Source organism: Oncorhynchus nerka, linkage group LG4 (assembly GCF_034236695.1).
Source record: "Oncorhynchus nerka isolate Pitt River linkage group LG4, Oner_Uvic_2.0, whole genome shotgun sequence".
Lineage (NCBI taxonomy): Eukaryota > Metazoa > Chordata > Actinopteri > Salmoniformes > Salmonidae > Oncorhynchus > Oncorhynchus nerka.
In genome coordinates, this window is record NC_088399.1 from 14505143 (window position 1) to 14568540 (window position 63398).

Sequence of the window (63398 nt, forward strand, 5' to 3'; positions counted from 1 at the left end):
GTTACATTTGTGACCTGGATGAATACATCGCCACTAGCAGTGGGTATTGTATTTAGAGTTAGTGATCTAGTTAATGTTTGGAGTTTCCACTCCCTCAATTGTTGAACCATAAATGAATTAGTCTATGATATTCATCAATAACGACTCAGTACAACAGTGTTGTGTAGCACGGCATCTCAGAGCGCGCACAACTCCACGGTCTTTGTCACAAATGGGTTATTGCTGCAGACTACCACACCGGGTTCCACTTCCTATCAGCCAAATAAAAGAAGTGGCTCCAATGGGTACACGGTCACCAACACTGTACAACTGAGGAGTGGAAAAACATTGCCTGGTGGGACGAATCACAGCTCCTGTTCCGTCATGCTGTTGGTAGTCAGGATTTGGCGTAAGCATGGCGCCATCCTGTCAGGTGTCAACGGCACAGGCTGGTGGTAATAGTGTGGAGAATGTTTTCCTAGCACACGTTAGGTCCCTTGGTACCAATTGAGCAATGTTTAAACGACCCGAAGAATTCAGGCTGTTTTGGCAGCAGCAAGGGGTTTGACCCGGTACTAGATGGGTGTACCTAATACACTGGCCTCCGTTTAAATGCATTAATTTTTTTACATAAAGTATAAAAACAAGAATTCCTTAAATTCCTGCCCAATTAGTCACCTGAATAACACACCCAGTGGTCCTATGTAGCTGACAGACAAAAGGTGAATACCTAGCTTGATACTTTCACACATATTACATGTTTTAATGATTTACACAATAGAAAAAAATAACATATCGGAACCAATTCGGCATACTGTCAGAAATAAACAATGCCTCTATGAGACTGAACATTGACCATAAACTTTCCAAGCATTATGGCGGCCTGCATCTCATTTTCTACAAGGCTTTCTTGAAACTCACCCGAGAACTTCTCACCCTACTGAATAAATCCATGTTGTTCCTGATGTCTGAAAGCAGGAAGTTGCCCCACTGTGAATGATAGAGATTATATCACTGAGTCGACATCACAGCAGCATTATGACAAGCACTGCTGTCTTCACCTCCTTTCTTATTTCTGAAAGAGCGGTCTGAAGATTTACGAGACCGATCACGTGTTGCTGCAACACCATTACAGCTATGGTTTTTGTAGTGTCTTATGTCAGAAAAGCCCTTTCCACATCTCTTGCAATAATAAGGCCTAACTCCAGTGTGGACTTGCATGTGGGCTTTGACGTTGTTGGCTTGGCCGAAACCTCTCCCGCAGACGTCACATTTGAATGGCTTCTCTCCCGTGTGGACTCGCTCATGCCTTTTGAGATTGGTGCCGACTGAGAAAGTCTTGTCACAATAACTGCATTTGAAGGGCTTTTCACCAGTATGGGTTCGCTCATGTCCTTCTAGAGCTTGCTTAAGAACAAATTTCTTTTCACAGTATTTACAAGGGTAGGGCTTCACCCCACTGTGAAGTCTCATGTGATAGTCAAAAGTATTTTTGTAGGCAAAGGTCTTTCTGCAAATGGAACAAGAGTATTGCTTTTGTCCAGTGTGAATTCGTTGATGGTTTTTCAGAGTTAGCATGGAACTGAAGCCATTCAAACATACGTCGCAACTGAATGGCTTTGTTGAGGTTCCTGCTCTCCTGGCAGTTCGCTCTCTCGTTCTCTCTTTTCTCTCTCGTTCTTTCTGCTTCTCTCCTTCAGCTGTGTGCCATTTTAGATGGTGTCGTCTCATTAGAAAATTGTACATAAAAGTCTTCCCACATAGGTCACACATAAATGGTTTGGTTGCCCCATGACGATGCATGTGAGCTTTTAAGAGGGTGGACTGAAGGTAGCTTGTCCCACACAATTTACATTTGTATGGTCTCTCCCCTGTGTGAAGCACTTGGTGTCTCACAAGGTTTCCTTTATGGCCGAAAGCAGCTCCACATGTCTCACATGTAAATGGCTTCTGCCCTGTATGGATTACCTTGTGTCTTTCAAGGCTGGATTTAGTCATAAAGCGCTTACCACACTCTGAGCATGAATGTGGACGTTCACCTGTATGTGTTCGCATATGATAACTCAGGCCACCACTCTGTGTGTAACTCTTCCCACACACAGCACAGGTGTATGGTTTTTCACCAGTGTGGATTCTCTCGTGCTCAATAAGCAGTTTCCTTGATGTGAAACCCTTGTCACAAGTCAGGCACTTGAACGGTCTCTCCACTGCATGAACAAGCTGATGTCGTTTCAGATCTTTCTTGGTAGAGAATGTATTTCCACAGATTTTGCAACTGAACGTTTTTTCTCTGTGACGCAACATGTGATGTTCGAGCTGCTTGGACATTCTGAATGTTTTGCCACATTGACCACAAGCGAATGGCCTCTCTCCTGTGTGAATTAGCTTGTGACGTACCAGCAAGCGGTTCCGGCTGAAGGTCTTGTCACAAACATCACACTTGAAGGGTCTTGTGTGAGTTAGCGTGTGAGATTCCAGTGACCCTTCCATGCTGAAGGTCTTGTCACAAACATCACACTTGAAGGGTCTTGTGTGAGTTAGCTTGTGTTGTATCAGTCGTTTGTTCCGGCTAAAGGTCTTCTCACAAATATCACACTTGAAGCGTTTGGTTTCTTTGGATCGTGTCCCTTTAGTAGTATTGCTGTTTTTCTGGCTTTCATGGCCGTCTCTCTCGTTGCTCCCTGGCAGAGCAGCTCTCATATGCTCAACGTTGGAGTCAGTGTCTCTTGGGGAGGGGTCTGTATTCAGTCCATCTGTGTCTCCCAGAGAGGAGTCATTCTCCAACATCTCTGTGGATTTACAGCAAACCTTTGCAGGACCTAAAGATAAAAGGAATATGAGTATACACACACACAAAACTATAAATAAAGTGGGCTTTACACATTAGCAAGCTAATTTCAAAATAAGTCTTGTATTAATTGATTTCAGTGTCAAATCATTAAAAACATTTATTTTATGAATTCAAATTATTCAATTTATGCATTACACATTAAAAATATTGAATTCAAATGGTTTCTGTTGTTGGCACTGAAAGCGCTCAATACAGGACGCCCCATTGGGCCGGAGCCTATACATCTCCTGTTTCTATTGCATGAGGCATCTTGATGTAGAAATAGACAAGCTGGATACTAGTCTAATTTAGTTGGTCAAATAAGTCTACCAATATATGGTGGTCCATGCGATCCAGTTCCTTGGGACGTCCTAAACCCAATGAAGTTGGAAATTAAAATGGTTAGGGGGGTGGACGTGCCATGGATTCCAGATGGCACTGACCCAACCCTTATGGCAATATCAATATTTTTTTTACATGACAGTTAAAATAAGCATACTTTTACCAGGCTGTGTATTGTTTTCAAACAACTGGGTCATCTGCTCGACCTTGGTCTTCAGTTTCACGTTCTCATTTTGTAAACTCGAGGAAGCCACTAGGAATAGTTGGCAGATTTTACGAATAGCCTCATCCATCATCAGATTCATAATTGTGCAAAGCTGTGAAGAGAAATTGAAAAACATTTTTGTTTTTTTTGTGAACAGTTTATTTCTATTCTGCCGAAGTTTGAAACAATTAACCAGTCATGGTGAAACAAGTATACTGACAAAATGAATCAATTACACCAGTATATAACAGAAGGCATCTTGAGAACTTGATACTTAATGCATATAAATGAGGGCTAGCACAACTAATGGTTATTGATGAAGACAGTAATGAAAATACGAATGGTCTATATTGACAAGAAAGCAAGAAATTGAAAAACATGTTACCTAAGTAACTGGCTAAGCTATACGCTGTTACAGCAAAGAAGATGAGAAACCAATAGGTCAGAAAACTAGTTAACGTTAGCTAATAAGCTTAGCCGAAGGCTGAGATAGCTAGCTAGTAACGTTAGCCTGCTAGAGAAGCAAATTGCAGGAAGCTAGCTAATTCAGCCCTAGTTACATAATTTATCATGTGGGTAAAAACCAACGTTGGATCAACTAGATAGCTAACGTTACGCGTAGTCACCAGTATATTGACGTAACTTTAGCTCACCTCTCTCTCCGGATTGCTAACGTTAGCGTAAGAGTTTGGCCAAAGTTTGTTAATTTCTGTAATTGCCGCCTCGACAACAACGGCCATAATCGATGTTGTTTCTGACTGGTACGTGTTGTAAGATGTAGCCATGTTGCCCTCAGACTCATTAGCATAGAATAATAACCAAGCTAACTATATACTGCCAGCAACGGGAAGCTAGTCGTCAGAAATACTGAGACAGCTGTGTCCCCGTTTAACAATGGGAGTAGTTGTCCCAGACGCGGGAAGGCAAGGATTTGGCTAGAAGGGATACTGTTTTTGTCCAAATTAACTTTTCGTAGCAAGTTAAAAAGTATGCAGAATATTTGGATAATTAACGTAACAGAACATCAGGACATTATTAGAATAAGGTTAGGCAAAGTGTTTGCTAAAATGCCCCCAATTTTTTCTCCAAACTGTATACCAAAGTTTTTTTTTATATAACTAACCCAAGAAAGACCACAGCCTATCGTTTCCAATGAGAGCAAATTAATCCTAGTGGGCAGAGGAAGGACGAGCTAGCGAGAGTCTATCACCGCGTTCTAGCACGTATTTGCATAGTTCCGTCAGGGAATGCCTACTTTGAATTGAGCGTGTAAAAATAACTAAATTCACCCTTCCACTCCTTCTAAACAACGCAACTTAGTCCACTCTGTCCGTAACAGATGTTAGTATTGGGAACAGAAAATTACGGAGATCAAGTGTTTCATCGATGAGAAAATGAGCAGAATGTAAGCCAAAATCCATCTTCTCCCACTGCCGGCCATTGTGCTTCTTCTCACCACCCTATTTGGTGGTGAGTGGAAACGCCAAACGGACACTTCAAATTTATACATCTGGTAAAATATCTCTCATATCTTGCGTATACCTTATAGACATGACCAGAAGGCAGGTAGTCTGTGGCAACTAGCAACAACCGAAAAGTCTAAATAGGTTATATCGTACAAATTTACTAAAACAAAATATAGCTTCATTTACAGTTTGTAGTGTGGTTATGGTTAGTCTTAACAATCGAATTTTAATTCGATATTGTAGAAATAAACCGGTGTGTGACTTTGTGTTAACTAGTGACAACCTCAGTCTTTTCCTTCTATGGTATTATGGCAGGCTGCAAACATACGTTAGATGTGCATGCTGCCACCTACTGTGTGGGCTATTTTGGAGTGTGAATTCATTACACTTTGTGACAGATAAAGGACTAAGAGTTTCTAAACCCAGAGGTGACACTTGCGAAACAGACAAAGCCGACTAGGTGGGGTTTGAGAAGTCAATGAGAGAAGTAAAAAATTCTAAGACAATGATATTTGTGAGTAACTTTCTCACTCATTCACAAGTCATCAGCTCTATCTGTACTGATGGTAGCAATCACATTCACGTAGCAGTGTTTAGAAATATATTATATTCTAATTTACAATAAAAGTGACTCCAAAATGACACGATACATTATTTACCATTCACTTCTATTGGGCACAAAATAAACTGAAACATCCAAAACAAATAGTAAAACGCATCCAACAAATTTGACTGTCATTCATATTCCATTCAAACCAGCTCAGTGTAACATCGATAGGTTTAGGCTACTATATGATATTACAATTTTCCCAGTACCCATCATGAGGTTTCTACAACCTACCCTGTCTCCTCCCCTTCATCTACACTGATTGAAGTGGTGACATCAGTAAGGGATCATAGCAACAAAAAAAGAAGCCCCATAGACTTGAATGGTATTCTTCATTCCCTCCACCACCAGAGAGAGAAGATAGGGGAGAAATCACTATTTACCTACAGGCTGCTATTGCCTATATACAGTGGGGCAAAAAAGTATTTAGTCAGCCACCAATTGTGCAAGTTCTCCCACTTAAAAAGATGAGAGAGGCCTGTAATTTTCATCATAGGTACACTTCAACTATGACAGCAAAATGAGGGAAAAAATCCAGAAAATCAGATTGTAGGATTTTTAATTAACTTATTTGCAAATTATGGTGGAAAATAAGTATTTGGTCACCTACAAACAAGCAAGATTTCTGGCTCCACGCAATATCAGACACCACTGGCCCAATTTTGACAAAACTTGGATGAATGATGCGTCTTGCCATAAAGATCCGGCATTTACAAAATTACACTGATTGGCCCAGGGGAGGGGCTGCAACATTTGTGGGGGATGACTTTTACTGTTGCTTTGTTTTGTCATTGTATCGTTTCCATGGAATTCATTTAGAATTGATCCGAATACATTTTCCATAATTATTTTTATCATCTCTGTGAAAAGAGTGATGGAGCGCTGCTCTCCCACGCTGTGGCTGCAATACATACCTGTTCCTTTGGCTCATACCCTCCTGCACACTTCTCACATCTAGGAATCCACTTCCTACACACTGCTGCAACATGACCATAAGCTTGTCACCTAAAACCTTGTAATGGGTTCGGAACAAAAGCTCTCACAGGATAACTGCCATTGATGGGTAACAATGCCATCAAAAGTCAGCGTCTTCTCGGTTTCACCATGCTCTCCACCGGTTCTGCATCACACCAAACAGCGGGCATCAGTTGATCCTCCTCAACACCTAATGCCACTCCAGTTATCACTCCTTTCAACAGGGGCATGCTCCGGAGAGCAAAGCAAGTCACCAGTCGTATCCCAAGCTGCGAAGCAAAAAAAATAAACACGAGTCCACAAATAGATACAATCCCCAACCTCTTTTCCAGTTTTAGAATAAGGCTGTAACGTAAAACAAATTGTGGAAAAATATAAGGGGTCTGAATAATTTCCGAAGGCACTGGGAAAGTATTCAGACCCATTGACTTTTTCCCTCAATCTACACACAATACTCCATAATGACAAAATGAAAACAGGTTTTCAACAAACAGGAATATCTTGTTTACATAAGTATTCAGACCCTTTGCTATGAGACTCAAATTTGAGCTCAGGTGCATCCTGTTTCCATTGATCATCCTTGAGATGTTTCTACAACTCGATTGAAGTCCACCTGTGGTAAATTCAATTGATTGGACATGATTTGGAAAGGCACGCACGCACGTCTATACAAGGTACCACAGTTGACTGTGCATATCAGAGCAAAAACCAAGCTATGGAGGTTGAAGGAATTGTCCTTAAAGCTCCGAGACAGGATTGTGTCGAGGCACAGATCTGGGGAAGGGCACCAAAACATTTCTGCAGCATTGAAGGTCCCCAAAAACAGAGGCCTCCATCATTATTAAATGGAAGAAGTTTGGAACCACCAAGATTCTTCCTAGAGCTGGCCAAACTGAGCAAGGGGGGATTGGGGTAGAGAAGGGCCTTGGTCAGGGAGGTGACCAAGAACTCGATGGTCACTGACAGAGCTCCAGATTTCCTCTGTAGAGATGGGACAACCATCTCTGCAGCACTCCACCAAGCAGGATTTTATGGTAGAGTGGCCAGATGGTAACCACTCCTCAGTAAAAGGCACGACAGCCCGCTTGGAGTTCGCCAAAAGGAACCTAAAGGACTCTCAGACCATGAGATAGAAGTTTCTCTGGTCTGATTGAAACCAACTCTTTGGCCTGAATGCCAAGCGTCACATCTGGAGGACACCTGGCATCATCCCTATGGTGAAGCATGGTGGTGGCAGCATTATGCTGTGGGGATGTTTTTCAGCTGCAGGGACTAGGAGACTAGTGAGGTTCAAAAGTACAGAGAGATCCTTGATGAAAACCTGTTCCAGAGTGCTCAGGACCTCAGACTGGGGTGAAGGTTCACCTTCCAACAGGACAACGACCCTAAGCACACAGCCAAGACAACGCAGGAGTGGCTTCGGGACAAGTCTCTGTAAAATACCTGTGCAGCGACGCTCCCCATCCTACCTGACAGAGCTTGAGAGGATCTGCAGAGAAAAATGGGAGAAACGCCCCAAATACAGGTGTGCCAAGCTTGTAGTGTCATATACAAGACTCAAAGCTGTAATCGCTGCAAAAGGTGCTTCAACAAAGTACTGAGTAAAGGGTCTGAAAACTTATGTAAATGTGATCAATTCTGTATTAATTTTATAAAAAGTGAAAAAATGTATAAAAACCTGTTTCTGCTTTGTCATTATGAGGTATTGTGTGTAGCAGCTTGATAAGGGGGTGGGGGAACAATTTAATACATTTTAGAATAAGGTGGTAACAATGTGGACAAGCTCAAGGGGTTTGAATACTTTCTGAACGTACTGTAGATGCAAAGGTAAAGACAAATTTGAGAAATCAAGGCGACAGACATACACATTCAATAACACCTTGCTCAATCTTGTCTGCATCTTACTGATCTTGGGTGTAATCATTAGTCCAACAGTTGTAAACGAGAGTTTCTATTGGACAAATTAAGGTGTTTATCCCGGTTTTGTTCACTTCCCTTTAACAGAATCGGCAGAATGAATACACTTAAAAAAATATATTAAAAAATCTTACCCAATTTTGTGGTATCCAAATTGGTAGTTACAGTCTTGTCTGTCCGGGAGTTGCAGCTATGAGACTCGGGAGAGGGGAAGATCGAGGGCCACGCGTCCTCTGAAACACAACCCAACCAAGCCGCGCTGCATCTTTGACACAATACCCACTTAACCCGGGAAGCCACACCAATGTGTCGGAGGAAACACCGTACACCTGGCGACAGTGTCAGTGTACACTGTGCCCGGCTCGCCACTGGAGTCACTGGTGCGCGATAGGACAGGGACATCCCTGCCGGCCAAATCCCCCCCTAACCCGGACGACACTGGGCCAATTGTGCGCCACCCCATGGGTCTTCTGGTGGTGGCCGGCTGCGACAGAGCCTGGACTCTAACCCAGAATCTCTAGTGGCACAGCTAGCACTGTGATGCAGAGCCTTAGATCACTGTGCCACTCGGGAGGCCCAGAATGAATACACTCCTGATCATAGCAGCCATATAAAAACAGCATGACCCCTTTAATCACTTGATAATTCCTTCTCGCCTCTACGCACCCTTTCCCTTCATTTGTGGACATGAGACATAACAGGATCATTATGCATGGAAGAGAGTCTGAGATTAATGGTAAGTCTTACATACAGTACTGGTGGAGTTGCTTCCTGTACCATTATGAGGTGTTTTCTTTGTGATCCAGGACACTGATGACCAATAAACAGGGAATCACAGCAGAATGAACGCATCACACCACTCAATAAATTAGTAGACTTTGATCTGAAGCCATTCTTGTGATTATTGTGACTTTGCCATTGTAATCGTTTGTAGACTTGTGTAGTCAAATTAATCTATGATCGTATGCTATCCATTTGTTCTTTGTATGACATTTTAATATTTGATTATTAACCAATGATATTAGGCCACTCTTGGCCATGATTACAGACACCTGTGTCTTTTGACACTATCTAAACGAGTCATCCCGCAGTGTTTGTGATTATACCCTGATGAAGACAGCTTGGCTGTTGAAACGTTGGTTATTAAATGTTTGCATCTGAGCTCCTAGAGTGTGCGGCTCTCTTTTATTTTCACGAGTTGCTCCCTGTACCATTATGAGGTGTTTTCTTTGTGATCCAGGACACTGATGACCAATAAACAGGGAATCACAGCGGAATGAACGCATCACATCACTCAATAAATTACAGCAACCTTAAATCAGGAGGATATGGCACAAACGTGTTGATAAAAATGAAATACTTTTGTAACAATTGTAATGACCCTCATAAAATAGCCTGCTATAGTATGTACGGAAAGAAACGTACCTGCTTCTATAAACCAATGAGGAAATGACTTTCAGCGCGATTTGCGTCTGAAATAGGAACGACTTCTATTTTAGCCCTTGGCGTTGCAGACGCTCGTTGGCGCGCGAGAGCGAGCAGTGTGGGTGCAATAATTGAATAACATGGATTTCTAAATGTATTTTGCGACGCTCGCGCACGAGACGTGTCCGGTCTGGTCAGCATGTAAGCCCTTTTGCAACATTTTTTTGTTTATGGGGCTTTGAACAATTCATGATTATTTCTTCTACACTGCCCTAAGCCAATAAAGTGCTGCTTCTACAGAACAAATCTATTACGCACCCTAAATAACTATGAAAGTATTAATTGTAAATGTAATAATTATAAAAGTAGAACTGACGCAAGGTTTTTGTCGAGCAGAAAGGTAAGAGACATTTAAAAAAATAAAACTTGGGAATACTGGGAAAAGTTATCAATTACTTGCCCGCCCAATTTAAAATAAAAAAGAACCAAAATCCAGGGAGACGACCAAAGTTTAGAAACCAGGAAAAGAGGTCTTCAGGTTCATTTTAATGCCAACAAACATTAGTAATACCTTCCTAATATTGCGTTGCCCACCCCCACCATACCCGTTTAAAAGGCACTTATAAATTTTTGACATGCCCATTCACCCAGTCTATGTATATGGACAGAGCAGGTGTTCTTAAATGTTTTATACACTTAGTGTACGTATATACTGTATAAAAAAAATATAAAAAAATCCTTCATTCTTGTCCAATCAGGGCAATCACCTGAATAACTAATCTAGCTGTCCTATGTAGCTGACGGACAATAATGTAAATGAGAAGTTCTGATATTTACACATGAATTAGGTGTTTAATGATTTACACAATAGAAGAAAAAAAAACCATTGTAAATGATTCAGCAGTCAGAAATAAACACGTCCATGAGAATGTGGGCTAATGAACAATGACCCTAAGACTAACAGCAAGATCTCCAAGCATTACAGCAGGCACTCATCTCATTTCCTAAAGAACGTTTTCTAATTTTCTACAAGGTTTTCCAGAAACTCACCCGATAACTTATCACCCTACTGAAAACATACATGTTGTTCCTGATGTCTGAAAGCAGGAAGTTGCCCCACTGTGAATGATAGAGATTATATCACTGAGTCGACATCACAGCAGCATTATGACAAGCACTGCTGTCTTCACCTCCTTTCTTATTTCTGAAAGAGCGGTCTGAAGATTTACGAGACCGATCATGTGTTGCTGCCACACCATTACAGCTATGGTTTTTGTAGTGTCTTATGTCAGAAAAGCCCTTTCCACATCTCTTGCAATAATAAGGCCTAACTCCAGTGTGGACTTGCATGTGGGCTTTGACGTTGTTGGCTTGGCTGAAACCTCTCCCGCAGACGTCACAAATGAACGGCTTCTCTCCCGTGTGGACTCGCTCATGCCTTTTGAGATTGGTGTTGACTGAGAAAGTCTTGTCACAATAACTGCATTTGAAGGGCTTTTCACCAGTATGGGTTCGCTCATGTCCTTCTAGAGCTTGCTTAAGAACAAATTTCTTCTCACAGTATTTACAAGCGTAGGGCTTCACCCCACTGTGAAGTCTCATGTGATAATCCAAAGTATTTTTATAGGCAAAGGTCTTTCCGCAAATGGAACAAGAGTATTGCTTTTGTCCAGTGTGACTTCTTTGATGGTTTTTCAGAGTTAGCATGGAGCTGAAGCCGTTCAAACATATGTCACAACTGAATGGCTTTGTTGAGGTTCCCGGTCTCCTGGCGATTCTCGTTCTCTCTCTTCTCTGTCGTTCCCTCTGCTTCTCTCCTTCAGCTGTGTGCCATTTTAGATGGTGTCGTCTCATTTGAAAATTGTACATAAAAGTCTTCCCACATAGGTCACACATAAATGGTTTGGTTGCCCCATGACGGTGCATGTGAGCTTTTAGGTCGGTGGACTGAAGGTAGCTTTTCCCACACACTTCACATTTGTAAGGTCTCTCCCCTGTGTGAAGAACTTGGTGTCTCACAAGGTTTCCCTTATGGCCGAAAGCAGCTCCACATGTCTCACATGTAAATGCCTTCTCCCCTGTATGAACAACCATGTGGTTTTTGAGGCTGCTGCTTGTCATAAAACCCTTACCACACTCTGAACATGAATGCGGACGTACACCTGTATGTCGTCGCATATGAATATTTAGGCCACCATGCTGTCTGTAACTCTTTCCACACACAGCACAGGTGTATGGTTTTTCACCGGTGTGGATTCTCTCGTGCTCAATAAGCAGTTTCCTTGACGTGAAACCCTTGTCACAAGTCAGGCACTTGAACGGTCTCTCCACTGCATGAACAAGCTGATGTCGTTTCAGATCTTTCTTGGTAGACAAAACATTTCCACAAACTTTGCAACTGAATGTTTTTTCTCTGTGACGCAACATGTGATGTTCGAGCTGCTTGGACATTCTGAATGTTTTGCCACATTGACCACAAGTGAATGGCCTCTCTTCTGTGTGAATTAGCATCTGATGTACCAGTGTGTGAATTAGCTTGTGAGCTTCCAGTGACCCCTTCCTACTGAAGGTCTTTTCACAAACATCACACTTGAAGGGTCTTGTGTGAGTTAGCTTGTGTTGTACCAGTAGGTTCTTCCGGCTAAAGGTCTTCTCACAAACATCACACTTGAGGCATTTGGTTTCTTTGGATCGCATCCTTTTAGTAGTATTGCTGTTTTTCTGGCTTTCATGGCCGTCTCTCTCGTTGCTCCCTGGCAGAGCAGCTCTTATATGCTCAACGTTGGATTCAGTGTCTCTTGGTGAGGGGTCTGTATTCAGTCCATCTGTGTCTCCCAGAGAGGAGTCATTCTCCAATGAAGACATCTCTGTGGGTTTACTGCAAACCTTTGCAGGACCTAAAGATATATGAGAAAGAAATATGAGTATATACACATTAGAAAACTATAAATTAAACAGGTTTTACAAATGTGAAGATTATACTAATTTCATTAATTGAAAGTAAGTAGCCTCGTCTGAGCCAGAACGGAGCCTATAGAGTAGGGCTAACTCATGGGCGATACACATTTCATATGTTCTCTAAATTAACTTTGTTGTACAATTAAAAGTCAAATACACTGCATTTCAAACAGTCAGCAATAATCTAATGAATTCAGGACTTCTGAAATTATACCGAGGCTATTAAAAAACCTTCCACAAGACCCATTGATATGTTAATTATTTTATCAAAATAGTTTAACCCGATTTTTGCAATAATCAGTGATCTGGCTTTTAAGTCTATGAAAATGCCCTTTTGGTTCAACATTTAACCAGAACCATGCACAATCCAAATTCACTAATGACCAACTTCTTGTAGTAGGCGTTATAGAAAAATAAACACAGGTCTCAAAACAATCTCTCAAGCGCAGGTGCTAGCAAATAGCCAGCTAATCTTTATATTTAATGTCAAGCCAACTTGGATCTATTTGCTAGCTTGCTAGTTAACAAGGCAGAACAGTTGAATAGATATGAACACACCCTTCTGTCCATCTCCAACTGTTTAAAAGGATGCTAGCCTGTCCTCTTTGTTCAGATGTTGAAATCAAGTGGCCTACCTTATTTCTCAGAATGAGAACGAGTTGCCTATTCCTTATATAGTTAATGCTCATTGCACATTTATAAAACAGACTAGACATCTAGTATTACAGTCTGTGGTTAAAATGCTGCTATCAGTATGTAGTACCGAAAGCAACAGAAGCTAAGCATTAGTTTTCCATAATCAATGTTCATTGATACTCACGTTTTAATAGGTTAGTCACACAATTTGAGTTGAGACATACAAATGGTATCGTTAGACCTTAACTTCTCCTCTATTACAGTAAAATTGTGTTTCAGTGTCCATATGACCAGTCCTGTTGGCCAAACCTCAATTGCAAATAGAGTTGAAACTACTTGTTGTCAGAGAGGAAGAAGTGATCTTTACTCTTTGTTGTTGTGTCAGGGGGAGGGGCTTGGTGGCAGGGGGAGTGTGCACAGAGTACAGGGACGAGCGAAGAAGACGTGACCAATAAGACAAATGCTCATAAAAATGGGAAATAAATTCAGCCTAGATTCTTGCGATACAGGCATTTGGAACGCTGCACTAACACACGTGTTTGAATTTTAATTTAATTTAATATATTGCCCTGCCCTACTAGAGAGCAAACTTTTATGTAGCATGAGGCATCTTGATGTACAAATACACTAGCTGGACAGGACACTAGTCAAATAAATCTACCAATACATTAATTTATATCATTTAAAAATAGAATAACATTTCGTTTTGGCCCATTTGCTTCCTAGTGAATAAGACCCTGGTCTGGTAACCATTAGTCAAAATAAAATCCTCTTAAGGATTACCTGCAGAGACTGACATGGCGTTAGTGACTGGGTTTGCTTGACTGACATTCCCTGGCAATGTTGAAGCCGCTGTCATTCCAGACAATATTGGGAGACCTAAAAACATATCAATCATATTTACATTAAAACACATTCAAAACGCTATTTCGCTTTTCCCTTTCTTTCCACAAAACGATGTGTGGTGTAAGTCATGTAGGCCTAAATCAATACAAAAAACAAGCCAAGAACCCTAATAGCTAAAATGCTAGACATAGCTAAAGCCTAGGCAGTAATGACTAGGTAGCTAGCTAGGTCTAACACACTCACCAACTGGTGGAATTGCAAAAATCATTCCATTAAGCAGAATATGCGTGGGTCCTTTCGGTTCTGCTTGTGTCTGCATTTTAGCCAGTGATGCTCTATAATGTTCAGCCTTCTCAGTCAATGCCTTCATATCTTCATTCATCTGCTCCACCTTGGTTTTCAGAACTTCATCCATCTGCTCCACCTTGGTCTTCAGTTTATCGTTCTCATTATGTAAACTTGAGGAGGTCACTAGGAATAGTTGGCAGATTTTCCTAATAGCCTCCCCTGTTACAAGATTCATAATTGTGCAAAGCTGTGTAGAGAAATAAAAAAATAAAAAAAAGGTTACCCAAGTAGATAGCTGTGCAGCCAGCCACACTGAAATGAGGAAGTGAAACCAGTAAGTTAACTAGCTAGATGGGATAGCAATAGAGTTCGCCAGCCTGTAGTCATAAAAAAAAACGGAAAAGAGTTACCTCTGTTCGTTCAGCCATTCCTATGGGGAAAGAATAGGGTTTTGGAATGAACACAGAAAAAAAGGTCTGAGGTTAACACAGGCTTAGGAGATCTTATAGGTTTTGTTCTATGACATTATAGTCGTTGGTTAACCTGGCCTTCATGAACTATGAAGCCTTTGTGATTTTTCTGATAAATGCTTCAAATTTCACAAAAAGTTGTTACCTGATGAAGACTCTCTCATTGAACAAAACGTATAAGAACTCATAAGCCTGCGTTTACCACAGACCTAACTTTTGCCGTTTATCCAAAAACGCTACAAAAATCTCCATTCATTTCCCCATAGACTTCTGTCCAAACGAACCATGGCGGTGTTCGTGCCTACAAAAAGATGACATTACCAAAGACTGTACAGCATGAAGACAATAGAAATCCTCGATCACGCTTCTAGGCGATGGCATGGCGAAAACCTGAGAAAAATCCATTCAGGAAGTAGGATTTTTTTTATTTATTGTTGTAGTTTTCTATTCAATGCCATTACAGTATCCATTGACTTAGGACTCAAATTGCAGTTCCTATGCCTTCCACTTGATGTCAACAGTCTTTAGAAATTGTTTCAGGCTTGTATTCTGAAAAACGAGGGAGTAAGAGCAGTCTGAATGAGTGGACCCTGCCGTGTCTCAGAGGTTTTTAATGCGCGTGACCGAGAGTGCCTTTCTTGTTAATGACGTTATTGTCCGGTTGAAATATTATTGATTATTTAGGCTAAAAACAACCTGACGATTGAATATAAACATCGTTTGATATGTTTCTATGAACTTTACAGATACAATTTGGATTTTTGTCTGCCTGTTGTGACTGCGTTTCAGCCTGTGGATTACTGAAGAAAACGCGTGAACAAAACAGAGGTTTTCGGATATAAAGAGAGACTATCGAACAAAAGGAACATTTATTGAATAAATGAATGTCTGAGTGCAACCATATGAAGATCAAAGGTAAGTGATTAATTTTCTCTCTATTTCTGACTTGTGTAACTCTTCGACTTGACTGGTTACTGTTTGTAATGATTTGTCTGCTGGGCTATGTTCTCAAATAATTGTAAGGTATGCTTTCGCCGTAAAGTATTTTTGAAATCTGACACAGTGGTTGGATTCACAAGAAGTTCATCTTTAAACCTATGTAAAATAATTGTATCTTTTCTGAATTTTCATAATGAGTATTTCTGTATTTGAATTTGGCGCTCTGCAATCTCACTGGATGTTGGCCAGGTGGGACATACCCTAGAGAGGTTAAGCTGTTTCACAAGTGCTCCCGGAAGTCTCGAGATGTTGCGCTTCTGGGTTTAGAAACTCTGGCATTACTATTGAATCAACAGAACATTCCTAATTGAAGTGAATATGCGTTAAATGGAATAGTAATTGAAATCTGGACACTGACTGCAGGCCTATAACTTCTGACATGATGCGTAATGTAATATTAACTATTGCAGAATTATCTATATCTTGCAGTAAAATAATACAAATATTTGTCTCTGGAACACTAGCGGAGAAATATGATTTTTTTTTCTTTCGGCATCTCGAGCAAATGCAATGTGTTATCTTTGACACTTACGCAAACAGACAGTATTTCAAACCCATAAAATATGCACCCAAGACAAACTGAAGTCTTATCTGTAACCTGTTTAATAGTTTTCCCAGCCTTCCATCTCCTTAAAACCAGTCAAACTGATGACATTTGGACATTCTGCACAGGACCAACCTTTACACTGAGTTATTGTGTCCCCCCCCCAGTCCCTTAAACAAAACTGACAACTTTACCAGTGTTAACTAAATTACTAGTGCATTCAATGTAAGACATTCTGGTGAGCAACAGTTTAGTATCCTGGGGCAACAAGTTATGACAGAAGAGAAGCGGGCGAAAATTATAATATGGCCTAGCAAATGGTGAAAATTATAAGCAGAAAGTTGTCTAAATTAGGCGTGAAAGTAGCCAGTAGGCTATACAGTCCAGATTGTTTGAAAACATCACAACACCCATGATATTCAAAACGGGTACGAAGTTAACATGCCACAGTATCAGCATATACCAGGCATCTTGTCCGGGTTTCTCATAACCGTGATATTGTAAACAGGATATGATGTTTACATGTCAATTTAAAAACAGAACACTTCCAGTATCCCGAATAATAACAGGACATTGGTGTGCATGTAAACGTGGTCAATGAGACAAGTGAAAAATTATTCCTTAGTTCCTTTTCTCGAAATCTAAAGGCACAACGCCGATGACACTGCTTCTCAAAGGTCCAATACTTTGATTGTTGATACCTTAAGAGTAGAGTAAAATGTTCCTTTAAGTAGCTGAACATGTTATTAATCAGACCTCCTGAAAGTTATAAACTGACACGTTTATATTGTGTCTTTGAGTTGACGGCCTGCACATGCGCAGTTAGGTGCGATGACCATTAGAACCGATGAGCTTAATGGTGCATTCAAGACAACTGGGAACAGATAAAAATACGAGGTTGAAATAATGAAATCGGTCATCTTCAATTCGGATCTCAACAAAGAAGCCAGAGTTCCCGAGCTGGATGACCATTCAAAACGATATTCCCAGTCGAAGCATGTCTATTTCCGGTTTCCCAATTGCCTTGAACACACTGAAGTCAGAAATGACTGAGTTACCAGTTCCGAGTTCCCAGTTGTTTTGAACGCGGCATAGCTAGCCAACGTCACATTGACATCGCTTCCAAGCGTGATCGGGGATTTCTATAGGAGAAGCAGTTTCTGTCCATCTTTATTCTGTACTGTCTTTGCTATTTGCACTCTAGAACTAACGTAGTCATAGTTACGCCAAAGACTATCATAGTGGATAAACTATTAAATTAGCAAAGATTATGGATATACTGACAAGATTACTTGTCTCTTGCCCTAACAATTGAGTGAGATGCTATGCTACTAGGCCTCATGCTATAAATATGTACAGCCATTACGAGACCACTACCGATGGTTCTCTCACTGAGTTGCTGGTTTGTCACGTGTCCTACTTATGCCAGTACACCCGTAACAACCTATGACCATTACAAAACTTATAATCAAATAAAAAAAATTATGCCCAAATTCGACACTTATTGACCTCCATACAAAAACTCATTGCTCGGCGAAAAAAACGCTACATCCCGTAGGGACTTCCCGCCGAATTAGGCCTCTATTTTTACCTCGCCCTCTCTTATTAGACAACGTAACGTGTAACCAAATATTTGTTTTAATAATTGTTCTGTGTGGTGTAACTTTAGCTAGTTAGCTAAAGTTAAACGTTACGTAGGAAGCTCAACTCCGACCGTTGCCAGAGATCCAGTCTTTGCTGTAGTGCAATTTGCACTGTAGGCTACAGCTACTCACCTCTCTCTCCGGATTGCTAACGTTAGGGTAAGAGTTTGGCACGGTGGGCAGAAATCGGCTAATTTCTGTCATTGTCGTGTTAACGACAACGGCCATAATCGATGTTGTTTCTGACTGAAACGCATTATAACAAGTTGTAGCCATTTTGCGCTCAGATTGACTATTTTGAATTTGTGGCGTACAATCTAGTGGAAACCCAGCACCTGACAGCAATGAAGCTAGTTCAAATTTGGTCACGTGATCATACGCCTCATTCAAAATAAAAGTCGCCCGACTTGGAAATGAACAAAGATCTAAGTTTCACTGTATTATTTAAAAGTATATTGGTGACGCTTTTAATTATAATCCCCTGTATAAAACAAGACGGGTGATGGTTTTAAAAGTTAATCCTATTTGACATTGGTTAACATGTTTGAAGAGAGCATTTTCATATCCACACGTCTGCTTCTGTACCGTTTCAAACTATAGAAGTTGTCAAAGTGAAAGGGGCGTTTCAGAATCCTCAGACCCTCCACTAATAGTGCCACGTTCACGACAACTCGAACATTTCAGACTTGGAAACTCATTGTAGAAAGATGGTGAAAACTATCACGAAGTGCCCTTGAGCAAGGCTCAAATTGCTCCTGTAAATTGCTCTGTATAAGAGCATCTGCTAAATAACTCAAATGTGTCATACCATTAAAGTTTGCATCATTGGGGCATTTATGGGGTACAGCTACTGTTACCTGAACCTAGATTTTTATTGAATTAACTAGGCACGTAAATTAAGAACAAATTCTTATTTACAATGACAGCCTCCCCTGGCCAAACCCGGACGAAGCTGGGCCAATTGTGCAACGCACTATGGGACTCTCAATTGCGGCTGGATGTGATACAGCCTGGATTTGAACCAGGGACTGTAATGCCGCCTCTTGCATTGCGATACAGTGTCCTAGACTGCTGCGCCATTTGGGAGCCAAAATGCAGGATGATGGTCAAGCTAAAACAAAAGATTCTGAATCAATGGACTTGAAAACCATGCCAATGGAGGAAATAGATTTGTCTGTCAAAGTGGAATCAATGAATGAAAACAGAGATCATTATGGAACATCAAACAAGTCATGATGTTGATAATCAGACAGATGCTCATGTAGAGGATGAAGGTGTCAGATTACCAGTAAAGACTCAACATCAATGTTCTTGGAAACCATGCCAATAGAAAAGCTGAAATTCTATTTCCTCTATGTGGAATTAATTGTTGAAAATAAGATGAGCACAGCAACACAAACTAGTAAACTATATAATGATTATGATGTTGAAAATTCTGATAAAACATAACTCAGAGGATGGGATTGTCAGGTCATCAGTGAGAGATGAAACAAATTCAACATTCTAAATCCGCTGCGGTCTATCAAAATGGAATAAAATGAAAGTGAATTTAGAATGAATGAACAAAACATTAAGGACACCTGCTCTTTCCATGACATACCAGGGATCATCAACTAGACTGAGCCATGTACCGATTTTTGTTCTTGAACGGATGGTCGGGCAGCCGGAACATAATTACAAATCATTTGTAATGTCAAATCGACTGCAAGAAGCCCAAACAGATCAAATTTGACTAAAATAATTTCAAAACTTGCTTACATTTGTATACGATCACATCTCTGTTATTTGGGAACAGACTTTCAAAATTAAATAAAGAGCTGATTTCCTGGTGTTTTTAATCTTTTATATCCAACAATGAATTTTTTTTTTTGCTCAGCAAACTTCGGGGGCCAAATAAAACCACCCACGGGTCACCAGTTGTGCAACCTTGAGATAGCTTGACCAGGTGAAAGACATTGAGGGTGAATGGGCAAGACAACATATTTAAGTGCCTTTGAATGGGGTATGGAAGTATGTGCCAAACACACTGGTTTGTGTCAAAAACTGCAACGCTGCTGGGTTTGTCACACTCAACAGTTTCCTGTGTGTATTAAGAATGGTCCACCAGCCAAAGGACATCCAGACAATTTGACACAACTGTAGGAAGCATTGGAGTCAACATGGGCCAGCATCCCTGTGATACGCTTGACAGTTTGTAGAGTCCATTCCCTGACGAATTGAAGCTGTTCTGAGGGCATAAGGGGTGTGATGCAACTCAATATTAGGAAGGTGTCCATAATATTTTGTACACTCCGGTGCGATTTCGCAGACACAGATTAAGCCTAATCCTAGACTAACTGCATTAGTTTTTCTCAGACATGGTTTAAGTCTGATTTGCCCTAGTCTAGATTTTTTTTAAAGTCAGATTTCCAGGACTATTAGAGTTTATCTAGATCTAAGTGAAATCTTACATTAAACCTGTCCAGAAGTAGGTTTAACTTCAGATTAATGGATGTTGGCCCCCAGGTTCACCTTGGCACCCGAGTGGCGCAGCGGTCTAAAGCACTGCATCTCAGTGCTAGAGTTACTACAGACCCTGGTTCGATTTCAGACTGTATCACAACCGGCCGTGATTGGGAGTCCCATAGGGCGGCGTCTGGGTTAGGGTTTGGCCGGGGTAGGCAGTCATTGGAAATAACAATTTGTTCTTAACCAACTTGCCTAGTTAAAGCCAGGGCTTTCATCTGACTGTTTACAGAAGGCCCATCCCTCCTACTACTTATCACCTTGAGATTTTTGGCATCTTGGACCTTCATTGTGAAACAGGAGATTTGTGTGGTGTAAGTGAACCGACTGTATTCCCAATAGTCTACAAAGCTTTGTGTGAACTGTAATAAAGCCCTTTTGTAGGGGCAAGCTCATTCTGATTGGCTGGGGCTGGCTCCCCAGTGGGTGGGCCTGGCGTGGGCCTGGCTCCCCAGTGGGTGGGCCTATGCCCTCCCAGACCCACCCATGGCTGCACCCTTGCCCAGACATGTGAAATCCATAGATTAGGGCCAAATGAATTTATTTAAATTGACTGATTTCCTTATATGAACTGCAACTCAGTAAAATATTTGACATTATTGCATGTTGCATTTAGATTTTTGTTAGTATAAATTAGGCTTCAAAGGTTAAATGGTTAGTCCTTACTTACCTTAGTCTGAGACGCCCTAGTCTAGAACAAATTAATCTGAAGTCAAGCAACATCTCAGAAATACATTTTTAAAATCTGGATTAGTTTAAATCGATTGAGCCTAGAACTTAAATTAAAAGTCTGTCCGGGAAACCACCCATCGGTGTATAAAACTGATTAAAGCAACAATTTTCAGCATCAGTTCCAGATAATAAAAATGTTACAATAAATTATACCATCATAAAAAAGTAAGACACTTAGAATACATGGGAAGGGACTAATGCGGATACAACTCAAGAATCGAGTCCTAAATGTAGTATTTAAAAACCATAAAATGCAATGTCCCAAATAAAAGGAGATCCAATGCACTTCTCCTCAAGCTAAGGCTACTTCTCCCAAAAGTAATTTGAAATGGAACTAACCAAACAAGGTAAAGACATTCTTAAGTCTCTTACAAAGGTAAAATAGTACACCAAGGTGAACAGCTTAAAGCTGGGCATTAAATCATGGTCATTCATATGGAGTCGGTCCCCCTTTGCTGCTATAACAGCCTCCACTCTTCTATGAAGGCTTTCCGCTAGATGTTGGAACATTGCTGCAGGGATTTGCTTCCATTCAGCCACAAGAGCATTAGTCCCCACAGCAATGTTCCAACATCTAGTGGAAAGCCTTCCCGAATAGTGGAGGGAGGCTGGATTAGCAGGAAAGGGGGGGACCAACTCCATATTAATGCCCATGACTTTGTAATGAGCTGTGACATGAGCAGGTGTCCCACATACCTTTGGTCATGTACAGTATTTCCACACTATGAAGTTGGAATAATACTGTGAGAATGATAATTCCCTTTTAAAGTAAGAGTTGTTTGAAAAGACCAGCTGACATTTCAGCCTGTTTTGGTGGGATGGAGTTTCTGGTGATAAATGAGTTAATAGACCAATAAGGAAGAGTTCCAAACCTCTGCCAATAACAACAGTTTTCCCCTCACCACTCTGACAGTCCAAGCAAAATTCTTGCTTTAGAAATTGCTCATAGCTAAAAAGTGATTTTAAAATATATTTTTGAACATTTTAATTGAAAACAAGCAAAATGAGGTACTTCAATTGTTACCAAGAAATGATATGATATTGATAAAGAAACAGCCAAATTGGACCTTTAAAAACAAGAATTCTTTCAAAATTCTTGCCCAATCAGGACAATCACCTGAATAACTAATTGAGCGGTCCTATGTAGCTGATGGACAAAGTATTAATGTGTAGTTCTGATATTTTCACATGAATTAGGTGTTTTAAGGATTTACACAACATTTTAAAAAATAACACATTGTAAATGATTGAACACAGTCAGAAATATACAACGTCTCCATGATAATGTGGGCTCATGAACATTGACTAAGACTTATAGCAAAATCTCCAAGCATTACGGCATCTCATTCCCTACGAGGCTTTCCAGAAACTCACCCGAGAACTTCTCACCCTGCTGAATACATCCATGTTTTTCCTGATGTCTGAAAGCAGGAAGTTGCCCCACTGTGAATGATCAAGAATATATCACTGAGTCGACATCACAGCAGCATTATGGCAAGCACTCCTGTCTCTACCTCCTTTCCTACTTCTGAAAGAGCGGTCTGAAGATTTACGAGACCGATCACGTGTTGCTGCCACACCATTACAGCTATGGTTTTTGTAGTGTCTTATGTCAGAAAAGCCCTTTCCACATCTCTTGCAATAATAAGGCCTAACTCCAGTGTGGACTTGCATGTGGGCTTTGACGTTGTTGGCTTGGCTGAAACCTCTCCCGCAGACGTCACATTTGAATGGCTTCTCTCCCGTGTGGACTCGCTCATGCCTTTTGAGATTGCTGTTGACTGAGAAAGTCTTGTCACAATAACTGCATTTGAAGGGCTTTTCACCTGTATGGGTTCGCTCATGTCCTTTGAGAGCTTGCTTAAGAATGAATTTTCTTCCACAGTATTTACATTCATGGGGCTTCTCTCCACTGTGAAGTTTCATGTGATAGTCCAAAGTATTTTTATAGGCAAAGGTCTTCCCGCAAACAGAACAAGAGTATTGATTTTGTCCTGTGTGAATTTCTTGATGCTTTTTCAGAGTTAGCATGGAGCTGAAGCCATTCAAACATACATCACAACTGAATGGCTTTGTCAAGGTTCCAACTCCCCCAGGAAGGTTCTCTCCTTCAGCTGTGTGCCATTTTAGATTGTGCTGTCTCATTTGGTAATTGTAAATGAAAGTCTTTCCACATAGGTCACACATAAATGGTTTGGTTGCCCCATGACGGTGCATGTGAGCTTTTAGGTCAGTGGACTGAAGGTAGCTTTTCCCACACACTTTACATTTGTAAGGTCTCTCCCCTGTGTGAAGAACTTGGTGTCTCTGAAGGTTTGCTTTATGGCCAAAAGCAGCTCCACAGGTCTCACATTTAAATGGCTTCTCCCCTGTATGGATTACCTTGTGGTTTTCAAGGCTGGATTTAGTTATAAAGCTCTTACCACACTCTGAGCATAAGTGCGGACGTTCACCTGTATGTCTTCGCATATGAATACTTAGGTCATAAGACAGTCTGTAACTCTTCCCACATTCAGCACAGCTGTGTGGTTTTTCACCGGTGTGGATTCTCTCGTGCCCCATAAGCGCAGCCCTTGATGTGAAACCCTTTCCACAAGTCAGGCACTTGAACGGTCTCTCCAAAGCATGAACAAGCCGATGTTGTGTCAGATCTTTCTTGGCAGGGAATATACTGTCGCAAACTTTGCAACTGAATGTTTTTTCTCTGTGACGCACCATGTGATGTTCGAGCTGCTTGGACATTCTGAATGTTTTGCCACATTGACCACAAGCGAATGGCCTCTCTCCTGTGTGAATTAGCTTGTGACGTACCAGCAAGCGATTCAGGTTGAAGACTTTGTCACAAACATCACACTTGAAGGGTCTGGTGTGAGTTAGCTTGTGAGCTTCCAGTAACCCATTCCTGGTGAAGGTCTTCTGACACACATCGCACTTGAAGGGTCTTGTATGCGTTAACTTGTGAACTCTCAACAACTCTTTCTTGCTGAAGGTCTTCTCACAAACATCACACTTGAAGCGTTTGGTTTCTTTGGATCGTGTCCCTTTAGTAGTATTGCTGTTTTTCTGGCTTTCATGGCCGTCTCTCTCGTTGCTCCCTGGCAGAGCAGCTCTCATATGCTCAACGTTGGATTCAGTGTCTCTTGGGGAGAGGTCTGTATTCAGTCCATCTGTGTCTCCCAGAGAGTCATTCTCCAATGAAGACGTCTCTGTGGGTTTACTGCAAACTTTTGCAAGACCTAAATATAAAAAGGAATAAGATGACACACATTGTAAAACTATGGCCCAAGTTAAGAGGACATAAGAAAACAAAGTTGTCCAAAACCAATTTCGTTAATTAGTCAAATAAAAATCAACCAATATATGACAATATTTTGCAACAAAACGAACACAAGTGTTTCTTGGACAAGTTCAGGTAGTCACTCACCGTTTTGGTTCCTAGTGTCCTGCTGAATGCTGGAGCTCATTCAGCAGGACACAACCGGGTGCAACATTTGATTCAACAGAAACAGCGATGTTTTGAACGACCAGTCCAAGAATGTTGTGATTAAGTTGGCCCAGATGGTGATTGTTTGCAGCACAAGTTTTGCGATTTGAAACAGCCACATATTGATCAGGCCAAACCCAGATTGATTAAGAAAAGCGCATGCACCATTCAGGGAATACATATAGTTCAAGTACAACTCATCACGCAGCCAACAAACATTGAACTAAACCATAGACAACATTTAACTAAATTGAATGCACCCCTGGTTTGTCAACAATTATTCAAATGAACACCAACTTGAGGATATTACCTGCACGGACTGATGCTGCGTTAGTGACAGGGTTTGCTTGACTGACATTCCCTGGCAATGCTGAACCCGCTGTCATTCCAGGCAACAGTGGGAGATCTAAAAGTAACATGCAATATTACATTGAAATATTTACAACTCTTTTCCCTTTCTTTCCACACAATGTGTGTGATGTAAGTTGATAAACAAAACTATCAAAGATATAGGGGAAAAAAATAAGTTAACTAATTTGCTATAGACAGTAATTACTGTAGGTCTATAACACTCACCAAGTGGTTTAATTGCAAAGATGATTCCATTGTGCAGAACATGGGTAGGTCCTTTCGGTTCCGCTTGTGCCTCTACTTTAGCTAGAGACATTCTATAATGTTCAGCCTTCTCAGTTATTGTCTTCATATCTTCCTCCATCTCCTCCACCTTGGTTTTCAGTTTCCCATTTTCATTTTGTAAACATGAGGAGGTCACTAGGAATAGTTGGCAGATTTTACGAATAGCCTCCCCCATCACCAGATTCATCATGGTGCAAAGCTGTAGAGAAATTTTAAAAAGTAAACTGATTAGCTAGCTACTACACTGAACAGAAATACAAAACACAACATGTATAGTGTTGGTCCCATGTTTCATGAGCAGAAATAAAATATTCCAGAAATTGTGCACAAATCTGTGAGCATTTCTTTTGCCAAGATAATCCATCCACCTGACAGGTGTGGCATATCAAGAAGCTGATTAACAGCACGATCATTACACAGGTGCACCTTGTGCTGGGGACAATAAAAGGCCACCTCAAATGTCATTTAAGAGAATTTGGCAGTACGTCCAACAGGCTTCACAAAAGACGTCGTCAGCCCAGGACCACCAACACACATATGGCTTCTTCACCTGTGGGATAATCTGAGACCAAGCAAACAATTTCTTCAAAAACTGCCAGAAATCGTCTCTGGGAAGCTTATCTGTGTGCTCGTTGTCCTTACCAGGGTCTTGACCTGACTGCAGTTTGGAGTCGTAACAGACTTCAGTGGGCAAATGCTCACCTTCGATGGCCACTGGCACGCTGGAGAAGTGTAAAACACTTTCCTGTGGATATTAGACTACCTAACAGTATACAGCCAGCCACAGCAGAGGATGTGAAACCATAGCTACCTAGCAAGTTAGCAACATAGTTTAGGGCTTGCCAGAAGATGCTGTCTCTACCCTTACGCTTGTTTACACCGAGTTGCACTGAGGTCGAATGCAATCATGGTTACATTAAGACACCTCAATTCTGAGATGGGACATGCACATTTTACCTTTATCCACACTGCGAAATCGAACAGATTGAAATATTGCTAGTATAAAAGACCCCAAAACTCAATCTGAACATTAACACTAGTCTCTTGATGTCTGGTTAAATTGGTAAGCACCTTGATAGGGCTTGGTTCATGCTCCCACATGGCCATATCTCCATGTTACAGCGCTTGTTTACGTGAGAAAAAAGGCTAATAAACTATCTAGCAATGTTTGAACACCTGTATATGCCTAACTCGGGAAGTGTAGTTTCGTTGGATGTAGGCGCCCAGCTGTATAGATATATGCAAAACTGCTACAGTATGTACATTTTTTATTTGAAGGATTTTTTAAAATTTTTAATTCTCGCTGATTAAATATAAAATGTCATTTTTCGAAAGCCATATTTACAAGCGATTATTGACGTTTCTAAACGTTATAACAGCGCTTCGGGATTGTTCACATGTAGTAGTGGGCGATGCTAATGCCTGAAAACGAGGCGGCATTCTGCCTTCTCCCTAGTTTTCGAGAGCTAATGCCGCGTTCACGTCCTAGTCGGAAATAGGAGACTCTGAAATTAGACTTGCAAACTGGTTTAAGTTACACGTGCCTCGTTCAACCAGTTATCAAGTCGGAAATGTCAGTTTCCTAGTTCCGACTAGGACAAGAACGCGGCATAAGGTATAGCAGTAGTGACGTTACCTAACAATTGAGAAAGCTAATTATCTAAAACTTTTGTTCGACGTTAACTGTAGTCACTACGCACCCACCATCACGCTGCTCAGTAGAGTATTTGTCAGTGCTCACCTCTCTCTCCGGTTTACTGCAGTCGTTAGCGTCCGAGTGTTGCGCGTTTGAAAGATGGCTAATTTCTTTCATTACAGTCTCGACGACAAAAGCCATAATCGATGTTGTTTCTGACTGGAACATATTGTAAGTTGACATTTTGCCCTCAGACTCATTCACGTAACGTTCAAATAAAATAAAATAGCTAGCATCTTTTGTGTGCTACCGCTGTGAAGCAGGCAATAACAGAAATATTTGAAGAAACTAGGATTCTTTGATGACGTTTAACGGCGGTTGGTATCCAATAAATGTTGCATTACCGCCATCTACTAGACTGGAGTACAACTCCCTTATACTTTGCTTGAATTTTTAAATAAATAAATACAGACCCTACCATTAACACTACACTCAGAAAAATATAAAAATAACACCATTCTACTCCACGATTTCTAAATCTATTTAGTCCTACCTTAGGCCAACAACCTGAAAGGATGGGCACCACTGCTTAACACACCCTGTAATTCGTCTGATGTCAAGTCTTGCACACCCAAATACCTCTGCATCTGCCACCACAACCTACATTTTCGGAGACTTACATTCTATCCCTGCAGTACAGTTGATAACCATTGCTATAAATGCAAAAAATCCAATCTTACCGAAATATATCACTTATTGGCCTATCCCTCTGTACTGGTACAGATCTACTACTCACACCACTCCTCTCAGGATCCCTCCCCCTTGACCCATCTTACTCCACTTTCTTCACTGTCTCAGCATATGACAACTTCTGCACTACTCTAACCCTGGAAACCTCAACCGGCCTCTCTCGCATGGGACTTTTCTGATCCCCAGCCCCATGGGCACCCCTACAATTAACACATACCACTACTTTCCCCAATGCTAAACATTCCTTTGTTTCATGCCCTTCTGCACACCTAGGAACCTCTCTCCTACACACTGCTGCCACATGCCCATAAGCTTGACACCTGTAACAACGTAATGTATTCAGCACAAAAGCTTGTACAGGACAACGTATGTATCCTAACATCACTGTCGGGCAAAGCCTCAACATAAAAACTCAAAAGAACAGACTCTTCTGTTTCACCAGTCACGCCACCCTGTGTGTAGCACCAAACGACGAGCATCACAAATACCAGGAATCTTCCTTTTCAGTTGGTCAACTTTTACATTTACTGCTACAGCAGTAATCACTAATTTCAATGGTGCCCTTTTTCTTGAGAGCATAATAATTCACATTTCTTGCTCCCATTCGTTTAACGCGCAGCGCCATCTCCCTCTGACCAACAGAAACACAATTATTACGACCACTTCTGGTTACCCTCACCGATTCCACAGCACCCAACTCTGTTTTTAGCCACCCTGCAACCACAAATGGATCAGCCAAAAGGCAAGGCAAACCCTTCTGGATGTAGCGCTTAACAGTGTATCCCACTTATACAGCAGCTGCTTCGTCTTGATGTTCTTCTTTATCAAAAGCTACCGCAACACTTTTCCATCACGTCACGAAAACCCTTGTAAAAAGCTAGGGTATAGTCACAGAACAATGAGATTAGATTCAAAACAATTGGGAACTCGGAAATCTCACACTTCCGAGCATTCAAAACAACTGGGAAAAATCGATTTGAAAGGTCATCCAACTTGGAATTCTAACCAGGGAACTCGGGCCTCTTTCTAAGGCTCCGATCTGAAGATCACTGACGTCATGATTTGACCTCGTATTTTTAAAATATCCCAGTTGTTTTGAATTCGGCAAATGGCCGTTAATACGAATCGAGTTTAGGTTCACCATCTCTTAATTTCTTAAAATACTTATTGCAAAGATTTTTTTTATAACTAAATCAAGATAGACCACAGCCTGTCGTTTCCAATGGGAACAAATTAGTCATAGTGGGCAGAGCCAAGCACGAGCTAGTGAGATCCTATTGGCCCATTCTAGCATCATCTGTATATTTCCATTACAATGCCTACTCTGAAGTGTGCTTGTGCAATAACTTAATTAGCCTTTGCACTCTTTCGAAACAACGCAATTTTTTACAACTTTGGCAAAGGGTAAAGTCTTCAAGACTTGGTCCACTCTGTTCATGGCATATTTCAGTTTTGCGAACAGAAAACTTTAGATCAAATGTTTCATCATTGAGAACATGCAGAATCCATCTTATTCCACTGCTGTTCACTGGGCTTCCTCTCACTACCATATTTGGTAGTGAGTGGAAACACCAAGCAGATGCAATTCTAGGGGGTTTATTGGCAGGGAAACATATGTTTACTTTGCCAAAGCAAGTGAAATAGATAAACAAAACATTTACAGTAAATATTACACACACAAGTTCTAAAAGAATAAAGACATTTCAAATGTCATGTCAATATACAGTGTTGTAGCGATGTGCAAATAGTTAAAAGTACAAAAGGGAAAGTAAATAAATATGGGTAGTATTTACAATGGTGTTTGTTCTTCACTGGTTGACTTTTTCTTGTAGCAACAGGTCACAAATATTGCTGATATGATTGCACACTGGTATTTCACCCAATAGACATGGGAGTCTATCAAAATTGTATTTGTTTTCAAATTCTTTGTGAGTTTGTAGTCTGAGGGAAATATGTCTCTCTAATATGGTCATACATTTGGCAGTTAGGAAGTGCAGCTCAGTTTCCACCTCATTTTATGGGTGTGTGTGTGTCTCATTGTTCTATCTGTGCTTCTGGCAAGAATAACGATGCATTCTGGGAATGGTCAGTGCCAGAGCCATAAGTTTTGTTCGAATACTACCACAGATAGAACAATGAGACAGATATTTCACTGGATGTATTAATGTGAAGCATCCGGTTAGTGTTACCACTCTCTACCAAATATGTGAGGAAGCCCACTGGTGGGCAGTGGGAGATGGATTTTAGCCAGGCTTTTGCAAATTTTCAATTAAACATTTGATCTCAATACCGTTTTCTGTTCCCAAAACTAGAATATGTTATGAACAGTGTGGACTAAGTTTTGTAGACTTTACCCTTTGCAAAAGTTTTTAAAAATGGTGTTGTTTAGGAGTGTAAAGGCAAATTGAGTTATTGTACATGCACACGACTATCCTACCGATTCTTGACTTCGGCAATGTCATTTACAAAATAGCCTCCAACACTACACAGCAAATTGGATGTAGTCTATCACCGTGCCATCCGTTTTGTCACTAAAGCCCCATATACTACCCACCACTGCACCCTGTATGCTCTCATTGGCTGGCCCTCGCTTCATATTCATCTCCAAACCCCACTAGCTCCAGGTCATCTATAAGTCTTTGCTAGGTAAAGTCCCGCCTTATCTTAGCTCACTGGTCACCATAGCAGCACCCACCCGTAGCACACACTCCAGCAGTTATATTTCACTGGTCATCGCCAAAGCCAACTCCTCCTTTGGCCACCTATCCTTCCAGTTCTCTGCTGCCAATGAATGGAACGAATTGCAAACATAACTGAAGCCTTATATCTCCCTCATTAACTTTAAGCATCAGCTGTCAGTGCAGCTTACCGATCATTGCACCTGTACACAGCCCATCTGTAAATAGCCCACCAAACTACCTCATCCCCATATTGTTATTTATCTTCTTGCTCTTTTGCACCCCAGTATCTCTACTTGCACATTCATCTTCTGCACATCTATGACTCGTGCCAATGCTAAATTGTAATTATTTCACCATATGGCCTATTTATTCCTAATCTTACTACATTTGCACAAACTGTATATAGATTTTTCTATTGTGTTATTGACTGTACGTTTGTTTATCCCATGTGTAACTCTGTGTTGTTGTTTTTGTCACACTGCTTTGCTTTATCTTGGCAAGGTCACAGTTGTAAATGAGAACTTGTTCTCTCTCAACTGGCCTACCTGGTTAAATAAAGGCGAGGGAAAAAAACACTTCCCAGAGTAGGTGTTCCCTAACAGAAAGGGACTTCCCAAGGATTCCAGTTAACAGAGACCATTTTGGAATCCTCCAGAATAAGAGTCCTGTCCTGTTTACCTTGTAAACAAATAATCAGGGGGAAAATATGCACTATTGTCAATATATTTAATGCTAGTTATCATCTAAATAATTTAATGTATTTTTAAGCTATTGTGATTTCTTTTTTTGGGGACTATATACACTTCAGGGGCGGCAGGGTAGCCTAGTGGTTAGAGCGTTGGACTAGTAACCGGAAGGTTGCAAGTTCAAACCCCCGAGCTGACAAGGTACAAATCTGTCGTTCTGCCCCTGAACAGGCAGTTAACCCACTGTTCCTAGGCCGTCATTGAAAATAAGAATTTGTTCTTAACTGACTTGCCTGGTTAAATAAAGGTAAAATAAAAAATTCAAATAAATTCTGTTAATTGTGTCGCAGTAAAAGTGGGGTCCATTCTACACAGGAGCACCTCTAGTTTCTAAATCCACCGTTTACACACCCAGGGTGGTTGTGCAAATGTTTTGTCCATTAATATTGGGAAATCTGCTTAAAGTCCTCCAGTCTCCCTTTCACCTCATTTAACCAGCTTTAAAAAAACTAATCTCAATAGGTGGTCCAGGTATGATGTGACATGACACAAGTGGGGGCCTTGCCTCTTTTTTATTTATATATATATATTATTTTAGCGAAAGAGGAATAGTCACATACAAAAACAAACTTTTTACATTGCCAGGAGTCCTCCCCAAACAAATCATGTTGATTAATAATAGTGCCTTTGTTTTTAATTGTATTTAAAATAGTGCCATTTTAGTTAAATCAGACCATTTGTTTTGAAAATATGAATTTGACCTATAAATTATTAGCAGTTGAATTAAATATACTAAATTCTTATCAATCTCATTTCTGAAATAAGTCATTATCAAAGCCATTCAATTGTACATGTTCTGTTTGTCAATCCAAAACATTACACTATAAATACAGGTAAAATATTTATGAAAAATGGTCTCCTTTTCCATTCCACAGAAATAACAATTATAATTCATATTCAGCTTGGATCTTTCCAAAACATTTGTACGTGTTCTCATTCATTAGGGCTATTCCTTCTATGAGTTCGCAGATGTCTTTTTAGACTTGATTTTAACTTCAAGTGAGTTCCACACAAATGACATTGAACTCCCTCCCCTGTATGAATCTTCATATGCGCTGTCAGGCTTCCCTTCAGACTGAAGCATTTGCCACATTCGTTACAGCGATGTGGTTTCTCCTCTGTGTGAGTCATCATATGCTTTGGAAGGCTTCCCTTGTCGCTGAAGCATTTGCCACATTCTTTGCATTGAAATGGTTTCTCCCCAGTGTGAATCCTCACATGCTTTATCAGGTCTCCCTTAAAGGTGTAGGCTTTGTCACATTCTTTGCACTGATGCGATTTCTCAGTGTGATTTTTTTGATGCACTTTCAGACCACCTGCAGTCGTCATGCATTTTCCACACACATCACATTTAAAAGCCTCCCCTGTATGAGTACCCATATGATTTTTCAGGATGGACTTGTGAAGGAAACATTTGCCACATTCAGTGCAGCAGTGTTTTTTCTCCTCTGTGTGAAGCTTCATGTGCTGGGTCATATGGTCCTTCCGGATGAAACATTTCCCACAAGTGTCGCACATGTGTCGTCTCTCCTCACTGTGCCGATATTGCCGATGCCGTTGCAGATTACGTGCTTTCTCAAAGCATTTTCCACACACATCACATTTCAGATCAGGAAACTCACAGTTTTTTTTCTTTGGCTGTCCTGTTAGTCTCTCGTCACTGTGCAGATTTAGCTGATGCCTTTTCAGACTACGTGCTGCTGTAAAGCATTTCCCGCACACGTCACATTTCAGATCAGGCAACTCACTGGTTCCTTTCCTTGGCCGTCCTCTTCCTCTCTTTGATTTGAGAGGCTTTAATCCTGACAGTGGTATTCCACTCTCCACTCTATCCACGTTTCCATTTTCACTGTTGTCACTGTCTGGACTTACTTCAGAGGGGGGCTCATAGTCACTGGTTGATTCAGATTCTCTGTTGTGGCTCTCGCCATCAGATTCTGTTCGGTTCTCCACAGTTATGATGTTGAAAGAGTCCCACATAGACTCTTCGGTATCTGACTCCACTGGCCCCAGACCAGGGCTCCATTCCTGCTCACAGTGACTCTGCTCAGGAATAACCTCTTCAGTGAGAGTGAGCTGCTGGAGGTCTGGAGAAAGAATCAAATGTATTTGTATTTATTTAACTAGTTAAGTCAGTTAAGAACATTCTTATTTACAATGACGGCCTACCCCGGACAAACCCTAACCTGGACGACGCTGGGCCAATTGTGCGCCACGCTATGGGATCGAACCAGAGTCTGTAGTGACACCCCTTGCACTGAGATGCAGTGTCTTAGCTCTGGAGCCCATCCACAAAATAAATGCCGAAATGGAAGAAATAGGATTACTTGACTGATTTATCGGACTGAACACACGAGTCCCAGTAAAATATAATACCTTTTCAAAAACGGATTAAATACTATTTAAGACAAAATGGCAAATAGAACACTTTTTAAAATGCATTTTCAATGGACAATGGCCATATTTTATTTGAATATTTCGCCGTGAAATTGGTATGCTATTAAATTGTAATTAAAGTCATTGTACTTGCTTGCTAGCTAACGTTATGTAGTTAGCTAGCCATACTGTTTGCGTATCCCCCACATCGTGTATTGTTACTCGTCAGTATATGCTAATGTTCTAATCAAAGCCTCACATTTTAATGATTAATATTGGGCTACACTGTAAATGCATGTTAAACAGAGACACGTCGTCACAAACCTGCTAATCTTTGCAATTTTATCTCTGGTTTGAAAACCAAATCCAGCAGTCTTCGTAGACGTGCAACCGCCCGCTTCAAACGGGAGATTTCTCCCTGGTACTCTGCTATCGTTGTTTTAACTACTACGGATATCTCCAGGGGAACTGCAGCTAATTTTTCATCGAGAACCTCATTAAGTAGCTGTAGTTTAGACATTTTGGGGAGAAAAATAGTGGGAGAAGTTATTGATTGTCGTGCTGCTCAAGAGTTGCTATAGCTAGCTAGTTACAAAAACTGGTGTGAAGTAGGCCAGAATGACTAAGTACTTCCAGGTCTGATCTTTGGGAATATTTCAGAATAAGAGTCCTGTATCGTATCAAATCAAATAATGTTATTTGTCACATGCTTCGTAATCAACAGGTGTGGACTAACAGTGAAATGCTTACTTACAGGCCCTTCTCAACAATGCAGAGTGATATATATATATATATATATATATATATATACCGGTAAAAGTTTTAGAACACCTACTCATTCAAGTGTTTTTCTTTATTTGACTATTTTCTACATTGTATAATAATAGTGAAGACATCAAAACTATGAACTAACACATATGGAATCATGTAGTAACCAAAAAAGCGTTGAACAAATCAAAATATATTTTATATTTGAGATTCTTCAAAGTAGCCACCCTTGGCATTCTCTCAACCAGCTTCATGAGGTAGTCACCTGGAATGTATTTCAATTAACAGGTGTGCCTTGTTAAAAGTTAATTTTCTTAATGCATTTGATTAATTTCTTAATTTTCTTAATGCTTGTGAGCCAATCAGTTGTGTTGTGACAAGGTAGGGTGGTATACAGAAGATAGCCCTATTTGGTAAAGACCAAGTCAATATTATGGCAAGAACATTTCAAACAAACAAAGAGAAACGGTAGTCCGTCATTACTTTAAGACATGAAGGTCAGTCAATCTGTAAAATTGAGAGAAGACGTACACTTTGAGGTGAAGGAGGTGGTTGTAGCCCAGGAGAACGCAGTTGAAGCCTTCATGGAGTGTTTGGAACAGGAGATCGCTGAGCAGAAGAAGAGCGAGGTTGAGCTGGAGAAGCTCACATCCATTTCTTGGAAGTGACCTCACTGAATGATTGTCTGTCTGTCATTGGAAAGGTACTCATTATTGTGGGGTGAGTTTCCCAAATCCTTCATAGGATGCTGGTAGTACGTATATAACATTATTTTACTTGCCAACCTAGACTCATATCTATTGAACATCAAAGAGCTTCATTGATTGACTGTCAAACTCTCTTTCTCTCTCCTCCCCCTGTCAGAGTGATTCTTTACCATTTTTATTTCACCTTTATTTAACCAGGTAGGCCAGTTGAGAACAAGTTCTCATTTACAACTGCGACCTGGCCAAAATAAAACAAAGCAGTGCGACAAAAGAAACATACCAGAATACATTGCCATATTCTGCAAATCAATTATACATTTAAAAATGTTAGTCATTCAGCAGATGCTCTTATCTAGAGCGATTTACAGAAGCAATTCGGGTTAAGTGCCTTGCTCAAGGGGACAACAACAGATTTTTCACCCAGTCGGCTCAGGGATTCGAACAGCAACTTTTTGGTTACTGGCCCAAAACTCTTAACTGCTATGCTACCTGCCGATAAATGAATCTCAGAGGGTTGACTGTCACAGATTAAGCTCTCTGTAGTCTAGATAGATTAGAGATTATTTCTCCCAAATCCTAGGATTGTGAAAATGGAAGTTCTCTCTGGGAAAATGAATGTATTCATTTCTAATCTAGCTAATGTTTTAGAGGTATTACCTCTGAAGACAGCATAGGAGGAAAGTTTGAGTGTTTCTGTAACGTTCGTCGTCGTCCTCTGACGAGGAGTAAGAGATGTCGGACCAATTTGCAGCGTGGTAAGTGTCCATTTTAATAAGAAAAACTGAACACTACAAAAATACAAAATAACAAAGTGAAACAAACGAAACGGTCCCGTGTGGTAACAAACACGGAAAATAAACACCCACAACTCAAAAGTGAAACCAGGCTACCTAAATATGGTTCTCAATCAGGGACACTGCCTCTGATTGAGAACCATACCAGGCCAAACACAGAAATCCCAAAACATAGAAAAGGGAACATAGACAACCCACCCAACTCACGCAATGACCATACTAAAACAAAGACATAATAAAACAACTAAGGTCAGAACGTGACAGTTTCTGTTTATTTGTTTTATTTCAGACTTTTATGCTACTGTACATAATTTGAAAGCCAGTGCCAGTTATGAATGCAAAAACTTTTTTTTTTAAATGCTTATTTATGATAGGCCTACTACTATCAAAAAAATGATTGTGATAAGTGGTTGTTTTACCTACCTTAGTTGAAGGTACGGATTGTACAGTGCTCTGGATAGGTGTTTGCTAAATGACTAACATGTCATGTAAAATGTCAGCATAACACATTACAAAGAAGCCAAATAGAATTCAACATGTATTTATTTTTTCTAAATAGCTGACAATGTTCCAGCAAAGTCCCATGAATTTCACGTGAGGGTGGGTGGCAGGATAAGTCTACGACTGTGGGTAGAATTAGAAACCCTGCATTTTCAATGGTCCTTTGCTGGATTGTTCCAGATAATATCTTCCTTATTTTTATTCTGCTGGACTAAACCAAAGCAAGTATGTAATGACATCACCAGAGGGCAGCAATATACAGGGGAATGGGGGGAAATGTACTAGCCCTGAGTTGACCACAGTCAGGTTATGCCTGGATGTGAAGTGTGCTACATTCAAATGAGCCGTCTCTGCATCTCTCCTAGGTTGGACAACACAGTAATGAATTTCTCACTTGGTTTTGATGTCTCTGGCATCACTGTACCTGACATCTAGCCTACATCTAGCTTTATCGGGGCGGCAGGTAGCCTAGTGGTTAAACCGTTGGACTAGTAACAGAAAGGTTGGATCACATCCCCGAGCTGACAAGGTAAAAATATGTCGTTCTGCCCCTGAACAAGGCAGTTCCTAGGCCGTCATTGAAAATAAAAATGTGTTCTTAACTGACTAGTTAAGGTAAAAAAGTCAAATAAAACATGACTTGCCTAGTTAAATAAAAACATATACATATTACCTTGACTAACCTGTGCCCCAGCACATTGACTCTGTACCACCTGTATATAGCCTCGCTATTGTTATTTTATTGTTGCTCTTTAATGATTTTCTATTCATTTATTTTTTACTTTAGTTTATTTGAGTAAATCCTTTCTTAACACTTATTTTTCTTAAAACTGCATTGTTGGTTAAGGGCTTGTGAATATGCATTTCACTGTAAGGTCTACCTATACCTGTTGTTTTCGGCGCATGTGACAAATAATATTTGATTTGATGAGCATTTATGCTGTCGATCCTGCAGGCTGCATATAATATATATAAGCAATAAGGCATGAGGGGGTGTGGTATATGGCCAATATACCATGGCTACGGGCTGTTCTTAAGCACGACGCAACACAGAGTGCCTGGATACAGCCCTTATCGGTAGTATATTGGCCATATACCGCAAACCTCCGAGGTGCCTTATTACTATTATAAACTGGCCACCAATGTAATTAGAGCAGTAAAAATACATGTTTTGTCATACCAAATGTGATACCTGTGGTATATGGTCTGATATACCTCGGCTATCAGCCAGTCATCATTCAGGGCTCGAACCACCCAGTTTAAAAAAATATATATATATATTCTACATGGTTGGGTAAGTTACTTTCTAAATGTAATCAGTTACTTTTAGATTACTTTCCCCTTAAGAGGAATTAGAAGAAGACAAAGCATGTTTGTTACCAATTGAACGACATCTATTGGAGGATAAATCAATGTTAAAGTTTACATAGCTGGCCATACATATGGATGTTATATTTTACTTTATGGTTTGGTTATGTAGGCTTCTTCTAACCGATCGCTTTTTTACCACATAATAATACGATTCTATTATATCTTTATATTTATCATTTATAAGTCCAAAATGGATGTAGCAACTACATATTGTTATTTTAAGTCTATAAAAACTGTACGAGTTTGAGCATGTGTCCATTAAGCCTAAGGATAAAAACATTTTTATCAGCATGAATTAGATTGAGCAATAAAACCCCCACTTTTATTCCATAGGCTGGGTTCCGCACTATGAGCTGTCGTAAGAGCGCATTTGTCACTGAATGTCCACTGGTTTCAAAAACAATGTTTGATAAGCAGCTTAAACTTCTTGAATTCAACCATTATTTGGTTTAAATATCACACATTTAGATTTGTGAACAGCCATCCACAACAACCACAATCGGTAAATCGCAAATAGCTAAATGAGAGAGTAGCAGTGTGATTCACGTCAATCCGCTTTGTAGATATCAATACTAAGTGATGTCCGTATCGCTGTAGACTACACCACTGCTGTCATCCTTACCTCCAAGCGTTTATTCAAGTTACATCATCTTTGGATGCCGACACCAGTCGCATCATCGGAAGACATAGCTTGTACTGTAGTCTACAAAAGCCTATTCCTATAATATTTTTCCCGCGATCCATCAAACCCATTTGGTGTGTCATCGTAGTGGTCTCTCACTTGTGGTCAGACTCGCTCAGGTGGAACAAACATACATTTTCAATTTTTTTCAATGCTGATTTGAATGTCACTGAGAAAACAGAGAAGTGTCAAATATATTTTTTCGTAAACATTATTTCTGAATATAAAAGTAATCCTCAAATTAATCAGATGGTTTTTCAAAAGTATCTGTAATCTGATTACATTATTTTTTGCTAGTAATGTAACGGATTACAGGTAGTTTCTTTGTAATCCCTTACATGTAATCTGTTACTCCCCAACCCTGTATTTACTGCACCAGTCAAAAGTTTGGACATAGTTACTCATTCAAGGGTTTTTCTTTATTTTTACTATTTTCTACATTGCAGAATAATAGTGAAGACTACAACACTATGAAATAACACATATGGTATCGTGTCATAACCAAAAAGTGTTAAACAAATCAAAATATATTTTGGATTTTAGATTCTTCAAAGTAGCCACCCTTTGCCTTGATGACAGCTTTGCACACTCTTTCCATATTAGGTAAAGGGTTTGTGGAAGGAGGATCTCTTTCTCTCTCTCTCTCTCTCTCTGATATCTGTAGATACAGTATTTATACACTAAACAAGAATATAAACGAAACATGGGACCAACACTTTACATGTTGCGTTTATGTTTTTGTTTAGTGTATATACACTCTACAGATATCAGAGAGAGAGAGTCATCCTCCTTCCACAAACCCTTTAGCTAATATGGAAATCAGTTCCATATTACAAACAGGGCATTATCATGTCATGATCTCTTATGGATGGCATTTTGCTTTTCAGAGGTGAGAAGCAGGTCAATTCAGTGTAGCTATATTACTGTATTTTGTCATTAGGCCTATCACAGACACTACTAAATATTAAATAGTTTGAAACTGTTTGAAATACAATGGATGAACTAGTAGGTTATTTCAGACATTTTAGACTACTGTTTTTAGACTGTCCTAATACAACCCCACAATGATTGAATCCTACAAATCCCAGAATTCAGACGCCAAATAGTGTTTCGTCACGTGATTCATGAAAACGTCAAGGTGTGTTTTGTAGCACGAGAGTGGCGCAAAAGGTTTTTCCTATGAACTGGCAGAGGCATGAAGTGGTTCTTCTGTAATTAGCGACCTGGATGAAAACATAAAGAAACATTTCGTAATTTCCAGAGAACAACTGTCGAAACCAAGACGAAGATCTATTTAGCGGTAGGAGAATGGAGATTGAGAAGAGGACAAATGGATTTGAGTACACTGACCGGAGCAAGTCAATTAATGGTATGTCGCCTCTATCATTTCTTTTCCATTGTGAAATTAACCATAATTACACTTTTCCAAACACCCATGTAGCCTAATTTCTCAAATTAAAGCAGAAGCTGAGGCTATAGCCACGGTGATGTTGGCAAAGTGGTTGCCCATTTTTAACGCTCTGACTCCCCAACCCAAATAAAGTGCAGGGACAACATTGAAGTGAACGGCTCTATTATGTGAAACCATTGTCACATTGACTGGGGTGGGCTGACAGCCTAATTGTGATATTCCTTGTTGATTTTACAGTGAGGTAGTTTAGTGTGCTTCAAGCAGAATCAGCGAAATTCACCTAATTAAAAAGACTTGTAGGCTACACCTACTTTTTGTATAAACATCCATAATTAGTCAATGCAGATGGTTAAATATGAGTAATTATTCTATTGTCACAAATAGGAAGAACTGGTCTTGAAATTACTTGAAATGTTATGCTGGTGATTAGTGTGCAACCCCTACTAATTATTCTGTTTATTGATTTCTTTAATTTGCCTATCATTAAGTAAAAATACAATTGAATAAATGTAACATTAGACCACTCAGATTATTAAAGTGGCTACTGTTTCATTTCCTTGAAGTGGCCAGTGATTCCTAATCTAGGTATATAGGCAACAGCCCCTGATGTGCTGGAGATGGCTGTTAACAGTCAGTGGTGCAGTATAGAATGCAATACAGTATATACATATGAAATGGGTGATGCAATATGTAAACACAATTTAAACGTGCCTACGATACTGTAGAATAGTGTGGAGTGAAGTTTATACATCTGAGATGAGTAACTCTAGATACGCAACATTTATTAAAGTGGCTAGTGATCCATTTCTAAAAGTGGCCAGTGATTCCTAATCTGTCTATAGGCAGCTGCCTATGATGTGCTAGTGATGGCTGTTTAGCAGTCTGATGGCCTTGATAGAAGCTGTTTTTCAGTCTCTCGGTCCCAGCTTTGATGCATTTGTACTGACCTCGACTTCTGGATGAAATCCGGGTTAACAGGCAGTGGCTCGGGTGGTTGATGTTCTTGATGAGCTTTTTGGCCTTCCTATGGCATCGAGTGCTGTAGGTGTCCAGGAGGGTGGGAAGTTTGACCCCGGTAATGCGCTGGTCAGACCACACCACCTTCTGGAGAGCTTTGCGGTTGTAGGCAGTGCAGTTGCTTGGTAATCAAGCCTACTACTGTTGTGTCGTCTGCAAACTTGATGATTGAGTTGGAGGTGTGCTTGGTCACGCAGTCATGGGTGTACAGGAGGGGACTGAGCACGCACCCTTGTGGGGCCCCAGTGTTGAGGATCAACGAAGAGGTGTTGTTTCCTACCTTCACCACCTGGGGGTGACCCGTCAGGAAGTCCAGGACCCAGTTGCACAGGGCGGGATTCAGACCCAGGGCCCCGACCTTGATTATGAGCTTGGAGGGTACTATGGTGTTGAATGCTGAGCTATAGTCAATGAACAGCATTCTTACATATGTATTCCTCTTGTCCAGATGGGACAGGGCAGTGTGCAGTGTGCTGGTGATTGCATCAACTGTGGATCTGTTGGGGCGGTAAGCAAATTGCTACCACAGCAATTGAGTTGAGGTCAGGTGATTTTGGAGGCCAGGTCATCTGATGCATCACTCCATCACTCTCCTTCTTGGTCAAATAGCCCTTACACAGCCTGAAGGTGTGTTGGGTCATTGTCCTGTTGAAAAACAATTGATAGTCCCAATAAGCGCAACCTAGATGGGATGGCGTATCACTGCAGAATGCTGCGGTAGCCATGCTGGTTAAGTGAGCCTTGAATTCTAAATAAGTCACTGACAGTGTCACCAGCAGAGCACCACCACACCTCCTCCGTGCTTCACGTTGGGAACCACACATGCAGAGATAATCTGTTCACCTACTCTGCGTTTTACAAAGACACAGCGGTTGTAACCAAAAATCTCAAATTTGGACTCATCAGACCAAAGGACAGATTTCCACCAGTCTAATGTCCACCAGTCCAAGCAAGTTTCTTCTTCTTATTGGTGTCCTTTAGTAGTGGTTTCTTTGCAGAAATTTGACCATGAACGCCTGATACACAGTCTCCTTTGAACAGTTGATGTTGAGATGTCTGTTACTTGAACTCTGTGAAGCATTTATTTGGTCTGCAATTTCTGAGGTGCAGTTAACTCTAATGAAGTTATCCTCTGCAGCAGTTGTAACTCTGGGTCTTCGTTTCCTGTGGTGGTCCTCTTGAGAGCCATTTTCATCATAGCGCTTGATGGTTTTTGCGACTGTACTTGAAGAAAGTTCTTGAAGAAATTACTTGATGTCTTAAAGTAATGATGGACTGTCATTTCTTTTTGCTTATTTAAGCCATAATATGGACTTGGTCTTTTACCAAATAGGGCTGTCTTCTGTATACCACCCCTACCTTGTCACAACACAACTGATTGTCTCAAATGCATTAAGAAGGAAAGAAATTCCACAAATTAACTTACAACAAGGCATACCTGTTAATTGAAATGCATTCCAGGTGACTACCTCACGAAGCTGGTTGAGAGAATGCCAAGAGTGTGCAAAGCTGTCATCAAGGCAAAAGGTGGCTACTTGGAAGAATCTGAAATATAAAATATTTGTATTTGTTCATTTTTTTGGTTACTACATGATTCCATATGTGTTAGTTCATAGTTTTGATGTCTTGACTATTATTCTACAATGTAGAAAATAGTAAAAATAAAGAAAAACCTTCAACTGAGTAGGTGTGTCCAAATTTTTGACTGGTACTGTATGTGTGAAATGAGTTTGTTTTGATTTAGAATGGACCATTATCATGCACCTGTCTCGGGGGAAAAAGTTTGAAGAATTTGATTGCGTTAATGACTCGTGACTGCCGGTGTGGCGGTAATACTGTCACCGGAACAGCCCTAGTCATGAAGAGCACATGTTCAACTTTATTAACAAACATGTTTTGCCATCTCAAGATTAAATTAAGAAAAATGACTATAGAAGTCACAGGTTTGACGATTACATGTTAAAGGTTAAATAAAACTCCCCTTGTGATTGGGGGAATGGAAGCTTGTTGTGTGCAACAGGAAGAGGTTAACAAAAAAACGAAACATTTTGAGCCTATCTTTCTATTGGTAACTGGGTTGACATTTTATCCTCGACACGCACAGTTTTTTAAAATCATTTAAAAAGTAGTAGTTTTACCATATTGAAATGGGAGTTAAGTTCACATTACAGGGTTGGCCATAAATCTGAGGGTCAAATGTAAATGAATCTCTAATCAAAGTAAAGATCTCCAGGAACTACTTTCCCAAAGCAACAAATGAACCAATGATTTACAATGATGGTGAAAACCTGTGAAAATCTTGGGGTTAAGTGAGTTAAAAAGTTGGACAAATGTTGTGTGGGACATGTCAATATTGATATTTTCAGAGAAAACTGTAAAATTATTTGAATGAAAACACACTGCTATTGGAATTGTTTAATATGGTTTAGTTAGAGCATAAATGTATGTGATCCAACTGTTAAAATAAAATGTGCAAATGTAAATAAAATGCACACATACAAATAACAAAAGGTCTCTTTATTCATATGGACCGACCCCTAAAATGTTTTTCTAATTAAGATTTTAGTGTATATGATTGAATGCTAGCGTACTATTTTCTTACCGTGAGTGTAGGTTATTATTTATGCTCTGTACAAATGTGTAGTCATTTTCTTGAAACATTTGATATTGTCTCTTACTAGTTTTAGGTAAAAAAAAAACATTTTGGGGGAATTCTCTGCCCTCGCGTTAACTCCTGTACCTCATGGATTATTTGACTCATTTTTCAGAATCCTTTTTTTTTGGACATTGAAGTCACATTATGTGATCATGAGTCGTATAACAAAATCGAACATCAACAATTTAAACTCTGCATGTTTAAGTTTTGCAATTTGTATGTAACATGTTTACATTTTCTTAATCATTGTTTTAGCTTCTGGTATTGTAAATTATACACCGAGTATGGAGCAAGTTCCCCACTTTAAGCTACTGATCAGCCAAGGAAATAGAGCTGAACAATGATGCATGGTTTTCTTGTAATAATCTCTCTCTCTCTCGTGTGTGTTTCTCTCTCTCTCAATATGTGTGTTCAGTCCTGCTCCTGCTATATCTGATAGGTCAAGGATATAATGTGACACTCTATGTATCTCTCTCTGTGTGGTCGTTGTGCGTGTGTCTCTGTGTGCTAGCCTGGAGGAAAAAGACTGGCAGATGTTTGAGATGTAGCCGGCGAGTCTCTCTCTCGCTCTCTCTCTCTGTGTGTGTGTGTGTGTGTGTGTGGGGGGGGGGGCGACTGTGGGGACATGTCGATCTCTCTCCCCCCTCTGGGAAATAGTTGTTCAACTGTTGAGGCCACGGGGGTGGAATGACAGAGGGGGTTCTCTATTCTCCATTTCACCCCCTCTCCCTAATCAATCCTGTTGAGGCTTTCTGAACAATGATAGAGGCATACAGTACGGGGGAAGCAGTCTATTTTAGGGAGGAGAGAGATGTTTTCCTCTGTCTGCATTGTGAGGAGTAGCTTAGATCTGGTCAATCACACTTCAGCATGCTACTGCTATGGCAGCGACTCCGCATGCAGGCACACACCCACTGTCTTATTATCCATCCTGGTCATAGATCGCTGCGTGAAGTCTGTTCCCCCTTTATTTATCTTAGGTCATTTTTAACCATGATGGTGTCATGAGCAGTGTTTTCATAATGACTTGAATTTAAAATGATCATTTACACTGACCATTATTCATCCATAGCTTTTCATCAATGACTTTTCATTCATGCATGTTGCAATTCATATCCTGTCACTTTCTCTTTGTCTATGAACTTGCAGCCTTTCTCCTCCAGAAAATGTTATATGTTTCACAAACAAATGGCTTTGTCAAGTCGTTTTCTAGTAGAACTTTATTTTATCTTCTAACAGCTTCTAGTAGAATTATATTTTATGGAGTGAAATATTTTAACACTGCCATGAGATCGCATAGATTAGAAGGTGTCCTGCCAGTGTCTTTGTGTTTTCATCTGATGCCAAGAGTAGATAGTGTGCTTTGCTTTTTCAGCATTGTGTTCATTAGGGGGCGCAATAGAAAACAAAAATAGTTTCTTATTTGTCCTGGAGGTCCCCTGTTTCAGTCCATTTTCATTCATGCAGTACCCACAAAACACCAGTCTCGATGTCAACAGTGAAGAGGCGACTCCGGGATGCTGGCCTTCTAGGCAGAGTTCCTCTGTCCAGTGTCTGTTCTTTTGCCCATCTTAATATTTTATTTTTATTGGCCAGTCTGAGATATGGCTTTTTCTTTGCAACTCTGCTTAGAAGGCCAGCATCCCGGAGTCACCTCTTCACTGTTGAAACTGGTGTTTTGCGGGTACTATTTAATGAAGCTGCCAGTTAAGGATTTGCGAGAAGTCTGTTTCTCAAACTAGATACTCTAATGTACTTGTCCTCTTGCTCATTTGTGCACCGGGGCCTCCCATTCCTCTTTCTATTCTGGTTAGAGCCAGTTTGCGCTTTCTGAACAATGCGCAAACTATGAAGGAGTAGTACACAGCGTTGTACGAGATCTTCAGTTTCTTGGCAATTTCTCACATGGAATGGCCTTCATTTTTCAGAACAAGTTTCTGGCCATTTTTAGCCTTTAATCGAACACAGAATTGCTGATGCTCCAGATACTCAACTAGTCTAAAGAAGGCCAGTTTTATTGCTTCTTTAATCAGACAACAGTTTTCAGCTGTGCTAACATAATTGCAAAAGGGTTTTCTAATGATCAATTAGCCTTTTAAAATGATAAACTTGGATTAGCTAACACAATGTGCCATTGGAACGCAGGAGTGATGGTTGCTGATAATGGGCCTATGCAGATATTCCATAAAAAATCACCTGTTTCCAGCTACAATAGTCATTTACAACATTAACAATGTCTACACTGTATTTCTAATCAATTTGATGTACTTTTCTTTCAAAAACAAGGACAGTTCTAAAGGGACCCCAAACTTTTGAACGGTAGTGTATAAGGTTGGGATTCTCATTAACAATGCCGTACAATTAAATCTATATATTACATTCTCTAGCGGCCCAAGGTCTACAGCTCCTTATGGACATGAACATGACAAGCGAGACACACAATCCACCTCCTACCTCAGCGAGTTGGCCTTTCATCAGGTCCACAACAGCTGAATGGGGTCCTGGACCCTCTAATGGGGTTGCTATTGGAAACTCTCTCTCCAGTTCTGGATAGCCCCCCCCTGTGCATACCAGTGTGTGCATGCCGCAGCCTTGACCTCCCACCCCTGCTTGACCCCTCAGAAAGCGGTCATAGGGGGTAGCTATCGAGCAACAGCATTTACTTGATCATCCAACCTATTTGACTTTGGCCTTGTCTTGAAGGTTGCTTTATGTCTGTACTACGATATGTTTTAGCAGTGAATGCTATTCAGACCCATGTAGGATGGATGGAATTCTTTTCAGATCTGTATAGAATGGATGGAACTCCATTCAGACCCATATAGAATGGACGGAACTCCAGGGTTTCTTTCTGTAAAGAAAAGTGTTTTTTTTCGGTCCGGCTATGTCCCAACAATAAAAAATTATACTGTTTGGAATGTAAAAAATGTTTTCATTGGAAACTTAAACAACTAAAACCAGATATAAAGTATGTTGAAAAGATAATGGACCAATATAATTTTTAAATAAGATCATTTTTGAGAATTAACAATTACCAGTATAAAAGCTATACAGTCAGGGAAATCTAAAATTCCAAAAATGATGTATTCCGCAGTATTTTTGTTATTGCATTGGGCTACTTTGAATTGTATAACGTTTGAGTCACTCGGATAGCATATGTCATGGATGTTTGAGTCACTGGGATAGCATATGTCATGGATGTTTGAGTCACTCGGATAGCATATGTCATGGATGTTTGAGTCACTCGGATAGCATAAGCCATGGATGTTTGAGTCACTCGGATAGCATAAGCCATGGATGTTTGAGTCACTCGGATAGCATAAGCCATGGATGTTTGAGTCACTCGGATAGCATAAGCCATGGATGTTTGAGTCACTCGGATAGCATAAGCCATGGATGTTTGAGTCACTCGGATAGCATAAGCCATGGATGTTTGAGTCACTCGGATAGCATATGTCATGGATGTTTGAGTCACTCGGATAGCATATGTCATGGATGTTTGAGTCACTCGGATAGCATATGTCATGGATGTTTGAGTCACTCGGATAGCATATGTCATGGATGTTTGAGTCACTCGGATAGCATAAGCCATGGCAAAATATGTAGAATTTAAGTTTTTTGTATTTTATTTTACCTTTATTCAACCAGGTAGCCAGTTGAGAACATGTTCTCATTTACAACTGAGACCTGGCCAAGATAAAGCAAAGCAGTGTGACAAAAACAACAACAGAGTTACACATGGGATAAACAAACATACAGTCAATAACACAATAGAAACATCTGTATACAGTGTGTGCAAGGACCAGCCAACGACCAGCCAACGACCAGCCAACAAGAGCATACAGGTCACAGTGGTGGGTAGTATATGGGGCTTTGGATACAAAACAGATGGCACTGTGATAGACTGCATCCAATTTGCTGAGTAGAGTGTTGGAGGCTAATTTGTAAATGACATCGCCGAAGTCAAGGATCGGTAGGATAGTCAGTTTTACGAGGGTAAGTTTGGCAGCGTGAATTTTATTGATTTTTTATTTCACCTTTATTTAACCAGGTAGGCAAGTTGAGAACGAGTTCTCATTTACAATTGCGACCTGGCCAAGATAAAGCAAAGCAGTTGGACACATACAACGACACAGAGTTACACATGGAGTAAAACAAACATACAGTCAATAATACAGTATAAACAAGTCTATATACGATGTGAGCAAATGAGGTGAGATAAGGGAGGTAAAGGCAAAAAAAGGCCATTGTGGCAAAGTAAATACAATATAGCAAGTAAAACACTGGAATGGTAGATTTGCAATGGAAGAATGTGCAAATTAGAAAAAAAAATAATGGGGTGCAAAGGAGCAAAATAAGTGAAATACAGTAGGGAAAGAGGTAGTTGTTTGGGCTAAATTATAGGTGGGCTATGTACACATGCAGTAATCTGTGAGCTGCTCTGACAGTTGGTGCTTAAAGCTAGTGAGGGAGATAAGTGTTTCCAGTTTCAGAGATTTTTGTAGTTCGTTCCAGTCATTGGCAGCAGAGAACTGGAAGGAGAGGCGACCAAAGAAAGAATTGGTTTTGGAGGTGACGAGAGATATACCTGCTGGAGTGTGTGCTACAGGTGGGAGATGCTATGGTGACCAGCGAGCTGAGATAAGGGAGGACTTTACCTAGCAGGGTCTTGTAGATGACATGGAGCCAGTGGGTTTGGCGACGAGTATGAAGCGAGGGCCAGCCAACGATAGCGTACAGGTCGCAATGGTGGGTAGTATATGGGGCTTTGGTGACAAAACGGATTGCACTGTGATAGACTGCATCCAATTTGTTGAGTAGGGTATTGGAGGCTATTTTGTAAATGACATCGCCAAAGTCGAGGATTGGTAAGATGGTCAGTTTTACAAGGGTATGTTTGGCAGCATGAGTGAAGGATGCTTTGTTGCGAAATAGGAAGCCAATTCTAGATTTAACTTTGGATTGGAGATGTTTGATATGGGTCTGGAAGGAGAGTTTACAGTCTAACCAGACACCTAAGTATTTGTAGTTGTCCACGTATTCTAAGTCCGAGCCGTCCAGAGTAGTGATGTTGGACAGGCGGCTAGGTGCAGGTAGCGATCGGTTGAAGAGCATGCATTTAGTTTTACTTGTATTTAAGAGCAATTGGAGGCCACGGAAGGAGAGTTGTATGGCATTGAAGCTTGCCTGGAGGGTTGTTAACACAGTGTCCAAAGAAGGGCCAGAAGTATACAGAATGGTGTCGTCTGCGTAGAGGTGGATCAGAGACTCACCAGCAGCAAGAGCGACCTCATTGATGTATACTGAGAAGAGAGTCGGTCCAAGAATTGAACCCTGTGGCACCCCCATAGAGACTGCCAGAGGTCCGGACAGCAGACCCTCCGATTTGACACACTGAACTCTATCAGAGAAGTAGTTGGTGAACCAGGCGAGGCAGTCATTAGAGAAACCAAGGCTGTTGAGTCTGCCGATAAGAATATGGGGATTGCCAGGTCAATGAAGACGGCTGCACAGTACTATCTTTTATTGATGGCGGGTATGATATCGTTTAGGACATTGAGCGTGGCTTTAAGTAAAGTAGCTTTAAAACTGCACGTTTCTCTCTGACCACATGGCGAATGTGTAGAATTGCTGGAAATTAGCTTTATAACAACATTTTGTCATTGCGGCCAACAGGACGGCTTATAATATTTCCGGTCAGCGACCGCACGAGTGGTCATGCCCACAGCCATGCCCCCTCCAACCCCACCACCTAAGCCCAATTTTGACCCAGAACAAAAGTCTGAACTCTATTCAGACCCATATAGAATGGATGGAGCTCAATTGTTAAACTACCAATAATGCTAAGGAGTAGACCTCATTGGCTTTGTAGAGTGCTTGTCTGCTTTTTGGCACCCACATCCTCTACTCTGACTGACTGAAGTATATTGATGTGAGGCGTGTACATGTAAAATATTGTTTTCTATATATTGTTATATTGTTGCAGGTAGAAACGTAAAGTATAGAACAGACAAATTACTATGACATTTTTTGTGACAGAGAATTTCTGTTTTACAATTGCGTTTTCCCAAATCCTGATCAACCGTAGGCCTACACAAAACAAAGTAGGTATGCTTTTTAAGCAGCCTTTCAAAGAAACAAATGAATCGTAAACTAAAGACCTTTTGAAAATGTCAACCCCCCCTCCCAAAAAACATCTCAACTATCGATCGGTTGTCTTTAAATCGTTTTGTGACAGAGAAAGAAGCACCACGGCTTCTCATGTCTTTGGAGAAGGAGGGATTGAAGGTGATGAAGGAGATGTACACTGAGTATACCAAACATTAGGAGCACCTTCCATTCAAAGGCACTTCAATCTTTTGTCTTGTCACCCTCTGAATGGTACTCTCTGAATGGTACTCATACACAATCCATGTCTCAATTGTCTCAAGGCTTAAAAGTCCTTCTTTAACCCGTCTCCTCCCCTTCATCTACACTGATTGAAGTGGATTTAACACGTGACATCAATAAGGGATCATAGCTTTCACCTGGTCAGTCTATGTTTTGGAAAGTGTGGGTGTTTTGAATGTTTTTGTACACAACACTAAAGCTGTGTTGTGTTACTGTAGAACGCCATTGTCAGTTGGTACTGTAACAATAGCCAGAGAAATCCCTAGCTGCACCATTTGTCAGGGCTCTGGGATTTTCAACAACTGGTCCATAAAATCCCCCCTCTGACTCTGTGAATTTTGCCTCCTCATAAAACAATGAACTTGGCTACTAATAACTACAATGTCCTTTGCGGCATCGTCAAATAGTCTTCTGGCTCTTATTTTTTTGTGACGGGAACTCTCTTCCTCTATGGCTGTAAAGCCTCTGTTCCTCAGTGACTTGAACTGTAAAGGGGTCTTGCAACCTTGGCTGCTGAAGGTGAGAGGCACCACCGCATTTAAGAACTTCTGAGTTGGGGGACTGGGGAGACTGCTCTTGATCTCCAACCAGGTTTTACTTCGTGAGAAATAAAGGAGAGAAACAGAGCTAACCAGCGGGCCAAACTAATTGCAATTTCTTGTTAACATTCTTTTAGCAGAAACATTTGATTTACTTTATTTCTATGAAAATACTTTATTTCACCAAAATATGTCTTTCCCACGATGTCTTGATCTTCACATAAACCTGGTTTTATCTGGTAGTAATCTATACTGAAAAACAATAAACGCAACAAATTCAACGATTTTACTGAGTAACAGTTCATATAAGAAAATCAGTCAATTGAAATGATTTTAGTCCCTAATCTATGGATTTCACTTGATTGGTCAGGGGCACAGCCATAGCTGGGCTTGGGAGGGCATAGACCCACCCATCACCTGCCTGACTAGCATTAGTGAGCCAGGCCCAGACAATCAGAATTAGTTTTTTCACCACAAAATGGCTTTATTACAGACAGAAATACTTCTGAGTTTCATCAGCTGTACGGGTGGCTGGTATCAGACAATCCCACAGGTGAAGAAGCCAGATGTGGAGTACCTGGTTGGCGTGGTTACACGTGGTCTGCGGTTGTGAGGCCGATTGGACGTACTGCCATATTCTCCAAAACAAAGTTGGAGGTGGCTTATGGTAGAGAAAAGAATATAACATTTTCCGGCAACAGGTCTGGTGGACATTCCTGCAGTCTGCATGCCAATTGCATGCTCGCTCAAAACTTGAGACTTCCATGGCGTTGTATTGTGTGACACAACTGCACATTTTAGTGGCCTTTTATCATGCTGTTTAATCAGCTTCTTGATCTGCCACACCTGTCAGGTGGATGGGTTACCTTGGCAAAGGAGAAATGCTCTAACAGGGACGTAAACAAATTTGTGCACAAAATTTGAGAGATATAAGTCACGAAAAGCTGGTTTTATCTGGTTATAACAAGAGACCAGTTGGTTATAATCTACTTATATGTCCAACATATGTCTTTCCCATGACGTCTTGATCTTGTCACAAAAAGCTGGTTTTATCTGGTTGTAACAAGAGACCAGTTGGTTGTAATCTGGGTGTATGATGTTTACAATGAAAAAATTACCTATATTGAGTCAATCAAGGAAGTGAATTGAAGTTCAATTCATGAATTGATCAAATCCTCACACAGGTTAAAAATTAACTTTAGTTCATGTCTTGAATTAACTGAATTGCAAACAGAATGGACCCCAACCAGCTGAGAGAGATGTAGCTTTGGAAGCAAGGAGAGCTTAGGTATGATAATGGCTTCCAAGTTTTCAAAAACAGATGTCACGTTCGGACACTTAAGCAAAAAACTCCACAGAAGCGGGCCGGCGGGCAGAGCAAGCAGAGCGAGGCGGGTGGAAAGGATGGGACAGGCAGAGCAGTGACTGTAGCAGAGCAAGCAGAGCGAGGCGGGTGGAAAGGATGGGACAGGCAGAGCAGTGACTGTAGCAGAGCGAGGCGGGTGGAAAGGATGGGACAGGCAGAGCAGTGACTGTAGCAGAGCAAGCAGAGCGAGGCGGGTGGAAAGGATGGGACAGGCAGAGTAGTGACTGTAGCAGGGCGAGGCGGGTGGAAAGGATGGGACAGGCAGAGTAGTGACCTGTAGCAGGGCGAGGCGGGTGGAAAGGATGGGACAGGCAGAGTAGTGACTGTAGCAGGGCGAGGCGGGTGGAAAGGATGGGACAGGCAGAGTAGTGACTGTAGCAGAGCGAGGCGGGTGGAAAGGATGGGACAGGCAGAGTAGTGACTGTAGCAGAGCAAGCAGAGCGTGGCGGGTGGAAAGGATGGGACAGGCAGAGCAGTGACTGTAGCAGAGCAAGCAGAGCGAGGCGGGTGGAAAGGATGGGACAGGCAGAGTAGTGACTGTAGCAGAGCGAGGCGGGTGGAAAGGATGGGACAGGCAGAGTAGTGACTGTAGCAGAGCGAGGCGGGTGGAAAGGATGGGACAGGCAGAGTAGTGACTGTAGCAGAGCAAGCAGAGCGAGGCGGGTGGAAAGGATGGGACAGGCAGAGTAGTGACTGTAGCAGAGCAAGCAGAGCGAGGCGGGTGGAAAGGATGGGACAGGCAGAGTAGTGACTGTAGCAGAGCGAGGCGGGTGGAAAGGATGGGACAGGCAGAGTAGTGACTGTAGCAGAGCAAGCAGAGCGAGGCGGGTGGAAAGGATGGGACAGGCAGAGTAGTGACTGTAGCAGAGCGAGGCGGGTGGAAAGGATGGGACAGGCAGAGTAGTGACTGTAGCAGAGCAAGCAGAGCGAGGCGGGTGGAAAGGATGGGACAGGCAGAGCAGTGACTGTAGCAGAGCGAGGCGGGTGGAAAGGATGGGACAGGCAGAGTAGTGACTGTAGCAGAGCAAGCAGAGCGAGGCGGGTGGAAAGGATGGGACAGGCAGAGCAGTGACTGTAGCAGAGCAAGCAGAGCGAGGCGGGTGGAAAGGATGGGACAGGCAGAGTAGTGACTGTAGCAGAGCGAGGCGGGTGGAAAGGATGGGACAGGCAGAGTAGTGACTGTAGCAGAGCGAGGCGGGTGGAAAGGATGGGACAGGCAGAGTAGTGACTGTAGCAGAGCAAGCAGAGCGAGGCGGGTGGAAAGGATGGGACAGGCAGAGTAGTGACTGTAGCAGAGCAAGCAGAGCGAGGCGGGTGGAAAGGATGGGACAGGCAGAGTAGTGACTGTAGCAGGATAGTCCATATCTCCAATTATCTTTGCTGATGAATTGGTGTAAATATGGTAACAACTCAACCCATAGCTACCTCTCCCCAATTAAAATCTGTTTTTTTTTAAAGTGAAAAATGTGTCACTACAGCGCCAAATAAAAATAGAGACGTTCTAATTGAGTGAGCTGTCAAAGCGGACAACCTGTTCGCCCTGCTTCGGTTGGGTCTTTACCTTTCAAAACAATGCATTCTAGAATAAATCAGACACACCTTGCATGCTTGCTTTTGGTGAGTTTAGGCCATTAGATGGAGTTAGGAGTACTACGTGATTGATTGTGTGACAAAGGTTTCAAATCAAATCAAATCAAATTTGATTTGTCACATACACATGGTTAGCAGATGTTAATGCGAGTGTAGCGAAATGCTTGTGCTTCTAGTTCCGACAATGCAGTGATAACCAACAAGTAATCTAACTAACAATTCCAAAACTACTGTCTTATACACAGTGTAAGGGGATAAGGAATATGTACATAAGGATATATGAATGAGTGATGGTACAGAGCAGCATACAGTAGATGGTATCGAGTACAGTATATACATATGAGATGAGTATGTAGACAAAGTAAACAAAGTGGCATAGTTAAAGTGGCTAGTGACATAAGAATGCAGTCGATGATCTAGAGTACAGTATATACATATGCATATGAGATGAATAATGTAGGGTAAGTAACATTATATAAGGTAGCATTGTTTAAAGTGGCTAGTGATATATTTACATCATTTCCCATCAATTCCCATTATTAAAGTGGCTGGAGTTGGGTCAGTGTCAATGACAGTGTGTTGGCAGCAGCCACTCAATGTTAGTGGTGGCTGTTTAACAATCTGATGGCCTTGAGATAGAAGCTGTTTTTCAGTCTCTCGGTCCCAGCCTTGATGCACCTGTACTGACCTCGCCTTCTGGATGATAGCGGGGTGAACAGGCAGTGGTTCGGGTGGTTGATGTCCTTGATGATCTTTATGGCCTTCCTGTAACATCGGGTGGTGTAGGTGTCCTGGAGGGCAGGTAGTTTGCCCCCGGTGATGCGTTGTGCAGACCTCACTACCCTCTGGAGAGCCTTACGGTTGAGGGCGGAGCAGTTGCCGTACCAGGCGGTGATACAGCCCGCCAGGATGCTCTCGATTGTGCATCTGTAGAAGTTTGTGAGTGCTTTTGGTGACAAGCCGAATTTCTTCAGCCTCCTGAGGTTGAAGAGGCGCTGCTGCGCCTTCTTCACGACGCTGTCAGTGTGAGTGGACCAATTCAGTTTGTCTGTGATGTGTATGCCGAGGAACTTAAAACTTGCTACCCTCTCCACTACTGATCCATCGATGTGGATAGGGGGGTGTTCCCTCTGCTGTTTCCTGAAGTCCACAATCATCTCCTTAGTTTTGTTGACGTTGAGTGTGAGGTTATTTTCCTGACACCACACTCCGAGGGCCCTCACCACCACACCCCTCAGGTTTTGACTTGGAGTCATGGGATTTTGAGTGTTGACGTTTCACCAAAGATTTAGTGGACAGGCTTAGTTGCTCTATTCTTCTTAGCCAATCTTAAAATGGCAACCTCAGACGTTGAGCAAGGGGGAAAGGTCACAGTCAACAGCAAAAAAACACACTCAATGGGCATTCTAACTGGAATCCCCCAGGAATGTTAGGATTCCAACACAAACTGACCATGATCCCGAATGACTTGCTGTGGATTCCAAGTTAGTCGAGCAGCTCCAAGTCTAACTTGATTTTGATTTTTCCAAATGGGGGAACACTTTTTTCTCTCATACAGTTGCAATGTCATTTATAACAAACTACTGATCAAATAAAGCAGTACAAGACAATACACCCCACCCCCCTAGGTAAATCCAATCTTGACTCTCATTCCAATCTGTGTTTTATTCCTCAGTATGTGCTCTAACTCTGTATCACAGCCTGTTACATCGTTCCATTCCCCAGTCCCTTTGTATTCATATCAAGATCTGATCAGTATTGGTGGGGGATAGCCTCTCGGGCATCAGTCATCCCATCAGCCCCATGGTATACACTGGCCAGGCCTGGTATCTAGCTCGTAAATCTCTGCCCCTTTATGTTGAAAGGGAAGATGTCCCTTTGAGCTTGTCACTCAGCATTGTGGTGGAATAACATCACCCTCCCCAGGCCCTTCCCCACGTAATAAACGCCAACTCCCTTCCCCGATTGCCTCTGACCACGTCATAAACGCCCCCCACCCCCATCCCTGCCTGCCTCTGACCACGTCATAAACGCCAACCTCCCCCCATCCCTGCCTGCCTCTGACCACGTCATAAACGCCAACCCCCCCATCCCCGCCTACCTCTGACCACGTCATAAACGCCAACCCCCCCCCATCCCTGCCTGCCTCTGACCACGTCATAAACGCCAACCCCCCCATCCCCGCCTGCCGCTGACCAAGGCTTGACCTTCTGAAGGTGTGTGTTTTGTAAGGGGGGAAGCATGACCATTGACACTTCTTATGACTGACATAGTCACTTTCACAGGTACCTTTCCTTTTCCGTGGGTAGCAAAGGGAATGTGTGGAGGGGGAGAGAGGAGCATGCCTGGACTCTATCCAAAAAAGTCAGATAGAGAGAAAATGGCTATCAACCCACTTCTTTCACTCTGGGAGACAAGTGACATGCCACACTGCTCTAGTTATGAACTTGTGTGCGTGCATGTGTTTGGCAATGACAGAAGGCTGTCTGATGGTAAAGATTGAGCCCTGGGGAGAAAGACTGGACACTGGCCTTCAGTGAGCAGGGGGAAAAGGTCATCTGGAGGGGGGTCAGGAAAATGACCACTGAGTAGCACTCTCAGAATAGGGCTCTTTCACAACATTTAGCAGCCATTTTAGGTATAGATTGATGATGACGGACAGAGCTTGATTGACAGAGTATCCCAATCCAGTCTGTGGTGGAGTCACAGTGAGAGTTGTATGTTTGAAGCTACAGAGGCTAGGGTTACATCTGAGTGCTCTACACAACTGGCAGAGATCGACCATCGTAAAATGCTCAAAGTTCACATTTTTGTTACATTTTTGTTGCTCTGATTACAAAATTGCTTACATTTTTAGTTTATCACTTACTAGGGGGTGTGCATCTTCCCTTTCTTTCAAAGATGATTTAATATGCATCTAGATACATGGGCTTTGATACGATATAGCAGGGCTCCCCAACTGGCGGCCCAAGGGTGGTTTTCACATTTTATTGGTCACATACACGTGTTTAGCAGATATTATTGCGGGTTTTGTGAAATTCTTGTGTTTCCAACAATACAGTAATATCTAACAGGTAATATCTAACAATTTCACAACATAGACACAACACACATCTGTTTTTATTTTTTTAAATTTCACCTTTATTTAACCAGGTAGGCCAGTTGAGAACAAGTTCTCATTTATAACTGCGACCTGGCCAAGATAAAGCAAAGCAGTGTGACAAAAACAACACAGGGTTACACATGGGATAAACAAATGTACAGTCAATAATACAGTAGAAAAATGTGTATACAGTGTGTGCAAATTAAGTAAGGCATAAATAGGCCAATTGTGACGAAGTAATTACAATTTAGCAATTTACACTGGAGTGATATGTGTGCAGATGAGGATGTGCAAGTAGAAATACTGGTGTGCAAAAGAGCAGAAAAAACTAAATATCCCTGAGGTAGATTGTTGGTTGGATGGGCTATTTACAGATGGGCTGTGTACAGCTGCCACGATTGGTAAGCTGTTTGACAGCTGACGCTTAAAGTTAGTGAGGGAGATATAAGTCCCCAACATCAGTGATTTATTATTATTTTTTAAATGTATTTTTTGCAATTCGTTCCAGTCATTGGCAGCAAAGAACTGGAAGGAAAGGAGGCCAAAGGAGGTGCTGGCTTTGGGGATGACCAATGAAATATACCTGCTGGAGCGCGTGCTATGGGTAGGTGTTGCTATGGTGACCAGTGAGCTGAGATAAGGCAGGGCTTTACCTAGCAAAGACTTAGATGACCTGGAGCCAGTGGTTTTGGCAACGAATATGTAGCGAGGACCAGCCAACGAGAGCATACAGGTCGCAGTGGTGGGTAGTATATGGGGGTTTGGTGACAGAACACATGACACTGTGATAGACTGCATCCAATTTGCTGAGTAGAGTGTGGGAGGCTATTTTGTAAATGACATCGCCAAAGTCAAGGATTGGTAGGATAGTCCGTTTTATGAGGGTACGTTTGGCAGCAGGAGGCTTTCGAGGCTTTGTTGTGAAATAGGAAGCCAATTCTAGATGTAACTTTGGATTGTAGATGCTTAATGTGAGTCTGGAAGAAGAGTTTACAGTCTAGCCAGACACCCAGGTATTTATAGTTGTCCACATATTCTAAGTCAGAACTGTCCAGAGTAGTGATACTAGTTGGGCAGGTGGGTACGGGCAGCGATCGGTTGAAGAACATGCATTTTGTTTTACTAGCATTTAAGAGTAGTTGGAGGCCACGGAAGGAGTGTTGTATGGCGTTAAAGTTTGTTTGGAGGTTTGTTAACACGGTGTCCAAAGAAGGGCCAGAAGTATACATAATGGTGTAGTCAAAGTAATGGAATTAAGAATAGTTCGCCCCTGGTGATGCATTGGGCAGACCCGCACCACCCTCTGGAGAGCCCTGCGGTTGCGGGCGGTGCAGTTGCCGTACCCAGGCGGTGATACAGCCTGACGGGATGCTCTCAATTGTGCATCTCTAAAAGTTTGTTAGGGTTTTAGTTGTGAAGCCACATTTAAAAAAAAATATGTTTCGCCTCGAGGTTGAAGAGGCACTGTCTGTGTGGGTGGACCATTTCAGATCGTCAGTGATGTGTACGCCTAGGAACTTTCCACCTTCTCCACTGCGGTGCAATCGATGTGGATAGGAGGGTGCCCCCTCTGCTGTTTCCTGAAGTCTACGATTATCTCCTTTGTTTTGTGCTGTTGAGTGAGAGGTTATTTTTCCGGCACCACACTCCCAGAGCTCTCACCTCCTCCCTGTAGGCTGTCTTGTCATTGTTGGTAATCAAGCCTACTACTGTTGTGTCGTCTGCAAATTTGATGGTTGAGTTGGAGTGTGTGACCACGCAGTCATGGGTGAACAGGGAGTACAGGAGAGAGCTGAGCACACACCCTTGTGGGGCCCCAGTGTTGAGGATCAGCAGAGAGGATGTGTTGTTTCCTACCTTCAACACCTGGGGGCGGCACGTCAGGAATTCCAGGACCCAGTTGCACACGGTGGGGTTCAGACCCAGGGCCTCGAGCTTAATGATGAGCTGGGAGGGTACTGTGTTGAATGCTGAGCTATTGTCAATGAATAGCATTCTTACGTAGGTATTTGTCTTGTCCAGATGGATAGGGTTTTAACCCCCCCAAAGTTTTCTGAGCAACATTGGACATGGGATTGTAAAAACACTAGCAAATCAGCTCCAAGTGAATTTTTTGAGAGAAATCTGTTCCAAAGTATTCCCACTCATAATAGAGAGATATGTGATTGTATAAAAATGTAAGCAAGGTTTGAAATGATCATGTTCTAGTTCAAATGTTATCTGTTTGGGCTTCTTGCGGTCAATTAGCAGTATACAAAATATTTGGACTTATGTTCAGGCCCTCTGACCATCCATTCAGGAAAAAAATAATCTTGTGGCTGAATCTAGTTGATTATCCCAGCAATACAGGAACGATACGTTTTAGTTAGAAATGATTCGGTGTGATTCTGTTTGATGAGAGGAACGAATCGATGCGATTTGGTTACGATACAATTGGATTCGATGCACTAACATTTGTTGCGTGAAGACATACATTTTCCATTCTTAATTTGTATCTGCTGCTTCTGGACCTCTCTGAGCTAGATTTATCTGAGCTGTGTGTTAGGACTCGCCTGGGTCTGGACGGGGTTTCCAGTTTCTACTACAGTATCTGCTCCTGCTATAAAGGACAGAGGTATGTCTAACCCTAACCTTAAAGTGAAAGCGACATGGATCTTATACCAAAAAAAGCTACAAACATTGAAATATACTGTAAGTTGTTCTTGAAAAAAAGTTGAACATTTTAATCCCATTTTCTTCTCTACCACTAAATGGTGGGCAAAATATCATCATGAAACGAATGTTCTTTCCAGCATAATGTTACTGCAGCTTTAATTCTCATTCAATCACCTACGTTCTTATGCGACAAGGATCACACCAGGAAAAGTTCAGTTTGTAACGTTGACATGTTAAGGCTATAGGGAAACTCACACGAGCAGGACAACTTCACAAAAATTCAACAATCAAGTCTCCCTTGAATGGGTTCATTTAGTCTAAATGCAGTCCCCTTTTAACCATGTAAACTGTCCAAACTGACCTTTACCTGCTGTGGTCTTTGTGGCATAATAATATATACTCTACATGGCCAAAAGGACACCTGCTTGTCAAACATCTAATTCCAAAATCATGGGGATTAATATGGAGTTGGTCCTCCCTTTACTGCTGCAACTGCTTCCACTCTTCTGGGAAGATTTTCCATTAGATGTTGGAACATTGCTGCAGGGATTTGCTTCCATTCAGCCACAAGCATTAGTGATGTCATGCACTGATGTTGGGGGATTAGGCCTGGCTCGCAGTCACCGTTCCACTTCATCCCAAAGGTGTTGGATGGGGTTGAGGTCAGGGGTCTGTCCAGGCCAGTCAAATTCTACCACACCGATCTCAACAAACCGTTTCTGTATGGACTTTGCTTTGTGCACAGGGGCATTGCCATGCTAAAATAGGAAAGGGCCTTCCCCAAACTGTTGCCACAATGTTGGAAGCACTGAATTGTCTAGAATGACATTGTATGCTGTAGTGTTAAGATCTTCCTAGCACGAACCATGAAAAACAGCCCCGGGCCATTTTTCCTCCTCCACCAAACTTTACAGTTGGCACTATGCAAACCCAGATTAGTCCGTCGGGCTGCCAGATGGTGAAGCGTGGTTCTTCACTCCAGAGAACGAGTTTCCACTGCTCCAGAGTCCAATGGTGGCGAGCTTTACATCACTCCAGCTGACACTTGGCCGTGCGCATGGTGATCTTAGGCTTGTGTGCATCTGCTCGGCCATGGAAACCCATTCCATGAAGCTTCTGACGAAAAGTTATTGTGTTGACGTAGCTTCCAGAGGCAGTTTGGAACTCGGTAGTGAGTGTTGCAACTGAGGACAGAAGATTTTTAAGCTCGATGTGCTTCGGCACTCCTGGTCCTGTTCTGTGAGCTTGTGTGGCCTACCACTTCGCGGCTGAGCCTTTGTTGCCCCTAGACGTTTCCATTTCACAATAACTGCACTTACAGTTGACGGGCAGCTCTTGCAGGGCAGAAATTTGACAAACTGACTTGTTGGAAAGGTGGCATCCTACGACAGTGCCACGTTGAAAGTCACTGAGCTCTTCAGTACGGTCCATTCTGCTGCCAATGTTTGTCTATGAATTTTGCATGGCTGTGCGATCGATTTTAGGGGGAAGGTGGCTGAAATAGCCTAATTCACTAATTTGAAGGGATGTCCACATACTTTTGCCCACTATTTGGTGACAGAGGGGGAAAGAATAAGCTGTGGATATATAGAAGCTTCAACCAATGAAACAACCCTGGGGTGTATTGGGGTGTATGACCAGTTGAGTCACAAAAGAAGTAAGGTATTTACGGAAGTTAGAAAGAAAGTTGTATGAGTAAAAATGTTAGTGACCCGGCGGTTTGTAACATTTTAAATGTTTCTCTGAACTGATTCATTTGACTTTTGGATCGGTTTGGAGTCCTGCGGACCGATGCACTCACATTTTTAACATTTGAACCAGATCCCAATCCGTATCAATGATATCGTTATACGCTTATCACTTAGGGTACCGCCTTAGTTAAGTTTACCACAGAAACAGCTCTCTCTAAATTGCTGCTAGCTGTTAATAATAATAATCCTCCTGTCAAACCTGGCACTTTGTTTACACTGTGACATAATAAAGAAATGTGGTGACAGAAGCTAGGATTACATCAGAGCACTGCCCATTGTGCCGTACAAATCTGTCAACCATTTTGCTCCCCGGCATTTGCCTTTAGTATTTACTGGTGGAAACTTGACATTCCAGTTCCCTCACATTACAAAGTCGAATTTCAACAACGACAACTCGTCCCTTTTGAGAGTGAAATCCATTCTGAACCCACCTACAGTGCCTATTATAAGTATGGATTTCTCCGTATTGTATTGTGTTACCAAGTAGGATTCAAAGGGATTAAACTGTCATTTTATCTCAACATTCTACACAAAATACTCTAGTGCCAAAGTGGAATAAAGAATTACAACATTTTTTTTTTTAAAGATGAATGAAAAATATTACACTAATATATGTTGATTAGAAAAGTATTCACACCCTGAGTCAATACATGTTAGAAGCACCTTTGGCAGTGATTACAGCTGTGAGTCTTTCTGGCTAAGTCTCTAAAAGCTTTGCACACCTGGATTGTGCAACATTTGCCAATTTTTATTATTTTCAAAATGCTCCTTCACCTTGGGGCTGTTATAAACACAGGGTGGACAGGAGGGTGGAGTGCATGATGGAGTATTGTCCTCTGTAGTCTGCAGTGGTCAGACCTGGTTGTGGAATGCTGCGGGTGCATACACACACACGCGGGTGGATACACACACGGGGACATAAGTATTCACCCCTCTAGGATTTCTTCACATTTTGTCTCTTACCACTTGGGATTACAATGAATTTGAAAGTAATTTTTTTGTTGACAATCTACACAAAATACTCGTGTCAAAGTGGAAGAAATATTCAGACATTTTCTAAAGATGAGTGGAAAATAAAACACTCATTTACACTGAGTATACCAAATATTAAGAACCCCCCCTTTACCTCTCAAAACAGCCTCAATTCGTCGGGGCATGGACTCTACAAGGTGTCGAAAGCTGGCCGACGTTGACTCCAATGCTTCAGTTGTGTCAAATTGGCTGGATGTCCGTTGGGTAGGGGACTGTTCTTGATACACTGGAAACTGTGGAGTGTGAAAAACCCAGCAGCGTTGCAGTTCTTGATACACACTGGAAACTGTGGAGAGTGAAAAACCCAGCAGCGTTGCAGTTCTTGATACACACTGGAAACTGTGGAGTGTGAAAAACCCAGCAGCGTTGCAGTTCTTGACACAAACCATTGCACCTGGTACCTACTACCATCCCCTGTTCAAAGGCACTTCAATCTTTTGTCTTGCTCAGTCACCCTCTGAACACCACACATACACAATCCATGTCTCAATATTCTCAAGGCTTAAACATCCTTCTTTAACCTGTCTCCTCCCCTTCATCTACACTGATTGAAGTGGATTCAACAAGTGACATCAATAAGGAATCACAGATTTCACCTGGATTCACCTGGTCAGTCTATTTCATGGAAAGAGCAGGTGTTCTTAATGTTTTGTATTCTCAGTGTATGTTTGATAAGTATTCACCCCCTCGAGTCGATACATGTTAGAAACAACTTTGGCAACAATTACAGCTTTTTGTGTGAGAGCTTTCCACACCTGGATTGTGCAATATTTGCCAATATTATTTTGAAAATGTTCAAGCTCGGTCAAGTTGTTTGTGGATCATTGCTAGACAGCCATGTTCAAGTCTTGCCATAGGTCTTGAAGCAGTTTAAGTCAAAACTGTAACTAGGCCACTCAGGAACATTCACTGTCTTCTTGGTAAGCAACTCGTGTGTATATTTAGATTTTGTCTGTGGTTTTCTCTTTTACATTTCTTTTTATCCTGACAATCTCCCCAGTCCTTGCCGATGACAAGGATACTGTACCCATAACATGATGCAGCCGCCAGCATAAATATGGAGAGTGGTACTTAGTAATGTGTTGGATTTGCCTCAAACATAACGCTTTATATCCATTCATTCCTTTTTTTCCTGCAGTAATACTTCATTGCCTTGTTGCAAACGGGATGCATGTTCTGGAGTATTTATGTTTGTATTCTGTACAGGCTTCCTTCTTTTCATGCTGTCATTTAGGTTAGTAACTACAATGTTAGTAACTATGATGTTAGTAACTATGATGTTGTTCAATCCTATCCCAGCCATTAAACTCTGTAGCATTTTTAAAATCCCCATTCACCTCCGTGGTTTCCTTCCTCCGGTAACTCAGGAAGGTAACCTGCATATTTGTA

The 63398-nt window shown here is 41.4% G+C and overlaps 4 protein-coding genes across 7 annotated transcripts; all 4 read right to left on the reverse strand.

The window, feature by feature from the left end:
• Nucleotides 1-718: 718 nt before the first annotated feature.
• Nucleotides 719-4787, reverse strand: LOC115118599 (zinc finger protein ZFP2-like). Of its 2 annotated transcripts, none has more exons than XM_029647283.2 (3): nucleotides 4010-4787; nucleotides 3315-3468; nucleotides 719-2798 (listed from the first exon to the last, which is right to left on the reverse strand). In XM_029647283.2, the coding sequence occupies exons 1-3, from the start codon at nucleotides 4139-4141 to the stop codon at nucleotides 991-993; spliced, it is 2094 nt and encodes a 697-aa protein (XP_029503143.2). In that variant the 5' UTR covers nucleotides 4142-4787; the 3' UTR covers nucleotides 719-990. The 2 variants fall into 2 exon arrangements, with proteins under 2 accessions (XP_029503143.2, XP_029503134.2); XM_029647274.2 differs by having other exon boundaries at nucleotides 3309-3468.
• Nucleotides 4788-10578: 5791 nt separating this feature from the next.
• Nucleotides 10579-18253, reverse strand: LOC135559516 (zinc finger protein 665-like). The gene is made up of 4 exons (XM_065017248.1): nucleotides 14885-18253; nucleotides 14430-14721; nucleotides 14124-14219; nucleotides 10579-12643 (listed from the first exon to the last, which is right to left on the reverse strand). Exons 1-4 carry the CDS (start codon nucleotides 14900-14902, stop codon nucleotides 10887-10889), a joined length of 2163 nt encoding a protein of 720 aa, XP_064873320.1. The 5' UTR covers nucleotides 14903-18253; the 3' UTR covers nucleotides 10579-10886.
• Nucleotides 18254-22324: 4071 nt separating this feature from the next.
• On the reverse strand, nucleotides 22325-27794 carry LOC115118584 (zinc finger protein 345-like). 3 transcript variants are annotated; one of them, XM_065017249.1, is made up of 4 exons: nucleotides 27229-27794; nucleotides 25428-25686; nucleotides 25162-25257; nucleotides 22325-24603 (listed from the first exon to the last, which is right to left on the reverse strand). In XM_065017249.1, exons 1-4 carry the CDS (start codon nucleotides 27364-27366, stop codon nucleotides 22832-22834), a joined length of 2265 nt encoding a protein of 754 aa, XP_064873321.1. In that variant the 5' UTR covers nucleotides 27367-27794; the 3' UTR covers nucleotides 22325-22831. The 3 variants fall into 3 exon arrangements, with proteins under 3 accessions (XP_064873321.1, XP_064873323.1, XP_064873322.1); XM_065017251.1 differs by lacking the exon at nucleotides 27229-27794 and adding an exon at nucleotides 26130-27220; XM_065017250.1 differs by lacking the exon at nucleotides 27229-27794 and having other exon boundaries at nucleotides 25428-27220.
• A 3999-nt stretch (nucleotides 27795-31793) lies between these two features.
• On the reverse strand, nucleotides 31794-34303 carry LOC115118661 (zinc finger protein OZF-like). The gene is made up of 2 exons (XM_029647344.2): nucleotides 34001-34303; nucleotides 31794-33387 (listed from the first exon to the last, which is right to left on the reverse strand). Exons 1-2 carry the CDS (start codon nucleotides 34194-34196, stop codon nucleotides 32234-32236), a joined length of 1350 nt encoding a protein of 449 aa, XP_029503204.1. The 5' UTR covers nucleotides 34197-34303; the 3' UTR covers nucleotides 31794-32233.
• Between the last annotated feature and the right edge of the window lie 29095 nt (nucleotides 34304-63398).

What these genes read in the sequence shown, in the direction of transcription:
- LOC115118599 (XM_029647274.2), bottom strand. Translation starts at nt 4,141, where the DNA reads ATGGCTACATCTTACAACACGTACCAGTCAGAAACAACATCGATTATG. An exon ending in TTAGCAATCCGGAGAGAGAG is followed by an intron (nt 3,469 to 4,009) that starts GTGAGCTAAAGT and finishes TTCTCTTCACAG; the next exon opens with CTTTGCACAATTATGAATCT. An exon ending in CAATACACAGCCTGGTAAAA is followed by an intron (nt 2,799 to 3,308) that starts GTATGCTTATTT and finishes TTTTATCTTTAG; the next exon opens with GTCCTGCAAAGGTTTGCTGT.
- LOC135559516 (XM_065017248.1), bottom strand. An exon ending in TTTTGCAATTCCACCAGTTG is followed by an intron (nt 14,220 to 14,429) that starts GTGAGTGTGTTA and finishes ATATGTTTTTAG; the next exon opens with GTCTCCCAATATTGTCTGGA. An exon ending in CGCCATGTCAGTCTCTGCAG is followed by an intron (nt 12,644 to 14,123) that starts GTAATCCTTAAG and finishes ATATATCTTTAG; the next exon opens with GTCCTGCAAAGGTTTGCAGT.
- LOC115118584 (XM_065017249.1), bottom strand. Translation starts at nt 27,366, where the DNA reads ATGTCAACTTACAATATGTTCCAGTCAGAAACAACATCGATTATGGCT. An exon ending in GCAGTAAACCGGAGAGAGAG is followed by an intron (nt 25,687 to 27,228) that starts GTGAGCACTGAC and finishes ATTTCTCTACAG; the next exon opens with CTTTGCACCATGATGAATCT. An exon ending in CGCAGCATCAGTCCGTGCAG is followed by an intron (nt 24,604 to 25,161) that starts GTAATATCCTCA and finishes TTTTATATTTAG; the next exon opens with GTCTTGCAAAAGTTTGCAGT.
- LOC115118661 (XM_029647344.2), bottom strand. Translation starts at nt 34,196, where the DNA reads ATGTCTAAACTACAGCTACTTAATGAGGTTCTCGATGAAAAATTAGCT. An exon ending in AAAATTGCAAAGATTAGCAG is followed by an intron (nt 33,388 to 34,000) that starts GTTTGTGACGAC and finishes TTCTTTCTCCAG; the next exon opens with ACCTCCAGCAGCTCACTCTC.